Source organism: Orbicella faveolata, unplaced genomic scaffold, assembly GCF_042242905.1.
Source record: "Orbicella faveolata isolate gen_17 unplaced genomic scaffold, um_ofav_v1 contig_26, whole genome shotgun sequence".
Classification (NCBI taxonomy): Eukaryota; Metazoa; Cnidaria; class Anthozoa; order Scleractinia; family Merulinidae; genus Orbicella; species Orbicella faveolata.
The window spans coordinates 1,808,080-1,872,018 of record NW_028301554.1 but is presented as its reverse complement, the minus strand read 5'-3'; the positions used below and the strand labels follow the sequence as shown (position 1 = coordinate 1,872,018).

The 63,939-nt window shown below is 39.6% G+C and overlaps 3 protein-coding genes and 1 pseudogene across 5 annotated transcripts; 2 read left to right on the top strand and 2 right to left on the bottom strand.

Moving 5' to 3' along the window:
• Window positions 1-9,579: 9,579 nt before the first annotated feature.
• On the bottom strand, window positions 9,580-16,446 carry LOC149107570 (uncharacterized). The gene is made up of 4 exons (XM_089295436.1): window positions 16,374-16,446; window positions 11,122-14,987; window positions 10,859-10,958; window positions 9,580-10,699 (listed from the first exon to the last, which is right to left on the bottom strand). Exons 2-3 carry the CDS (start codon window positions 14,966-14,968, stop codon window positions 10,900-10,902), a joined length of 3,906 nt encoding a protein of 1,301 aa, XP_089151562.1. The 5' UTR covers window positions 14,969-14,987; window positions 16,374-16,446; the 3' UTR covers window positions 9,580-10,699; window positions 10,859-10,899.
• Window positions 16,447-29,782: 13,336 nt separating this feature from the next.
• On the top strand, window positions 29,783-34,206 carry LOC149107569 (nucleolar protein 6-like). Of its 2 annotated transcripts, XR_016208971.1 has the most exons (5): window positions 29,783-29,898; window positions 31,441-31,505; window positions 32,290-32,469; window positions 33,283-33,454; window positions 34,114-34,206. XR_016208971.1 is itself a non-coding variant. In XM_089295437.1 (4 exons), exons 2-4 carry the CDS (start codon window positions 31,473-31,475, stop codon window positions 33,349-33,351), a joined length of 282 nt encoding a protein of 93 aa, XP_089151563.1. In that variant the 5' UTR covers window positions 29,783-29,898; window positions 31,441-31,472; the 3' UTR covers window positions 33,352-33,456. The 2 variants fall into 2 exon arrangements, 1 of the variants encoding a protein (XP_089151563.1); XM_089295437.1 differs by lacking the exon at window positions 34,114-34,206 and having other exon boundaries at window positions 33,283-33,456.
• Window positions 33,409-55,395, top strand: LOC149107568 (nucleolar protein 6-like; annotated as a pseudogene). Its single transcript, XR_016209200.1, has 22 exons — window positions 33,409-33,420; window positions 33,505-33,584; window positions 34,114-34,259; window positions 34,917-35,120; window positions 36,841-36,916; window positions 38,032-38,133; window positions 38,459-38,529; window positions 38,697-38,874; window positions 39,595-39,714; window positions 40,838-40,986; window positions 43,316-43,535; window positions 43,977-44,103; window positions 47,039-47,193; window positions 48,044-48,204; window positions 48,522-48,674; window positions 49,429-49,526; window positions 50,068-50,192; window positions 50,484-50,576; window positions 51,382-51,567; window positions 51,856-51,957; window positions 53,897-53,950; window positions 55,195-55,395. The product of XR_016209200.1 is annotated as a nucleolar protein 6-like (transcript).
• A 1,200-nt stretch (window positions 55,396-56,595) lies between these two features.
• LOC149107567 (uncharacterized) lies at window positions 56,596-63,357 on the bottom strand. The gene is made up of 3 exons (XM_089296107.1): window positions 58,687-63,357; window positions 58,587-58,601; window positions 56,596-58,548 (listed from the first exon to the last, which is right to left on the bottom strand). Exons 1-3 carry the CDS (start codon window positions 63,355-63,357, stop codon window positions 56,803-56,805), a joined length of 6,432 nt encoding a protein of 2,143 aa, XP_089152233.1. The 3' UTR covers window positions 56,596-56,802.
• Window positions 63,358-63,939: the final 582 nt, after the last annotated feature.

Below are 63,939 nucleotides of genomic sequence, written 5' to 3'. Positions count from 1 at the left end.
GTTTTCATAACATGTTGCTTCTCCTTCTCTGTCACCAATTTCAATTGCGATCGCAAGTGCTTTCTCGATATATTCTTTTGCTCTGACATAGTCACAAAGAGAGTAAAGCATAATTCCTAGCCTTGCACAAGCGTGTGCTTCCTCTTTGCTGTTTCCTGTTTTGTTCATGATACTGATCGCTCTCTCATAAAGTTCTTTTGCCTCAACATACTTATTTTGAGCCTCATATATTGCTGCCAGCTTTATACAAAGTTTCCCTGCATTGACTGTTTCACCTCTCTCACGTTCAATGCCGAGAAGCTTTCTGCCGTATGTTATTACATTTGTGTAATCACGGATAAGAAGGTACGCCTTGAACATTACTTTATAGATTGCCTCGCAAAGAAATTTACCAAACTGCTCTTCTTTCTCCAGTGCTTTATTATTTAGTAAAACCAAGCTTTCTCTGCATAACTCGATTGCTTTTTCAGCACGACCGGTCATGTAAAGGAATGTGGCAACAACGACGCCAATATAGATTGCTTGTATAATTTCTTCAAGGTCGTTCATGACGCCCTCTTCTGTAAGTCTTGTAAAAAAAAAAATTCGCTTATCAGAATAAAACAAAACGTAAAGTATCGATTTCGAGGATATATTGTCATAAATACGAATAATATAAAAAATTGGGGTGCCCGTGCTCGTTGGTGAGCTAGAGCCATTTTTCAACTGAGAGAACTCAATATCAAGGCAAATCCGTCATGTTTTCAATATGCGCGTGCACGAGCGCGCGCTAATGACGCCCAAAATTATGGGCAGTAAGGATGCGCAATGCAAATTTGAGGAATGACCTTAACATCACTGAAAACTGATTTACCAGTCATACATAGCGCAATCGCGTTACATTTGGACTAATATAAGCGATGATTCATGATTCATGGTAGTACGGAGTCACCTACAAAATCACTGCACGAGTTGAAATAGCTCAAATAGCTGATTAAATAAAAAGATCGTCGTTAGGGCAGACATGTTTACGCAAATATTAGCCATGATAACAAACATATTACCCGCTGCTTGCCTTTCTGATTTGCCAGAAGTTAAAATAATACCGAACCGAGCGACATAGAAGTGACGTGAAAGAGTTTCTTAAACCTGGCGAAAACTCTTTCGATTAGTAATCTGAATCTAGCTGCAAATATAAGTCTGAAGCGAGCGACATAAATAACTCTGAATATTGAACGAAAATTAAACAACTCCGAACGAAAAGCAACAAGGTTAAATTTTTTGTCCGGCGACAAAACTATTTTGAACTCAGCGCAAAAAATAAATCGATCTGTTCTATCTGTCCTGTCTGTTCAGTCAAGTTCATTTTATTCTGTTCTCTTTGGAAACTGAAAAGACCGGAAATCCGTGAATCTCAACGTCAGCCGTTCATCTGAGAAGTTCGAAAATGACATTTTCTAGGTGGATTTCATTTCGTTTTCTACAAGAAGAATGAACAACAATGTGTTTCACTTTCCCCAAGGACAATGAAGCTTTAAAAAAACCACCTTTATTGCATATTTTATAGAGCTTATTTTGTCGGGAGTAGAAAACTCAACTTTCCATGCCTCTTAATAAATTGAAGGCGTTGGTAATGAATTTTTAGCGCCGGACTGTTGTACAGAGTAGGTAAACATGTTTAGCCCAGTCTCGGTCAGTTTCAAATCAAGCTGAACAAATTTTAATCTCTCTTTAGAAAAAAGCAAGGATAAAATTAAATAATATGGTCTATACGATGGGACTGAAGTCAAAAGCGAAATATGCAATTGTCACGAGCAATATTTTGGGCGAATATACGTCAAAAATAAGATGAAAGCATTTGGAATAGTGTTATTAAGGAAAAAACAGCTATGCAAAATGATGGCGAGAGTATTTTTAGAAATCTACGGTGGCAAGGAGTGAGAAGACGGTTTCAGAAGATTTTAAATTTCGTTACTGCCACAAAATTACTAAATTAGAAAGAGAAAAAAATACTAAATGATACAATGGTCTAAGTAACAACACCGCAAGAACACCAAGCAGGTTGAAAACTAAAGGCCTCCCTGAGGGGTTGCATGTTGCCCTAATTATTGAGAAGATTTATATTTTCTTCCTAGTTCGCCATTAATAAACTCTTTTGTTCTTGGCAATGTTTTACAAAATCGCGGTGATTGAAAGAACATGTGTAAATAAGACTTAAAAACGTGTTTCCAAGCTAATAAATGAAAAGTGATTTATACATGTATGTAAACCACGTTTACATACATGTAAACGAGTAAATTAATATTGTAATGTAAATCTTATCATCCTATCATTGTATGTGGGTTTTTTATTTCGTCATCTCTTTACTTTTGTAATATTTTTTTGATATTTAGTGACAGGTCCACGTTGGCTATTTTTACCTCATGGTTAAACAAAGGATATATGTTCAGCCTTTCATTTCAAGAGGGAATGTTGAAAAGCACAAAGCTTCAGCTGGAAAAATAATATTAAAACTACAAAAAAAAACACGAATAACAACGGAAAGTGAATGTTATCGACTGTCATTATCTTTGCAATATGGCCAGCCTTTGTGTCACAGCAAGCTAGTGTAATAATAGAATCAAAACCATGACATTCAGTGGATAAGTTTTTGCGGGTTAACTGTCGTAAACGTTTTTAAATGATTGCACGAAAATAATGAAAATATGTCAAACCCACGCCAAGATTGAACGAATTTGGCATTACGAGACAGAAAACCCTTAGGTCGGCTGAAAAGTCGTGTTGAACGTGGAAAAATACTTATTGGTTGTACAGCTTGCTACATTTTAGGGCAGAGAACTCGTTGTAATCTCTTCCCTGTAAACTTACGATAACAGGGGAATGTTTGTTTACAATACTTGCCTCGTTAGCATAAGCGTTTCAGTTTTCAAACGTGCAAAAGTTTCAAAGATAAAGGCATGACGCGATTAACTTTGCCAAGGAATTGCTTAAAATACTTACCGTAAATATTTGAAATTTTACAAAGAGCTTACTGGCGCTTTACTTTTGCCGCCCAAAAATCTTACATTGTTTAAGCCAGTACCTCCTTCAATATAACACTCAAAAAACAAGAAATTACAACAATTACCAAGGTTTAAAAGCTATTTAAATATTTGGAGGCTTTTTATATCTGGCATGATGCCTTCACTAGCGAAGTCGTTTACCAGTGGTCGCCCTACAAGCCCCCAAATCGCAGAAGAAAAAACCGTGGCATTAATAAACCCAACTTATGATAATATTATATTTAGATTTAACTCTCTAAGAAAGATAAAACTTTTTCCGATTATAAACCTTCTATTGGAGAGGATGGTGGTATCTTACGTTCTTTAATAATCTCAAGGTCGACTTCAAAACGAGATGTTCATTTGTTTAAGGTAGAACCTGGCTTCATATCATTATTTTTAGAAAATCTTTCCACAAAATCTTGCACGCAACTTCAATTCTCAGACGCCATACCCATTTTAAGCATAAACCGAAACATTAATTTTTAAACGCGAAATTCTTTGTAGGTGTAAGCCTGCCCACTCCCTTTGCTGTTAAGCCCTCCCCCAAAAAAGAATCCCACCATCAAAGCCCTTTGAACAAAATCAGATATTAATACCCGGGGTTTATTCTGGGAATTTCACGGTTTGCGAAAACCATTTAAGTTACTTTCATTTTACTCTGGTCTACCTCTTTGAGAACACTTACAAAATGTTGAAAACACTTGCGTACGATTGTACTTTCTACACTTGCCATGTTTCCTGAAAATGCTTTCCTTTATGAAAAAGAAATGCATTGTTCCCGCTTCTTCTTTTTTGAATGTGGATTTTTGCGAATGTGACATGAATTCCCGGCCTTGATAATCTGATAAATAAGAAGTGCTGACATCGCTGGTTCTCTCCAGTTCCTCAGCATCTCTAACATTAGAACAACCCTTATTACTGAAACAAATTAGTTCTTTGCTTTTCTTTCCTGGGTGACCCTGTGGGTTTTCAAAATTAACCAGACTAACTTGTGAAAACTTTGTTACAATGCTTCATCTTCATCCAAGACCGGCTTTGAGCGAGTCTAAATGTTGTCAAAAAGATTTTCTTTGCCAAGACCGGTATTGAAAAGAGACTTATAACAATGAGTCTTATAAAAATGAACAAAACAAGTTATATGCAAAATATGGAGACAGACCTCTTGCCTATGAACTTCTTTTTACATCATCAGTGTAGAGTTGTTGTGGTTTATTTTGTACTCCCGCGTTATAAAAGTCTGGGTACGTCAGTAGCCTCGTTTACGTTCTGTTACGTCAGATCTAAGCGCCCTGGCCTTGGATTAGGTTTGCCAAGTGCTCGATGTAGCGTTGTATTTGTTGTTTTCATTAAAGCTTCAGTACTTAAGAGCAGCTTCGCCTAAATATCAACTAGACTTGGAAATAGCGAAAAAATCGAATTTCTTCAAACTCGCCCAGAATGAAGCCCTACGGGCACTAGTTACAAAAATATCGTTTTAAGTTCGATAAATCAAAAATTATTTTTTTCCGCAATTTTTTCGTTTCGATGCCCCAAATCGGCCAAAATCCATCGAAAATGAGCGGCATATTCAGAGGCTCGTAAACTCAAAAGTAAAAATCTTCATTACAAACTGATTACACGTCGTATTTGTACTTCCTTTTTTGTCTATTTAGAGCTAGATAGATCGTGATTTGATTAGAACTTAAATATTTGACGAATTTTCTAAATTAACGACCCAAGACAGCTTTACAAGAGGTCTACATTTAGCCTATTTTCAAATGCTAAAAAGGCGTTCTGGTACACGGCTTTTCCCAAAACGACTAGTTTGGTGTGAAAGAGCATTCTTTCTTCTTCAAATTAGTGAAATAAAATTTTTGGGTAAATAAAATCGCGAGCGCTGAGATAGCGAACTAAATGCAGCACTTCTTCCTGAAAACGTGACCTTTGACCCGAGCGTAACGAAACCGATTACTGCAAGAAAACCCGGAAGAAAAGCAAACGCTTCGTTATTTTGAAACAATTTCTAGTGATATCTCTCCGAAACCATGATTGCAAGAAACTATTTCCAGATATGAAATCTTACAGGGTCAAAAAAGGAGCTAAAGGACGCATTTTGACACAATAACTTTGTTTGCTGAGAATTGAAGTCAATGACCGTTAACGAATTCCAGTGAAATTTGCAAACTTGAAGTATGTTAGCCGACACTTACCTGAATATTTATATTAATAGAAGAGTCGTCTTCTTGGATTAACCTTCAAAAGAAGCAGGATCCAGATTTGAAAATCTTTAAAAGAAGAAATGTTTAATGTTCCGTGACCTGCCCGCTGCTATAAATTAGCTTAAATTCCATGTACATGCCGACCGCATGTTTGTCGTAAAACCAACTGAACTCCACTGACAGTTTCCATGGGCAACCCCAAAATAAACAATCCCCCAAAATGTAAAGTGAAATTGGCTGTCTTCATGAACAGTTAGAAGCTAGAGTCAAGTTCCATTACCTTTAAAAAGTGCTTGAATTTATTTGTTTGCGTCGACTTTGTCCACTACTCTCACGTTCGAATGCCGCGAATCGGTCACGCCAAAACAGTGCAGACCGTGCAGACTCCAGACAACACCGCGTTCAAACGTCGGGCATGCGCAAATTGGTACATTTTTTGGCAGCCGCGCGCCAATTTCCCGCCCAAAAATTTAAAGGAAAACATGGGAAACAACCGGTGTCACGCAAAATTTACGAAAAAAAATTGAAAAGTTCATAGAAATCTGTAAAAGGAAAAGAAAGCGGTAAAAGGAAAACTTAAGACTTTTCAGACACAAAGTTTATTAAGTTACCGGTATTCTGTTGATTTACCATTTTGTTTTGAGCTTTACCAAAAAAGTTTATAAGTCTTAAAACCCGTGTCATGCTACGAGCCGACGGCGTAGTATATTTTTATTTGTTTTTATTAATCACACGATGCGTGACGCCGGAAACGGACGACAAACGATGTGTAAAAGAAGGAAAAATGGGAGAAGAAAAAGACAATTGCAGTGATTCGGCTTCGCTCAGACGAGCTTGAAAAATTTTGGCAAGGACTGAGGGATTCCATCCAGATCCTTGATTTGTCTGAAGCACAGGAACGAGATGAATCGAAACGGCAAACGATGTTCATGTTCATCGTCATGGGGGCATAGCTGGCCAAAATACCGATCCCAAACCGACTGTACCTGGTCTTTGACCAGGTGGGAAAAGCTTTTCTAAACTACAAACCTGGAAAAAAACTGGTGCACTAAATGCAAAGTCGAGGCGGACAAAAAATTCAAGGAGCACGGAAAATACATACCACGGAAAAGAAAGACCTGCAACAAGCAGAAGGTAGAACAATTTTTAACTCTGAAGTCATTTCTGTTAGCTCTCGTTGTACCGGCTAAAACATAAACAAATATATAAATAACGAGGAAAATGTCATTTATAGGATACCGATGACCCATGAAAAGAACAGTGTCATGAAAATATTTTGGCCACCTTTTAGTTGCTCCATTGCTCGCACATGCGCGGACGTTTGACCGCTGTGTTACTGCAGACACTTGTTTGGGCTTTTCATTGTGACTCCCTTTTTGGGTCTAGTTACAAAATAGTGTTGAATATATCTGAAAGTCTGTCATTTATCCACAGGCTGCACGAGCGCAGAATTGACCTTTGATTCAATAGACAAACGCGTACAAGACTTTGTATGGGAAACTTACTCAGTCTGCACGGTCTGCAGTGTTTTGGCGTGACCGATACTACGCAGTATTCGACCGTGACAGTAACTACTGAGTGAACAAAGTAGAATCAAGCACTTTTAAAAGGTAATGGAACTTGACTCTAGCTTCTAACTGTTCATGAAGACAGCCAATTTCACTTTACATTTTGGGGGATTGTTTATTTTGGGGTTACCCATGGAAACTGTCAGTGGAGTTCAGTTGGTTTTACCACAAACATGCGGTCGGCATGTACATGGAATTTAAGCTAATTTATAGCAGCGGGCAAGTCACGGAACATTAAACATTTCTTCTTTTAGAGGTTTTCAAATCTGGATCCTGCTTCTTTTGAAGGTTAATCCAAGAAGACGACTCTTCTATTAATATAAATATTCAGGTAAGTATCGGCTAACATACTTCAAGTTTGCAAATTTCACTGGAATTCGTTAACGGTCATTGACTTCAATTCTCAGCAAACAAAGTTATTGTGTCAAAATGCGCCCTTTAGCTCCTTTTTTGACCCTGTAAGATTTCATATCTGGAAATAGTTTCTTGCAATCATGGTTTCGGAGAGATATCACTAGAAATTGTTTCAAAATAACGAAGCGTTTGCTTTTCTTCCGGGTTTTCTTGCAGTAATCGGTTTCGTAACGCTCGGGTCAAAGGTCACGTTTTCAGGAAGAAGTGCTGCATTTAGTTCGCTATCTCAGCGCTCGCGATTTTATTTACCCAAAAATTTTATTTCACTAATTTGAAGAAGAAAGAATGCTCTTTCACACCAAACTAGTCGTTTTGGGAAAAGCCGTGTACCAGAACGCCTTTTTAGCATTTGAAAATAGGCTAAATGTAGACCTCTTGTAAAGCTGTCTTGGGTCGTTAATTTAGAAAATTCGTCAAATATTTAAGTTCTAATCAAATCACGATCTATCTAGCTCTAAATAGACAAAAAAGGAAGTACAAATACGACGTGTAATCAGTTTGTAATGAAGATTTTTACTTTTGAGTTTACGAGCCTCTGAATATGCCGCTCATTTTCGATGGATTTTGGCCGATTTGGGGCATCGAAACGAAAAAATTGCGGAAAAAAATAATTTTTGATTTATCGAACTTAAAACGATATTTTTGTAACTAGTGCCCGTAGGGCTTCATTCTGGGCGAGTTTGAAGAAATTCGATTTTTTCGCTATTTCCAACTCTAGTTGATATTTAGGCGAAGCTGCTCTTAACAGTTGTGAGGGTTTCTGGAGGATTTGGTCAATTACATTTTAATCAATTTCCTCATTGTTGTGGATAACAAAGATATCAGACTACTGTGTTTTTAAACTTTTAAGATAAGTACACCAGACAAAAGGAATCGTGCTTTACAGCATGGCGAATTTCACTTTGTAAAGTGAATCCACGAAACACTCGGCAAGGGACTTTCCCAATACTGTCATATTTTGTCACGCAAACAGCACCTGCTACAACTGTTACGCCGGTTTTCCAGCCTCGCCTAAGAAAATAAACCTTTAAACTGAAGCTATCTAAATGTGGAGACACTTAATAAGTACTACGCGATAGAATTGAAGCATAACTTGTTTTCAAGATGCATATACACTGAACAAATAAAACTGTACTTTATACCATGAGGAAATTCTCTTTGGAAAGTGAAACCTCGAAAGTGTCGCTGGGGAATTTCCCAACGCTATATGTCACTATATTTTGTCACGCAAATAGCATCTTTTATTACTGGTTTTGAAGATTTTCCGGTCTAGTCTTGGAAAACAAATCTTTGCACTATTCTGGAGCTTTTTCATTATTTTTTTCTTAGGAAACAAATTGTGACGCATTAAACAAATTCCACGAACAGCTTACACTCTGTAATGCCAAGATATCTTTCTCTTTTGTGCAAAGTTCACATTTGTCATTCGCAATCTTTATGTATTTTGACGGGGGGGGGGGGATTAAATAGTGTCCCAGAGTACTTTGCGTTTTCAACGATATTATTAAAATTTGAAGTAATGTCTGTGACGTCTCTTTGCGTCTGCGTAAGTAAACAAACTGTAGTAAACAAACTAAATGTTAAAACGAAAACCATCAACTTATGTTTCCAAGTTCGCAATAATGGTGAAAAAGTTCCAGGGGCGGATCCTAGATTTTTGTTAGGAGGGGCTGCACCACTAAGGAATGGGGTAACTGACTGATCAAGTAAACAGATTGTAAATTTTTTTTTGGCAGAATACCAGTTGTATTAGAAAGCAGCAGGTCATCTCAGGGGAGCGGGGGTACGCACCCCTGCACCCTCCCCCTACAACATGCAAACGTTGCCGAGCAACAAAAAGCATACAAACGCTGCGAAACGCGGGAAAAGTTGCGAACGTTGCTAAACGGGATAAAGCATGGAAACATTGCCCAGCGCGAGAAAATATGGAACTGATGATAAGGGCGGGAAAACGCGCGGAAGTAACGCCCCTATTGGTTTCCCCTTTGCTCCTGATTGGTTGAAAACTCAATATGTTTTCTCAGGTTTCTAAGATTACGATGTAGCTTTCGAATGCTTTTGACAATCAATCGAAAAACCGTTTTACTGAGATATTCTTGAGTAACGTTTTCATGGTAAAGCAACTGTTTAGTTGTGGTGATAACTTTTGATGCTGTTGTTGTTTTGGTTGTTGCTGTCGTTGTTGTTGTTGTTGTTTTAAGTCTTTTTGTGTATTCAGTCCAAACAGGGCAAGACCTTGGTCATCCCGAACATATCAGCCATCTTGTCTGATTTTCAGACCATCGGAGAGGGACTGGTGAAGAAGATCGAACTGTTGAAAGCGTGAAAAGAGAGAGGACAAGCATGACATGTAAAAGTGAAATAATAAAGCTCTGATGAAATCAAAAACACCTTTATTAAAGGAATCGAATACCTATAATTACGTTTCCATCTATTTGATTGCAATGAAAGCAGATAACCCTATATATTTAGAGTCTTCTTCGCAACCGCTTTTTAGGATGTCACGGTTAAGCGTTGCGTGACATCCCAAAAAGACGGCTGCGGAGGAGACTATGTATTTTAAGTTATCGCAACGAATTAATTGTCTAGTACGCCTAGTACTTAAACATTTTAACCTTTTTAATCTTTTCCTAGTACTCAGAGTCAGCTTGTTTAAAAAATGACCAGAACTGTTCTGGTCGCCTTCAAAGCCGTATTAAGTTGGTCACGCAATGCTCCTCCCCAGTAACGGCCCGGAGTGCGTCATATAAAAAGGCGACATTACTGGCGCTTGGGTTGACGATAAGACACGACTTTTGATTGGCGTACAGGGAACATTTTGGCGTCACATACTCAGGAATATTTGAGCGAAGCTGTCACTGGCTAAGACGCGCAAACGAACGTGGTTCAGGTTGAAGCAGCTGTTATTGGGAAGAACCTTTGCGTGACCTAAAAATATCGGCTGTCAAGAAGACTAGAATTGTCAGAAAGTGAAATGTTTTGGGTGAACTTGGATGATACCTAACAACCCACTTTCGAAGCACAGAAGGCTTTGACTTGCTTATATTAAGCGTGTGATGACACTTGTGTTTTACACGCGTATTCAGATTACTCTAAAATTCTGCTTATTATTCCCCACGGTTTCCCCACCCCCCTTCCACTTAAAGATCCATCTATGTATAAAACCTATTTCAGTTTTAAAATACTATAAGCCCTTGTCTACTTTTTCTTGTTTCATTGATATAATCACTCATATAATAACGGGTCGTGAGTTCGAATTCTGAGCACAATGAAAGCTAACTGAATGATTTACTGTACTGAAAACGCTGATTGCTTTGTCAAGAACTTAAAAAAAAATACTTTCAAGGAAGCTTTTCAAATTTTGGTTGCAATGCATAGAAAATGCCTTTCTCAGAAAATTTCACGAAAATAAAATTAACATATTTTACACTTGGCTAGTCAGGACATTGCTTGCTTGTGTCTGCCAGGAGCCCTCCATTGCTGAGGTCATCACTTCCTGAAACACAAACAAAGATAGAGAAAAAACAAGTTATAAATCATTTTTGCAGTACACCAATTCCCTTTCAGAGCTGTAGATTAACGCAGTTTGGCCCCAGTTCCCCGTGCAGGTTACCTTGTAGTCCATTGCCGGCTAGAGTGAAATTTTTGTACTTACTTTTATTTCCAAAGTCAAATGTCACGTTTGCAAGAAGGTTTTCAGGTCATTGCTTGCTTGATCTCTGTCTGGGGCCCTCCATTGCTGAGGTCATCACTTCCTGAAACGAAAACAAAGATAGAAACAAACCAAGATATCAATCATTATTTCTTCTGAGCCAATTTGCTTTTATTTATGCTTGACATTAACACAGTTTGGCCCCAGTTCCCCCTGCAAGTTACATCGTAGTCCATTTCCACGCCAAAGTGAAAGTTTGTACTTACTTTTATTTCCAAAGTCAATTGTCACGTTATCTCCAATCAGCATAAACGGCGCCCACTCGGAAACCTTGGCAAATCCGTTATCTCTCATCCACTTCATGGCCTGGTGAAGGGATTCACTGGCACTCACCCCACGAAAAAGATGCTCGTAGAAGCGACTCATCAACTGCAAAGTCGCCTTGTCTTCCAGAGCCCACAGTGCCACCAACACTGAGCGCGCACCGGATCCTAAGAACGCTCGAGCCATTCCAACAACTCCTTCGACTTTAATCTGTCCACGGGCACTGTGACAACAGCTTAGTACAACAAGTTTGGCTCGTAGCTGAACTTGCGAAATGTCACTCACCGTCAATAAGCAGTCGGTTTCACGTGGAAGTCGACTACCAGTTTTAACAGGCACAAGAATAATCTCTCCTTTCTCCGCATTACCATGTGCAGCAAAGTGTATCAGGCTCACTGAATTTATTCTTTGAAGTACCGCCTGCTTAGTTGCTTGCTGTCCTATCAAAGGCTGAACACCCAGGAGTCGTCCAACCATCTCTGCTTCCTTTCTTGCAAAGGGCAATGGTGAGATGGTTTTTCGGCAACCCTTCCAAAGCACTTCACCAACGTCAGGATCACCCACTATCAGAGCTCCAGTCTGACTGTGATAGTCGGCAGGACTGTCTTGAATGCATTTGAGAGTCGTCAACGAAGGAGCAATGCGAATCCTGAAAGTCTCTGATAAGTACTTCCCACTGTCATCAAGTAAAGCTGGAAATGGAACACGGTACAGGTGGCGATCAGGAACAATGATGATCTCGGACCCCTTGAGTAAGTTGGCCACAGGAGCGATGATCATTTTGTAGAACAAAGTTAGATTTGGTCTGGGATCAACTTCACGTCCCTGTTGTCGTAAAACGGCGAGGTTGTCTTCCTCAGAGGAATCTGGTGTTTCTTCAATGCCATTAAAAGATCGATCTTCGCAAAGCTCCGGAGGTAAAATACCAAAGCTGCGGAAGCTTTCAGCCACGTTATTAAGAAAGGTATCCAAATTTTTAGCTTTTTTAGTGCGCAGTGTCTTTTTCTCTACTTTGCTTTCTCGGAAGTCAACGACTCCAGTTGCTTTCAGAATCCACAATAATACATTTTGATCATCATATGAAATGTACAGACAGTTAGAGTCGCTTTCTAGGTTGGCGACATTTTCAATGCCAGTCCATGATTGCGGGTCAGCTGAGATTTGCCGTTCAACAGAGTACTGAGCTGCCATCAAGTCTGATAGGGCCCTAGCCCTTCCGAGCTCTTCAACATAAAGAGCTTTATTAGGATTCCCAACGGCACAAAGCAATGTACTGAGTCTTTTGTAGGGAGAGTTGTACTGATCTGAATAAAGTACCTTGAAATCATCATTGTCTTTGAGAAAGCCTCGGCATTCTTCGCATTTTTTAATACTTTGAAACAAATAAGGAAACGCTTCCTGTCTCTTGTCCTGTGGTATTTTTGCCTTTGCCATGTTTTCATAGCAGAAAACCTCCGCTTGAAAGTCTTGAACTCCCTCCTTAACTATTGAAAGTGCCTTCTCGAGGTATTCTTCAGCCATGACATATTCATCGCGAAGTATAAACAGATTTCCTAAGTTACAGTACATATTTGCTTCTCCTCCTCTGTCACCAATTTCAACGTAGATAGAAAGTGATTTCTCACAATATTCTTTGGCCTTGACATGGTTACGCAGACATACAAACAGATTTCCTAGCAAACTGTAACATAGTGCTTCGCATTTTCTGTCACCAGTTTCAGTTGCAAACAGAAGTGCTTCTTCGAAATATTTGTTAGCGTCAGCATATTTTATACCGAGATATAGTAACATGCATCCTAACCATAGCCGAGAATGTGCTTCTCCGCTTCTGTCACCAATTTCAATTGCGATCGCAAGTGATTTCTGATAATACTCTTTTGCTTTGACATAGTCACCAAGAGATGAAAACACACGTCCTAGGTTTCCATAACGTGATCTTTCTCCTGCTCTGTCACCAATTTCAATTGCGATCGCAAGTGCTTTTTCAATATATTCTTTTGCGTTGGCATAGTCAGCAAGATGCGTACACACTGATCCTAGGTTTGCATAACATGATTCTTCTGCTAGTTTGTCACCAATTTCAATTGCGATCGCGAGTGATTTCTGATAATACTCTTTTTCTTTGACATAGTCGCCAAGAGATGAAAACACACCTCCTAGCTTTACATGACATGATCCTTCTCCTTCTCTGTCACCAATTTCAATTGCGATCGCAAGTGCTTTCTCGAGATATTCTTTTGCGTTGGCATAGTCAGCAAGATACATAAACACTGCTCCTAGGTTTCCATAACATGATCCTTCTACCTCTCTGTCACCAATTTGAATTGCGATCGCAAGTGCTTTCTCGACATATTCTTTTGCGTTGGCATAGTCAGCAAGAGAAATAAACACTGTTCCTAGGCTTCCATAACATGATCCTTCTCCTTTTCTGTCACCAATTTGAATTGCGATCGCAAGTGCTTTCTCGAGATATTCTTTTGCGTTGGCATAGTCAGCAAGATGCATAAACACTGTTCCTAGGTTTCCATAACATGATCCTTCTCCTTGTCTGTCACCAATTTGAATTGTGATCGCAAGTGCTTTCTCGACATATTCTTTTGCGTTGGCATAGTCATCAAGATGCATAAACACTGTTGCTAGGTTTGCATAATATGATCCTTCTCCTTGTCTGTCACCAATTTGAATTGCGATCGCAAGTGCTTTCTCGAGATATTCTTTTGCGTTGGCATAGTGAGCAAGATACATAAACACTGTTCCTAGGATTCCATAACATAATCCTTCTACCTTTCTGTCACCAATTTGAATTGCGATCGCAATTGCTTTCTCGAGATATTCTTTTGCGTTGGCATAGTCAGCAAGATACATAAACACTGTTCCTAGGTTTCCATAACATGATCCTTCTCCTTTTCTGTCACCAATTTGAATTGCGATCGCAAGTGCTTTCTCGAGATATTCTTTTGCGTTGGCATAGTCAGCAAGAGACATAAACACTGCTCCTAGGTTTCCATAACATGATCCTTCTACCTTTCTGTCACCAATTTGAATTGCGTTCGCAAGTACTTTCTCGAGATATTCTTTTGTGTTGGCATAGTCAGCAAGATAAATAAACACTGCTCCTAGGTTTCCATAACATGATCCTTCGTTCTCTCTGTCACCAATTTGAATTGCGATCGCAAGTGCTTTCTCGAGATATTCTTTTGCGTTGGCATAGTCAGCAAGATGCATAAACACTGTTCCTAGGTTTCCATAACATGATCCTTCTCCTTGTCTGTCACCAATTTCAATTGCGATCGCAAGTGCTTTCTCGATATATTTTTTTGCTTTGCCAAATTCACTAAGAGAGTAAAGCATACTTCCTAGCCCTGTACAAGCGTGTTTTTCCTCTTTGCTGTTTCCTGTTTTGTTCATTATACTGATCGCTCTCTCATAAAGTTCTTTTGCCTCAACATACTTATTTTGAGCCTTATATATTGCTGCCAGCTTTATACAAAGTTTCCCTGCATTGACTGTTTCACCTCTCTCACGTTCAATGCTGAGAAGCTTCCTGCCGTATGTTATTACATTTGTGTAATCACGGATAAGAAGGTACGCCGCGAACATTACTTTATAGATTGCCTCGCAAAGACATTTACCAAACTGCTCTTCTTTCTCCAGTGCTTTATTATTTAGTAAAACCAAGCTTTCTCTGCATAACTCGATTGCTTTTTCAGCACGACCGGTCATGTAAAGGAACGTGGCAACAACGACGCCAATATAGATTGCTTGTATAATTTCTTCAAGGTCGTTCATGACGCCCTCTTCTGTAAGTCTTGTGAAAAAAAAAGAATTCGCTTATAAGAATAAAACAAAACGTAAAGTATCGATTTCGAGGATATATTGTCAAAAATACGAATAATATAAAAAATTGGGGTGCCCGTGCTCGTTGGTGAGCTAGAGCCATTTTTCAACTGAGAGAACTCAATATCAAGGCAAATCCGTCATGTTTTCAATATGCGCGTGCACGAGCGTGCGCTAATGACGCCAAAAATTATGCGCAGTAAGGATGCGCAATGCAAATTTGAGGAATGACCTTAACATCACTGAAAACTGATTTACAAGTCTGCAAATACTTAGCGCAATCGCGTTACATTTGGACTAATATAAGCGATGATTCATGATTCATGGTAGCACGTCGATTTGAAGCGGAGTCACCTACAAAATCACTGCACGAGTTGAAATAGCTCAAATAGCTGATTAAATAAAAAGATCGTCCTTAGGGCAGACATGTTTACGCAAATATTAGCCATGATAACAGACATATTACCCGCTGCTTGCCTTTCTGATTTGCCAGAAGTTAAAATAATACCGAACCGAGCGACATATAAGTGACGTGAAAGAGTTTCTTAAACCTGGCGAAAACTCTTTCGATTAGTAATCTGAATCTAGCTGCAAATATAAGTCTGAAGCGAGCGACAGAAATAACTCTGAATATTGAGCGGAAATTAAACAACTCCCAACGAAAAGCAACAAGGTTAAATTTTTTGTCCGGCGACAAAACTATTTTGAACTCAGCGCAAAAAATAAATCGATCTGTTCTAAGCGACAATTGCAAAAATATTGAGCAACAAAACAATTGTGAGGCTAGCGACAAATATAATTGCTTACTCACTGGCTAAAACAATTATTGCATTATTATGAAATGAACGGCAAATAAAATTCTGAATAAAGCAAAATCCATTTAGTTTGATTGCGAGGAAAACCTGTGTAATTTGTAATCTGGATGTAGAGCTATTAAACTGCTACAAGTTTTTGAGGCGCAAAAAAAAAAGGACCAGGCAGTAAAATCTGGAAGCACTTGTTTATCACTGAATTAAATTTAACTATTAAATGGAAACAATATATTGAAATTCTTCTTGAACTTTGCAACTAAAATATAACTAGATTTATATTAATTCTATTTGAGTTAAATGGTAAATAGAAGGTCTGGAAGAGGTTTAAATTATAGCAAAGGAGTGATTAAAATTTGAACTGTCAGCTAAGAAATGACGCGATTTTAAATCGATAGCTCAGATTTGTGACCTGCCAAATTCACTGATCGTTGAGAAATGGGCTGAAAAAAAAATCACCGAAAACGTGACTAATAACTGAAATTCCAGCACTTTCATCCAGACCTTTTAAATACAGATGAAGAAAATACAATGTCAGTTGTACTTACCACGCCAACGTAGAAACGAAATACTGAAGCTGATTCAAAAACTCGTATTCCTTGCATGGAGTAAATTACACTCAGTCAAGTTCATTTTATTCTGTTCTCTTTGGAAACTGAAAAGACCGGAAATCCGTGAATCTCAACGTCAGCCGTTCATCTGAGAAATTCGAAAATGACATTTTCTAGGTGGATTTCTTTTCGTATTTTACAAGAAGAATGAACAACAATGTGTTTCACTTTCCCCAAGGACAATGAAGCTTTAAAAAACCCACCTTTATAGCATATTTTATATAGCTTATTTTGTCGGGAGTACAAAACTCAACTTTCCATGCCTCTTAATAAATTGAGGGCGTTGGTAATGAATTTTTAGCGCCGGACTGCTGTACAGAGTAGGCAAATATGTTTACCCCAGTCTCGGTCAGTTTCAAATCAAGCTGAACAAGTTTTCATCTCTCTTTAGAAAAGAGCAAGGATAAAATTAAAATAATATGGTCCATACGATGGGGCTGAAGTCAAAAGCGTAACTTGCAATTGTCACGAGCAATATTTTGGGCGAATATACGTCAAAAATAAGATCAAAGCATTTGGAATAGTGTTATTAAGAAAAAACAGCTATGCAAAATGATGGCGAGGGTATTTTTAGAAATCTACGGTGGCAAGGAGTGAGAAGGCGGTTTCAGAAGATTTTAAATTTCGTTACTGCCAGTAAATTACTAAATTAGAAAGAGAAAAAATACTAGATGATACAATGATCTTAGTAACAACACCGAGAGAACACCAAGAAGGTTGAAAACTAAAGGCCTCCCAGCGGGGTTACATGTTGCCCTAATTATTGAAAAAATTTTATATTTCTTCCTAGTTCGCCATTAATAAACGTTTTTGTTCTTGGCAATGTTTTACAAAATCACGGTGATTGAAAGAACACGTGTAAATAAGACTTAAAAACTATGTTTCCAAGCTAATAAATAAAAAATGATTTATACATGTGCGTAAACGACGTTTGTTATTGATTTTATCAATGAATGACATTTTCCTAGCCCAGAGTAAATTAATATTGTGATCTAAATCTTATCATCTTATCATTGTATGTGGGTCTTTTATTTCGTTATTTCTTTACTTTTGTCATACTTTTTGATATTTAGTGACAGGTCCACGTCGCCTATTTTTACCTGTATTGTTAAACAACGGATGTATGTATGTTCAACCTTTCATTTCAAGAGGGAATGTTGAAAACTTTATTTTGGCGCATTTAAAAATATTTAACGACGTTATTAGTATGTTTCTTCTAAAATTAACAAAGGGGTATATAATTATAATAATATGTATACCGAAATGTTGTTTGATTGTTCACTTTCGTGGGAAAATGAATGACTCCTATCACGTGACATTCCAAGGAAGAAGATTGTGATATCCTACAAGGAAACCGAGAACAATGATTATTGCAGAGTGTTACAAAGGTTCTAATGAGAGTAAAACAATTTATTTGGATCTTTGTACGTTCGAATTACAACAATGAGACAGGCTTACACAAAAGTTGGAAGTTTCATTAATACATTCTCATCTTCGGATTAAGAGAAAAAAATAGCAGATCAGCTAAGGCTGGCTTGTTTCAGTGAAATGTTTTGGTTTCGAAGCATTATTATTGTGCCTTTGTTTAGCCAGCGTATGGTTTTGGTGGAGGGATAGGGGGAGGGGGTGGGGCAGTGTTGAGTGGGTGGGGGAGAGTGTCAGTGCGGGAGAAAACGACTGCATGAAAAAAACGGTAGAACGGCCGATAATGAAATTGAAAATACTGTTCTTAGGTTTTCCTACCTACACCTGTATTATACCGCATCGCCCTCTTTCATATTTCTTGCGACAATTATACATAGCACAAAACAAAAAGTGTGCACTTTCTTATAGACAATGATAGCTTTTATTTTCACAGGGTTTAGAATAAGCGACATTGTCCAAAGGTGGCCATTAAAATTTTCGTGATTACGTTTTCAGGTGCGCTTTTTTCTGTGAATCACGTTCAAAATCTGATAAAAGCAGAAAGCCTCAGATGGAAAAATAATATAAAAAATATAAAAAAAAACACGAGTAACAACAGAAAGCGAATGTTATCGACTGCATGATCTTTGCAATATCGCCAGCCTTTGTGTCGCAGCAAGCTAGTGTAATAATAGAATAATCAAAACGATGACATTCAGTGAATAAGTTTTGGCGGGTTAACTTTCATAAACGTTTTTAAATGATATGCTCGAAAATAATGAAAATATGCCAAACCCACGCCAAGATTTAACGAATTTGGCATTACGAGACAGAAAACCCTTAGTCGGCTGAAAAGTCGTGTTGAACGTGAAAAAATACTTATTGGTTGTACAGCTTGCTACATTTTAGGGCAGAGAACTCGTTGTAATCTCTTCCCTGTAAACTTACGATAACAGGGGAATGTTTGTTTACAATACTTGCCTCGTTAGCATAAGCGTTTTAGTTTTCAAACGTGCAAACGTTTCAAAGATCAAGGCATGACGCGATTAACTTTGCCAAGGAATTGCTTAAAATACTTGCCGTAAATATTCGAAATTTTACAAAGAGCTTATTGGCACTTTACTTTCGCCGCCCAAAAATCTTACATTGTTTAAGCCAGTACCTCCTTCAATATAACACTCAAAAAACAAGAAATTACAACAATTACCAAGGTTTAAAATATTTGGAGGCTTTTTATATCTGGCATGATGCCTTCACTAGCGAAGTCGTTTACCAGTGGTCGCCCTACAAGCCACCAAATCGCAGAAGAAAAAACCGTGGCATTAATAAACCCAACTTGTGATATTATTATATTTAGATTTAACTCTCTAAGAAAGTTAAAACTTCCGATTATAAACCTTCTATTGGAGAACATGGTTGTATCTTACGTTCTTTAATACTCTCAAGGTCGACTTCAAAACGAGATGTTCATTTGTTTAAGGTAGAACTTGGCTTCATATCATTATTTTTAGAAAATCTTTCCACAAAATCTTGCACGCAACTTCAATTTTCAGACGCCATACCGGCCATTTTAAGCATAAATCGAAAGATTAATTTTGAAACGCAAAATTCTTTGTAAGTGTAGGACTGCCCCCTCCCTTTGCTGTTAAGCCCTCCCCCAAAAAAGAATCCCACCATTAAAGCTTTTTGAGGTTTATTCTGGGAATTTCAAGGTATGCGAAAACAATGTAAGTCACTATTATAACTTACTCTAGTCTACCTCTTTGAGGACACTTACAAAATGTTGTAAACATTTGCTTACGATTGTATTTTCTACATTTGCCATGCTTCCTGCAAAAGCTTTCCTTTATATGAGAAAGAAATACATGGTTCCCGCTTCCTTTTTTGTGGATGTGGATTTTTGCGAATGTGAAATTCCCGGCCTTGATAATCTGATAAATAAGTGCTGACATTGCTGGCTCCCTCCAGTTCCTCAGCATCTCTACCATTAGAACAACTGTTATTACTGAAACAAATTAGTTCTTTGCTTTTCTTTCCTGGGTGACCCTTTGGGTTTTCAAAATTAACCAGACTAACTTGTGAAAACTTTGTTATAATGCTTCATCTTCATCCAAGACCGGCTTTGAGCGAGTCTAAATGTTGTCAAAAAGACTTTCTTGGCTTTGCCTAGTGTTTTAAGATCCCTTTTAAAATTTAACAAATTAGGATATTAATTTCTCGGAGGCAACGCGCTTGCATTTAGACCAAGACCGGTATTGAAAAGAGACTTATAACAATGAGTTTTATAACAATGAACAAAACAAGTTATATGCAACATATGGAGACAGGCCCCTCGCCTATGAACTTCTTTTTACATCATCAGTATAGATTTGTTGTGGTGTATTTTGTACTCCCGCCTTGTAAGAGTCTGAGTACGTCAGTAGCCTCGTTTACGTTCTGTTACTTCAGATCTAGGCGCTTTTGGATTAGGTTCGCCATGTGCTCGATGTAGCGTTGTATTTGTTGGTTTCATTAAAGCTTCAGTACTTAACAGTTGTGAGGGTTTCTGGAGGATTGGTCAATTACATTTTAATCAATTTCCTTATTGTTGTGGATAACAAAGATATCAGACTACTGTGTTTTTAAACTTTTAAGATAAGTACACGAGACAAAAGGAATTGTGTTTTACACCATGGCGAATTTCACTTTGTAAAGTGAATCCACGAAACACTCGGCAAGGGACTTTCCCAATACTGTCATATTTTGTCACGCAAACAGCACCTGCTACAACTGTTACGCCGGTATTCCAGCCTCGCCTAAGAAAACAAACCTTTAGACTGAAGCTATCTAAATGTGGAGACACTTAATAAGTATTACGCGATTGAATTTAAGTAGAACTTGTTTTCAAGATGCATATACACTGAACAAATAAAACTGTACTTTATACCATGACGAAATTCTCTTTGGAAAGTGAAACCTCGAAAGTGTCGCTGGGGAAATTCCCAACGTTATATGTCGCCATATTTTGTCACGCAAGTAGTATTAATTATTACTGGTTTTGGAGATTTACCGGTCTCGTCTTGGAAAACAAACCTTAGCGCCATTCTGGAGCTTCTTCAATATTTGTTTTCTTAGGAAACAAATTTTGACACAGGAAACAACTTCCACGAACAGCTTACACTCTGTAATGCCAAGATATCTTTCTCTTTTGTGCAAAGTTCACATTTGTCATTCGCAATCTTTATGCATTTTGAAGGTTGTTGTTGTTTTTTTTTTTCAGCTATTTTTGCGTCTGCGTAAGTAAACAAACTGCAGTAAACAAACTAAATGTTCGAACGAAAACCATCAACTTATGTTTCCAAGTTCGCAATAATGGTAAAAAAGCTCCAGGGGCGGATCCTAGATTTTTCTTAGGAGGGGCTGCACCACTAAGGAATGGGGTAACTGACTGGTCAAGTAAACAGATTGTAAATTTTTTTTGGCAGAATACCATTTGTATTAGAAAGCAGCAGGTCATGTCAGGGGAGCGGGGGTGCGCACCCCTGCACCCTCCCCTTAGATCTGCCCCTAAGTTCTTAGTTCAGGGTTAGTTTCCCACTATATTTCTACGCGATCGCTTACTTCGATGTCAACGTCGGCTAAGTTCCTGCGTCCTACAATATGCAAGTCCTTGACATGTTCTGGTAATTCTCGGACGAAAGTACTGGGTCGAGTTCGCGGACGCCATCTTGAAGGAATCTTGGTTCATCCGAAACAAACTCAAAGATGAGCCAAAAACAAACTCCAAGTGACTTTCTGAAGCAAATTATAGGCCGCCCTGTGGTGGTGAAGCTTAACAACGGCGTTGATTATCGAGGTAAACAGCTTTTTTTGGCATGTGCATGCAAACCAGCTGAGAATTGATCCATTCATAAGTGGCTGTTTTCGTTTGACTGTTCATTCTATTTGTTATCAGCTGCAAACGTAAGCTTAAACAATAGGAAAGCGTTGTTAGAAGTCTGAAAAAGAAAGGCCGTTCAACATTTCCTGAATTTGTCTGCAATATCTTTCTAAGTTTTGTTGATACGAAAATAATCTTTAATCTTTAATCATTATTTATACACGGTAAAAATTCATCAGGTACAGCAAATTCCCATAAAATGTCTAAGATCCTAAAGCTAAAATTCTAATCCTAAAATAATATTAACTAACAGCAATATTCTACTTATAAACCTGATTTCCATGAATGCCATGTGTTTAAAAATTATGATGGAGAAAGCGTTTACAAAATTGATTTAATGAGTCAAACTCTCCAATGTCACAGGGTAAGCTGTTCCAAAGGGTTGCGCAGCTGTCACAGTGATTTGGGTATCCCCGTGTTTTGGGTAGCTCCGTGCCCAAATCCCTAGTGTTTTTGGGTACCCCCGTGCCCAAATCCCTGGTGTTTTGGGTACCCAAAACACTGAAAGTGTAAAACTAGGGCAAGTGAAATCATCCACAATTCTGCTCAAAACCCATTTATCTTCTTTTAAAGCTTTGTCTCAATAAATTGAAGCATTCTTTTGCTTGATATAAACACAATATGTCTCTGAAAATAGTCGCAATTCCTAACAGACTGTCGGCTGATCCGAGTCCGCAGTTACAACGATGTTTCACGCGCCAAAGATCTTTGTATAAACATGCGCTTGTCGCCTCTCGATAACCCTTGAAATGTATGTTATTTTAAAGGAGAAAGGCTCTTTTTAAACCTTGGATAGTGCGGTGATTGAATTCAATCAATATGCAAACGAACACATTGAGATGCGGCCGTCACACAATATGCAGGTCTCAAGCTGTGACTGACCTCTATGTATGTTGCTAGTCAAATAAACTTTGTCTTAGACTTGTGTGTCGCTCTTTCCTGACCATCCCTCCTAGTAGATTTTGCCAGCGAACAGTTCCCTCTGCGATTAAAGGAGTTTTTTGTTTCAGAGACAAAACCAAAATATATCTAAATGAAGTAGGCAAGGCTAATCTTTGGATAGGGAAACAAATAGAAGTAGGATACCCAAATCCCTAGTGACATGGGTATCCCTTTCCAATATACTTGCTTGTTATCATTTCTTTAATTCAGGCCCGGCAGCCAAATCTACTGAAAATAAAAAGGTAAAGCAAACTTACCAAGAGGAAAGGCAATTTCAAGCGAGGAAAGACCTATAGAAATGCCAAACTGTAGGGGATACCCACATCCCTAGTGATATGGGTATCCCCTTCCAGAGAGTTTGTTTGTCCTCGTTTCTTTAATTCATGATAGCCAAATGGACCGAATGTTAAAAGGAAAAGCAGACTTACAAAGATGAAAGTTATTCCAATGAGGAAAGGACTAGAAATGCCAAAATGTTGGGCATACCCAAATCCCTAGTGATATGGCTGTCCCCTTCCAATATGTTTGGTTATTGTTTCTTTAGTTCAATGTAGCCAAATTGAGAGAAGATAAAAAGCTTTGCTTTGCCTTTTAAGTAATGATCCAGATAAGAACTGTAGCATTTTCTATTATTCTGTGGCAATACGCTTTCCCCACATCAAAACGGTTGTGTTTTCATACGTAGAATGAATCAACCGATGGAAAGAAGGTTTATGAAATAAAATGTATTTTAACTCTATTTTGAAAGGTAGTTTCCTTTGTGTTAAAACATTCAACCAATCACAACAGTCGTAAACAAAGACAATAAAAGCTTCCAATTTTCTAATGTTCCCCACGTAGGATTACTGTGGTATTTAGACTCAGAACAGGTTTTGTTGAAAGGAAGATAGTTGATCAGTTACGCATTAATGTATAAACAGCTATCTGAAGTTTTGGTAGAGTTTATTGATTAAGCCAATCAGAAGTATGGTACAACAATAGCAAAATTGCACAAAAGTTAGCACCTTTTTGCATTCCTTGCCGCGTGGTGCTATCCTTCTTATATGGACCGATACTTAATCCTCGGTCAATTTGGCTACCTTGAACTAAAGAAACGATAACAAACAAACACTCTAGAGGGGGATACCCACATCACTAGGGATTTGGGTACCCCTTTACATTTTAGCATTTCTAAGTCCTTTCCACATTGGAATGACTTGCGTCTTTGTATTAAGTTAGCTTTTTATCTTCAGTCGATTTGGCTACCCTGAATTAAAGAAACGATAACAACCAAACATATTGGAAGGGGATACCCATATCACTAGGGATTTGGGTATCCCATGCACTTTCCCAGTGTTCAAAGGAGTTAGTCTTGTCTACTTTATTTGCATTTTTTATAGATATCTCAGAAGAAAAAACAGCTTTAATGGCGAAATCTAATTGGAGGGATGGTCAAGGAAAGAGTGACAAAGAAATAAGTCTAAGACAAAGTTTATTTCAAACAGGCAACCGTACACAGAGGTCAGTTACAGCTTGAGACCTGCGTATTGCGTGACGGCCGTATCGCGGTGTTTTTGCTTGCATATTGATTTTATTCAATCCACAGGAACTTTGGCGCATGAATGTGTTTTGTATGCCGTTTATAATATTACTGCGGACTCGGATCAGACAGTCCGTTATAAATTTGGACTATTTTCACCAACTTTATGTGTTTATATCAAGATTAAGAAAGTTTTAATTTATTGAGACAAAGCTTTGTAAGAAGATGAATGGTTTTTCAGCAGAATTATGGATGATTTCACTTGCCTCAGTCTGTGGTATTTAATGCTTCCAGTGTTTTGGGTATCCCTACTGGGGATACCCAAAGCACTAGGGATTTGGGCACGGGGCTACCCAAAGCACTAGGGATTTGGGCACGGGGGTACCCAAAACACGGGGATACCCAAATCACTGTGACAGCGCTGCTGTAACCAAAACTATTTTTCATGTAGTTAGTTCTTGGTAAGGGAACAACAAGTTTGTTAACCAAGTCCCTCAGAGCATAATTTGATTCATTTTGCAGTACAGATTTAGAAGTGAGGTATGCATTAAGTAATGCAGTACATGTAAATTCCCAGTCTTTATCACATTTTGGTATTACTATGTGTTGGTTGTTTTAATTCTCAATTTGTAATTTGTAAGAATTTGTCTAATTGTAATGCACTTTTGACTGTTTTTATAGAAAAAGCACTATATAAGTAATATATGTTGTTGTTGTTGTAGGCTGAAAAGTGTTTTTATTATTGTTCCAACCAGATAACTGAGCTTCTCTCTGAAGTGTAACCAAAGAAAGACAGAAATAAAGCTCTGGATGACATTTTGCATGAGCTGAATACTCTACTGCTGTCTTTACCTGATGGGAAAAAGGAGCAAGAGGTTAGCTAAGGGTGTCTTGGATGGATCATGTATTGCACTGGCTGATACATCACAGCATGTTTACATGTATTTCATGGCAGTTTATGAACCAAAGCATTATGGTACCCAGTCATTAAGCCCCCAAGTCAGTTAGTCTGCAGCCTGAGCTGTTACAGTTGTAACTTCAATAAAGAAGTTGATTAGCCCCCAACCCAAAGTTGGTAACTCTAAAACCCCCTTATAAGTCAACTGACTTGACTTATTCCCTTCCACTGCCTGTATGGAGCATAGGTCTATGGAAGCTGCATGTCATCTGGTTCTGTTTCTGGTTAACTTCTCAATCTGTCTTTTCAAGTGCAAATGGAATGCATTCCTTTTTAAGCAATGACGTATTGTGTGACATCATCGCTTTATGCTGGCATGCAAGCATTCCTTTGGATAGTGATTTCGCATAATTTGTCGCACTTATGTCCGTGCGCTTATGTCATGCACGATTTATCCCCCTGTGGAAGCGAAATGCACTCTGGGAGTTCTTTTGCTGCTTTCCTTTGCTCTTGGTAGGTTCAGCAGAGTGCTTTTAATTGTAGCTTTCAAATTAAGATTTAGGGGCGGATTTTGGTTTAAACAGTATTGGATAAATTTGTGTTCACTGGCAAACTCATGATAAGAACATACAGTATCCTCCATACATACAAGTTTAGATAGACAAGTAAGTTGCACAGGTGATAGGGGAAGGCTTTGTGGCTTTCCTTTGCTGTTTGTAGGATCAGCAGACTGCTTTTAATCGATATGACATGTATACAGTTAAAACAACAAATTAATTTCTGGTGAGGTAATTAGTGTTGCCAAATATTTTTACAGATATTAAGGTTACAGTATACCTTCAGGGGTATCTCGCGCGCAAGTGATGTAGCGCGTGCAGTTTAAGCTGTGGATACCTAAACCCCTATATCAAATTAAAGCTTATAGAGCTGGCTATCAAACTATACCAACAATTTTGAAAGAAAATGAATTGCCAAATTTTTCACGACCACTAAATGCGAGCGCCCGAATCACCTTTCGAAAGCTACAAGTCAAAGTGAATTTTGTCTTTCGCCAATTTAATTTTTTCCTCGGTTTTAGGGCCCAAAGCGCTTAAAAAACATGTTTGCGTTTTGGCATATTCAATTGCAGGAAAAAGTTACAGAACGTTTTCGAAATAGGATTAAAAAAATGTGGGGTAATCGTACAAAAATCACTCTCGAAGATAAAGTATTTCGAAATTAACAATTCCCAGACATGCTTTTGTAGTTTATATGTTAACCTAGCCACTGTCTAAATTTAAGAGCAATTGAACAAATTCCCTTTGAGTTATAACTCTTTAAAGTGTCTGCTTCAAGTGAAAAAATTTATTCGAGAAAACAGCACTAAGAAAAATCTTCTGCTTCGCAAACAAACTCCGCCCACAAACACCTTCAACTGGGTTCTCAGATAACTAAGCCAATCAGTGCAGGGAAAATTTACTACCGTTAACCTCCTGGTGAAATTTACGCGCGAATCTCTAAAAATCTCTTGTGTTTCGCAATGCGCTCAAGGAACCGAAGGCAGAGAGATAATTTTTCTGTAGCTCGGTTTTTCTTGAAGCTGGTCTGGCAAAATGGGTAAGACTAAAAAGGATACGAACGCTAGAGTAACTGAACGAAGGAAACAAACAAAAGAAAGCGCGGAGAGCAACTGTGTGTGGGCAACTGTGCATGGATAATATTTCAAATGGTCTCAATGAGTCCGACGATTCGTTGATATCGGACTCATCAGAAGAGTCTCTGTCAGGATCCCTGTTATTGCTGTCAAGTTTCGAAATTTTTACAGAACCTTTCTTTTCTCTTACCACGAATATTTGCCCGCCTTATACAATAACTATAGCTTCATCCGCGTGGCGAACTTTCGCTTGTTCACTCATTGATATATTTTCATTCGTTCTTCACCGTTTGTGCTTTTTCGAACTGGTCCATGGTTTAAACGTGGTCTTTGTTTACTTATAACTTAATAGAGACACACCTAATACCAAAAATGCTGGGTAGTCAGAACAACAATGCTGATCAACTGAGTAGTCAATTCGTGACATCCATATAGATAATTCCCGCGAAAATCGTCTCGGTTGATTGCATACATGCCATAGGGCCAATATTTAGCCTTTTTCAAAAAATTTTTTCAGAAATTAGAGATTATTCTTCAACCACTATTTTGACCCAAAAATCCAAATTTGAAGAAAATTGCCAACCCGAAGGTATACTGTAACCTTAAGGTGTCAATTTCAGAGAGAGTAGCATTCCTTTGTGGGTTTCCTTTGCGGCTTTCCTTTGCTGTTTGTAGGATCAGCGGAGTGGTTTTAATTTCAGCTTTTAAACAAAGATTTGGGGGTTGATTTTGGTTTATACAGTGTCAGATAAATTTGCACTCACTGGCAAACTCGTAATAAGAACATATCACCCATACATACAAATTTAGATAGACAAGCAAGTCGCACACGCGATAGCTGAAGGGTCTCTATAAAATTTACGGACTGGTAGCGCAGTTGTACTTTTGCCAGTCTTGAAGTGAATTAAATGAGCATTGAATGAGCACTGAAATATACAGTTTACAGGAGTGATAATGAAGTCAGGGTACGATTCATTTGCAGTTTTCAGTTTTTTATGAAGTTTTGGAAATGTGTGTTTTATATTTTTTGTCAATGAAAGAGTGGTTGTGATTAAACAATTGATAATCGTTTTGTCAGGGTAAAGACAATACGAATGTTCATTAATGACAAGTATACGGTTAACAACAAATTAATTTTCTGTGAGGTAATTAGTGTTGCCAAATATCTTTAAAGATAATAAGGTGTTGATTTCAGAGAGAAACTTGTGCTTTGCGGCTTTCCTTTGCTGTTTGTAGGATCAGTGGAGTGCTTTTAATTTCAGCTTTTAAACGAAGATTTGGGGGTGGATTTTGGTTTATATAGTGTCAGATAAATTTGCGCTCACGGGCAAACTCATAATAACATATCTTCAATACATACAATTTTAGATAGACCAATACAAGGTGAGTGCAGGTACAAAGTTGAATGGATCACCATCGCCCTCATGTAACCCTGCACCTGCACTGAGTCTCATATTGTTCAATGGATTAAATTCTCCCCACCCGAAAAACCAATTTTAGCCTCTGCCGGGTAGCAATGTTTTCGAGTCACAGGCATGAGATTTTTAACCTGCAAGTGCCAAGATTTTTAGGAGAAGGCACAACTACATGTATATCAAAAGATCAAACTTTCAAAGGTTCTTCAGGAGGACACTCCAAAGATTTCTGAGGATGTTTCCAATAATTTTTATTTCCTAAGACCAGACTCCGAAAATGTGTTTTGTTTAAGACAGACTCCGAAGATATGTTTGGCAAACAATGCCATTCCCTTGAAAATCACAGAGAATTGGGGATAAGTGTACTGTCATATATTAGTATACATGGTCTTTTCTTTCCTTGTACTTATTTGACCTTCCCCTTGGTCAATAACTCATAATATACCCCTACACCTACAGGTGCAGTAGGAAGTTTCACACAAGTTGCAAATTTGACATGTTCTTGAATAAAAAGTGCTTACAACTGATTCCTCTCATAGGTATAAAGCTGGGAAACAGTTTGTCATGAAATTGCATCCCTGTTTATCAGTGGGTACATTCAGACCTCAGAGGTTTTCTCCAAAAAAGAATAGTCTCAGACAGAACTGGTTCAATGGCAAGGAGGGCGTGGCAGAAGATGGGGCTGGTAGGTTACAACTCTATAATATGTTATTGGCAAAACAACCTGTGAGTCACTTTCAATTAATTATCAGTGGCTAAGATGTCAGGAAAACAAACTTTTGTAATGCAGCTGTAAATTATATTGTAGCATACAGACTGATTGTAAATCTAATCTTAATCATTTAATAATGCTCATCTCGATTTTCCAACAGTTTTCATTTTCTGGTACATTTTTTGATACTTTTACCATTTATAAACTACTATCTTGTACAAGTTGGAAGGGATGTTAGAATTGTATAATTGTGTTTCTCTGGGAAAAATTATTTATATCACATGTAGTTTGAAAGTTGTATGCCCTCCCTATGAAGGTTTTTTTGGGTTGAACCCTTCCACCCCTCCAGAAATTCCAGTCTAACTTCATACTTTTCTATAAAATATTTGGCTTTTGAGATCTCCCACATACTGGGAATTTCCAAATTACGATGCTCTCAACAAATATAAGCTCTAGGGTGGGTATGGATATTTTCTCAAACCACACATTGGGTATAAAAAGTAACTTTTTAAACCATTGAGTACATATTATATATAAAACGTTGCTACATGTACAACAAGTATTAATATTTATTTGCAATGTTGTGGCCTCTATTAACAATAATTCTTTTCTTGTTTTGTGTTATGTTTTTAGACACAGGAGTACCAACACCTCATTACAATGCCTTGGTGTTGTCGGACATGTTCTTGGAGCAGCACCTTCACCATTTGTATAAGTGCATCACTGATTTCCCAGGAATGAAAGACGCAGTGGCTCTAATAAAAGTTTGGCTGCATCAGTGCGAACTTGATCAGGTTTTGGCATTTTCTGTTTCCATTTTACACCTTGTCTTGTAAAATTTTATAGTTAACTCGGACTGAGGTGTAAGTGGTGACACCACTTTCTAATATTCTTCACACAGGGACGAGGCCGTTGTGGGGGATTTTTAGCGTCTGTTGATCTCTCATTTACTGTCAGTTAAAAAGATCAACAAGCACGTGAGCTCATACCAGATTCTGAGAGTTTTTCTGCAGTTCCTTGGTAAGCAATCAACATATGATTTCTCCTAACAACTTCATGCATTATCAAGGAGACATTAAGTGACGAGAATAAAAATAATCATTAATAGGCTCAGCCTTTAACATGGTTTGCACTGCTCCTAGAAGTCATTGAATACTCCTGGAATTTTAAAATGTACTTTTCAGTCCCATGGGAGGACTCATGGTTAGTGCGCTTGTCTCCGGATTGAGTGGTCTGGGTTCAAGCCCTGGCCGGGGGACATTGTGTACATGTATGTTGTGTTCTTGGGCAAGACACTTCATTCTCACTGTGCCTCTCTCCACCCAGGTATATAAATGGGTAATGGCAAACTTAATGCTGGGGGTAACCCTGCCATGGACTAGCATTCCATCCAGGGGGGAGTAGAAATGCAGTGTATTCCTAGTCCCTTCATGCTACAGAGACTGGGACAAGCTTTGGTCTGATGAGCCACTTGGCTCGTATGCAGCATTTCAGGACTTAGAAAATGTCTTGAAAATTCTCTTTTTTCCAACCTACCCCTGGAAAACTTGTGGAATTTTGTAGGAGAAGAAAATTCTATCAGTTAACTTGGTAATGTTAAGTCAAATACTCAGACCGTGTTTTTTAAAGCATCAATTTTTACACCATGAAAAAGACTGCTTTGTATAGTATAGTTTTATAGTAGTTCGTACCATGAAAAACATGGAATTCCTATCATTCCTGAGTACGTAGTGCAAACTCTGTTTTAAGAAGAATGCAATTGGATTATCAAATGATGAACAATGTAAATCTGATTTATGATAAGATGTACATTGTGCATGATTTTATCAAGGGGAATCAAGAGCATTTCTACATTTAGTATGTTTCATTAAAATGACTTTTATTATCCTTTTGTTGAGAACACCTCCAATATATGATTATTAGGACTTCCACAGACCAGACACTTAGTTGTTGACAACTATTTTGTTATCGACACCTAAATATTATGGCACAACTAAAAAATGTACATGAGCTTTCGCCAACTAAACGCTTAATTTTTAGTTGTCAACAACTAAGCAATTTCCATTTTCGAAAAGGAAAACTGGTTTTAATTAGTTGTTGACAACTACGTTTTGACGAGTTTTCCTGTGTGTAGTCCTGAATCATTGGTTTAGTTGTCCACAACTATCAAAACATGACACACCTTTGACATGCTTATTGTGTTTTGAGCATGCATAGTGAATGTTCTCAAGGTCTTGCTGACCTGACTTGGACATCGACACCTAACACTCCAATGTGTGGAATGCTCGCTATGGACACAATTAGTTGTTGATAAAAATTAATTTAGTTGTCTTAAACAAATAGTTGTCAACAACTAAGTGTCTAGTCTGTGGAGGCCCTTTAAGTCTACTAAGACAAAGAAAGGAGTGTTTCCTCAATGGTGCTTAGTACATTTGGGATCCCCTGAAAAAATTGCCAGATATTTAGCTAGATGTTGTGATCTATCTGACAGAGATGACGACACTCAAACTAATAGTTCATAATTATTTCTTATTTCTGAAAGGCTCGTTAAAATCATGTTAGGATCCACTGACTGGACTAAAGAAGGAATAACGATGACCAGAGAAGACATTGAAGAAGGGAATGTGGTAAGCTGATTCTGCAGATTTGAATTATATATATTAAAATACTTGCAGCTGTACACAAGATTTTTGTGGCCCACTGACTGTCAGATTAACAGGGTTCCACTACATATGAAGACATGATCATCGCAGTTATATACACAACTTAAGCAGTTGTGAAATTATACCCTGAAAAAAAAAAAAAACAGTCTTTAGCAGGATTCAAACTCATGACCTCTACAATACTGGTGCAGTGCTCTACCAATTGACTGAGCTCTCAAGCCAACTGGGAGCTGGAAACATGACCCACTCCCTGAAGCGGGTCGCACACGGGATATGACAAGTCAAGAGAAAATGATTTTCTGTTGGAAAAGTATATGGTTAAAACAACAAATTAATTTCCGGTGAGGTAATTAGCTTTGCCAAATATCTTTAAAGATAGTAAGGTGTTGATTTCAGAGAGAGGAACTTTTCAGCGGAGTGCTTTTTATTTGGGTTGGTACATTTCACTGACCCCTAGCACGTGGACTAACAAGATAGACCTGGTACATGAACTACTTGAATGAACCACCAATGGACTACCCTAAATGTAAACCCCTAAAATTTCTAACCCAAAAGTTTAAGAATCAGTTTGTCTGCTCATGTTCCAATCTTCTAGGAACAATTTTTAAACTTCATCGCTTCTGCATGCGTTGCATGCCGTTTATTTATGATATTCCCAACGTGAGCCTCCATTGCAAGCTAGTTCCAGTCTAACACAAGGTATACGAATATGGTCTATTAACAGTTTATTCCACCTACTTTTCTGCAGGTGGCAGACCACTCATGTCTTCCAAGGGGAACCAGATTTCCTCTCCCCCCAACCCTCTCACCCGTGAGAGGAAAGTTCTGTTTTCGGAAACCAGAGAGTGTCAAAGTTGTTGGAAGTTATCTTCTTGGGACAGGAACGAAACCAGACTTGAATGTGGATATTGCTGTGGAGATGCCGAAGGTGAGAGGTTTTATGATTGCTTGACATTTTAGTTCTTTCTTTGCTCCTCTACTGTACATGCATGTACATGTACATTGTACTTTGGAACACAATTTGAACATGGCAAGCTACAAGGGGTTGGCTAGGTACTTTCTGCAGGTTCATTCTGGAGTTCCTCCAATCTCACTGTTATCATTTTGAAAGGGAGAAATGAATGGTGTTGTAATTGAACTTGTAGGTGATTGACTTGTAGTTTGTGTCATCAGTCCAGCGCAGTGATCAGAGAGGTGGAGAGAGAGATAGCCTTTATTTTAAAACAATGGGAATTAAAGCTAACGGAAGAAGCTTTAATGGAAGGAAAGAAAAGACCATGAGTGCTGTACATTCACTAGCTAGATTTACGGCTTCTCCTTCCATCTCTCACTTCCGTGAAATTCAATAGCAATTTTATGTGTCTACAAATTTTCATCATTGTCATGCACACATCCTTTTATGAAACTTCAGTAGGTCATAGCCTTTCTGCATGTAAATAAGCTATGGTATATTAATATAGATCTACACTGTCAACACAAACATTCTGTCCATTTCTAGGCTAATTCTCAGAGTAGTCCTACTGTGCGTACACAAATACATGTAATATTGAGCACTACATGTACGTTGTACATAGATGTAAATGTACAATGTTGAATGCATTATAATACAACAGATGTTTCTCGGACAAAGTTGAATTCTTTTTTAAGTTTCTAGCGTGTTACATATATACACGTACAGTGTGTATAACTAAGTGAAATTAAGTGAAATTAATGCAAGCTTGTAATATTTTTTTGGCATTAGGAGTGTTTTCAACGGAAGGACTATCTGAACCTGAGATACCATCACAAACGTGCTGAGTTATATCTGTGAATCATAGCAGCACATTTAATGAAGAGTTCATTGTTTGAAAGTGTTCAATTCAGGCACATGAATGGTGAGGTACTGAGACCAATCCTTCTGGTCAAGCCTAAAGGTTAGTAACTAAACACCGCTTAAATACTGTATGTACTCTCTCCTCCACAGAGGTTTGAAACATCCGTTGTAAAAGCCACTGTGCAAGGTGAGTGCAGGTGCAAAGTCGAATGGATCACCATTGCCCTCATGTAACCCTGCACCTGCACTGAGTTTCATATTGTTCAATGGATTAAATTCTCCCCACCCGAAAAACCAATTTTAGCCTCTGCCGAGTAGCAACGTTTTCGAGTCACAGGCAAGAGATTTTTAACCTGTAAGTGCCAAGATTTTTAGGAGAAGGCACAACTACATGTATATCAAAAGATCAAACTTTCAAAGGTTCTTCAGGAGGACACTGCAAAGATTTCTGAGGATGTTTCCAATAATCATTATTTGCTAAGACCAGACTCCAAAAATGTGTTTTGTTTAAGACAGACTCCGAAGATATGTTTTGTCAAACAATGCCATTCCCTTAAAAATCACAGAGAATTGGGGATAAGTGTACTGTCATATATTAGTATACATGGTCTTTTCTTTCCTTGTACTTATTTGACCTCCCCCTTGGTCAATAACTCATAATATACCCCTACACCTACAGGTGCAGTAGGAAGTTTCACACAAGTTGCAAATTTGACATGTTCTTGAATAAAAAGTGCTTACAACTGATTCCTCTCATAGGTATAAAGCTGGGAAACAGTTTGTCATCAAATTGCATCCCTGTTCATCAGTGGGTACATTCAGACCTCAGAGGTTTTCTCCAAAAAAGAATAATGTCAGACAGAACTGGTTCAATGGCAAGGAGGGCGTGGCAGAAGATGGGGCTGGTAGGTTACAACTCTATAATTTGTTATTGGCAAAACAACCTGTGAGTCACTTTTAATTAATTATCAGTGGCTAAGATGTCAGGAAAACAAACTTTTGTAATGCAGCTGTACATTATATTGTAGCATACAGATTGATTGTAAATCTAATCTTAATCATTTAATATTGCTCATCTCGATTTTTGAACAGTTTTCATTTTCTGGTACATTTTTTGATACTTTTACCATTAATAAACTACTATCTTGTACAAGTTGGAAGGGATGTTGGAATTGTATTGTGTTTCTCTGTGAAAAATTATTTATATTACATGTAGTTTGAAAGTTGTATGCCCTCCCTATGAAGGTTTTTTGGGTTGAACCCTTCCACCCCTCCAGAAATTCCAGTATAACTTCATACTTTTCTATAAAATGTTTCGCTTTTGAGATCTCCCACATACTGGGAATTTCCAAATTACGATGCTCTCAACAAATATAAGCTCTAGGGTGGGTATGGATATTTTCTCAAACCACACATTCAGGGTTTAAAAGTAACTTTTTAAACCATTGAGTACATATTATATATAAAACATTGCTACATGTACAATAAATATTAATATTTATTTGCAATGTTGTGGCCTCTATTAACAATAATTCTTTTCTTGTTTTGTGTTATGTTTTTAGACACAGGAGTACCAACACCTCATTACAGTACAATGCCTTGGTGTTGTCGGACATGTTCTTGGAGCAGCACCTTCACCATTTGTATAAGTGCATTACTGATTTCCCAGGAATGAAAGACGCAGTGGCTCTAATAAAAGTTTGGCTGCATCAGTGTGAACTTGATCAGGTTTTGGCATTTTCTGTTTCCATTTTACACTTTGTCTTGTAAAATTTTATAGTTAACTCGGACTGAGGTGTAAGTGGTGACACCACTTTCTAATATTCTTTCTTCACACAGGGAAGAGGCCGTTGTGGGGGATGTTTAGCGTCTATGTTGATCTCTCATTTACTGTCAGTTAAAAAGATCAACAAGCACGTGAGCTCATACCAGATTCTGAGAGTTTTTTTGCAGTTCCTTGGTTAAAGCAATCAACATATGATTTCTCCTTACAACTTCATGCATTATCAAGGAGACATTAAGTGATGAGAATAAAAAGAATCATTAATAGGCTCAGCCTTTAACATGGTTTGCACTGCTCCTAGAAGTCATTGAATACTCCTGGAATTTTAAAATGTACTTTTCAGTCCCATGGGAGGACTCATGGTTAGTGCGCTTGTCTCCAGATTGAGTGGTCTGGGTTCACGCCCTGGCCGGGGGACATTGTGTACATGTATGTTGTGTTCTTGGGCAAGACACTTCATTCTCACCATGCCTCTCTCCACCCAGGTATATAAATGGGTAATGGCAAACTTAATGCTGGGGGTAACCCTGGCATGGACTAGCATCCCATCCAGGGGGGAGTAGAAAATAATACAGTATATTCCTAGTCCCTTCATGCTACAGAAACTGGGACAAGCTTTGGCCTGATGGGCCACTTGGCTAGTATGCAGACTTAACCATTTCAGGTCTTAGAAAATGTCTTGAAAATTCTCTTTTTTCCAACCTACCCTTGGAAAACTTGTGGAACTTTTTAAGTTGGTAATGTTAAGTGAAATACTCAGACCGTGTTTTTTAAAGGATCAATTTTTACACCATGAAAAAGACTGCCTTATATAATGTAGTTTTATAGCAGTTCGTACCATGAAAAACATGGAATTCCTATCATTCCTGAGTACGTAGTGCAAACTCTGTTTTAAGAATTGGATTATCAAATGATGAACAATGTAAATCTGATTTATGATAAGATGTACATTGTGTATGATTTTATCAAGGGGAATCAAGAGCAGTTCTACATTTAGTATGTTTCATTAAAATGACTTTTATTATCCTTTTGTTGAGGACACCTCCAATGATTATTAGGACTTCCACAGACCAGACACTTAGTTGTTGACAACTATTTTGTTATCGACACCGAAATATTATGGTACAACTAAAAATGTAACGTACATGAGCTTTCGACAACTAAAATTAATGCTTAATTTTTAGTTGTCAAAAACAAAGCAGTTTCCATTTTCGAAAAGGAAAACTGCTTTTAATTAGTTGTTGACAACTACGTTTTGACGATTTTTCCTGTGTGTAGTCCTGAATGTTGGTTTAGTTGTCCAGAACCATCAAAACATGACACACCTTTGACATGCGTATTGTGTTTTCAGCATGCATAGTGAATGTTCCCAAGGTCTTGCTGAGCTGACTTGGACATCGACAACTAACACTCCAATGTGTGGAATGCTCACTATGGACACAATTGGTTGTTGATAAAAATTAATTTAGTTGTCTTAAACAAATAGTTGTCAACAACGTTAACTAAGTGTCTAGTCTGTGGAGGCCCTTTAAGTCCACTAAGACAAAGAAAGGAGAGTTTCCACAGTGGTGCTTAATACATTTGGGATCCCCTGAAGAAATTGCCAGATATTTAATAGCTAGATGTTGTAATCTGTCTGACAGAGATGACAACACTCAAATTAATAATTCATAATTATTTGTTTTTTCTAAAATGCTCATTAGAATCATGTTAGGATCCACTGACTGGACTAAAGATGGAATAATGATGACCAGAGAAGACATTGAAGAAGGGAATGTGGTAAGCTGATTCTGTAGATTTGAATTATTTATTAAATACTAGCCCTTGCATCTGTACACAAGACATTGTTTACTCCAGCACCACTGTTGTACATACATTAGATAAAACAGTAGAAACCAACCCTACAGTGAGATTGTCTGTTGTTTAAAGCAGCGAGGATGATTTTTTCCCCAGTGTGGCCCTGCGCTTGGTTTATGAGACATAAATACGTAATATTTAGGTAACAAGCCTAATGCCTTTGATACATGTACTACCAGATTTTTGTGGCATGCTGACTGTCAGATTAACAGGGTTCCACTACATATGAAGACATGACTGATCATCACAGTTATATACACAACTTTTTAAGCAGTTGTGAAATTAAAGCCTGAAAAAAACTATCAGTCTTGAGCGGGATTCAAACCAGTGACTTCTACAATACCAGTGCAGTGCTCTACCAACTGAGCTACATGTATCAAGCCAACTGGGAGCTGGGAACATGACCAGCTCCCAGTTGGCTTTCGTTTTTTAGGTTTAACATATATGTACTTGCTCAGTATTTTCTCAGGACAGTGCACAGTAAAGCAGTTAGAGGTTCTAAAGAGGTTTTTAAAAATGTCAGATAAATGTTGTTTTGGACTGACTGTCATTTCATCATTGGCTTTCTTCTTCATGCCACAAAATGGCACAGTATACATGTATCAGTCCTCGTGCTCAAGGTTTTTGCAATCAATTATGTTTTACAGGGTTGGAAGACTAGCCCATTACTTACCCTCCAGGCTTGAGCTGGGAAGACCAGGACCTTTGCCCCTTTAGTCTTGTGAATTCCCTTACAGTTTGGGTTCTGATATCCATAATAAATAGTCACTGATTTCATTCAACTTCACAGCTTCACTCACAGTTTGCCCTAATCTTCCCTAATCTTTCTTTGCCCTAATTTTCCACTTGCATTGCTTTGTCACATAATACTCGTTCCCGGTTGCCAACACCCCTTAGTCAATCCGGGAAACTCCTGTAGGCCAGACCCCCAGGGACTGAGGCCCCAACCAGCAAAGCTCTCAGAGTCAATAACATGTGCAATCGTCACCACCACTACAAAGTTAAAAAAGTGTTTCTTTATTTTGTTGTTCTTACAGCCTTCCAAGGCAGATTTTCATTCCAGGTTTGATGTTGTGTTCGTTGATCCATCTGGCTACCTTAACTTGTGTGCTGGGATGACTGCGGCTCAATACAGGAAAGTAAGTGAACTGTGTTGTCAGTATTAAACATTAATTTGACATACAACTTTAAATGTTCAAGACTGAGTTTAAAGAACCCTGAGATTCACTGATGGGACAGAGGAATTACCAGCAAGTCAACCGCTGTCAAAACATGATAGATTTCATTGCTAAATGTACGTGTAGGTAATACAGGAAATTTAAATTAAAAATAAATTGTTTTCAATTTTCTGTGCACATATGTACAATTTCAGTGAAATTATTTGTGATCATGGCTCATCATATTGCTGGGAAGGATTTGTGTCAAAATGTGCTGTTCCAGAAAACATGCATATTCCTCCCACAGATGGGATTGAATTTCCTGGGGGTGTGGTGGGGGTTAGGAAGTTTCTGTGAAACCAAAAAGTTTGAAGAAATGTAGGAAACTTTGAAACGAAGGGGTGGGAGGTCTTGGAAAAAAATCCCTTAACATTGGGGGGACATATGGATATTTTCTGGAAGTACGTAATCAGCGTTCCATGGGCAGAACTTGAGGTCCAGGTTTGTGTTAACGATTCACCCATACTCAATCACTTTTCTCGCAGAATTCCCAATATCAGTGCTTTAGAAGTGGTCTGCAGGAGAAATGGTCTTCTCCGTCACCTTATGGATCATCCAGGGGACTGGAGCCCAGTTGTCACTGATTGGCTGCTTCATCTTGTCACTAGAGGCCTGGGAAAGAGAGTAGAGATGCTTTACTTCAAACCACAAACTCCACTTCAGGTGAATTAAATTTAGGAGATCATCAGGGGAACTGCATTTGTCTTGATATTTTAGCAACTTCTTCCAACTAGTATTATAAGAAATGTCTGGTGCTGAGTAGAGAGAAGTTGTTTGTTGACAATGGAGTTTAACTGAGGTGGTGGTTTGCATACTATTAAATATAGAATCTTTAGAAGTTCATACGTCACATTTTGGAAATCTTTTGGATGTCATTGGTACCTTTTGAGAAGTCTTTGTGTCAACTGGAAACTATTCATGCATTATAATTTTCAGAAATCTTTGCAATAAATTTTCCTTGCATTCAACAATTAGTGCTTAAATTATCTTGATACAAGGCAACATGGAAACTACAACATACATGTATTTGTTTTGCAATTTATTCATTCCATCATTCATTGTAATCTTCAATTACAAGAATTTTTATAATAAATTTGCCATAGATTTACAACAGTTGGTGCTGAAAGTCTTGATATTGACAACAAAAATTATGAATTCATCAGAATTTTTACCATTTGGTTAGTATTATAAATTGATGGTTAGTTAAAGCATGCAAAGGTTATCTACATGTATACACCCAGCTAAACCTTATTTTCTAAGTGTAATACCCTTTTGCAGCTATAGGGAATTAGTTTTTAGTATGTAATGAACCACTGTGGATTTAGATTCTTTATGTAGTTAACACACGGTGTGTTGTTTCAAACTTGTGCTCTCTTAATGTAGTGGCCTGTGAACAAAGCTCCACTCTCCAGAAGTCAAAGCAGTGTGACACTGGGCTTGTTACTGAATTCTGACCATGCAGATGCCGTGCTCGACACAGGGCCCCCAGCTGACAGTAGTGAGGTCAGTGGTTATCTGTTCTATTGGCATGTTTCTCTGTGTATTGTAGTCAATGCACATAGGACCCTGAGCTGACAGTACTGAAGGTCAGTGGTTATCTGTTCTATTGGCATGTACTCTGTGTATTGTAGTCAATGTACATAGGACCCTGAGCTGACAGTACTGAGGGTCCGTGGTTATCTCTTTTATTGTATGTACAGTGTACGCTGGTAGTTGTTAATTCAGCTCCTAATGTGAGGGTCAGTGGTTATCTGTTCTATTAGCATGTACTCTGTGTAGTGTAGTCAATGTGCAGGTCAGTGGTTATCTGTTTTATTGTATGCACAGTGTACGCTGCTAGTTGTTAATTCAGCTCCTAGTCTGAGGGTCAGTGGTTATCTGTTTTATTGTATGTGCAATGTACGCTGTTGTTAATTGTCAATATACATGTAGGACACTCAGCTGACAGCACTGAGGGTCAGTGGTGTTCTTTATTTATGTATGTACCAGTGTTCTAGACAAGTAAGGGGTCTCAGGGCAAACAAGGTCAGCTACATGTACATGACCCAACAAATTGATAGAAAATTTATAATGATTTGGTTGGAGCAGTGGGAATTGACCCATTGGAATTCCATATCTTGACACCCTACATATGTACATTGGTAAATTAACCAGAACCCTGACATACAGTACAATGTATCCAGCTTTCAATATCAGAAAAACAAAATGAAACAAAGTTTTCAGCTGCAAATGAGATACAAATGTATATTGAGAAAAATCTGATCTGCTTCCTGTACCTTTAAGCTCCATCCAGCCTCCCCTCCCTTTGCCTGTGTGTCCTCCCCCCCTGTGGAGTCTCAGTTTCCACTTGATAATACTTTTTCATTTATTTTGCCTTTAGTTCATAAGGGATGGATCTTGATGGTTGTAGGGGATTGGACAATTGCCAAAATGGAAGTAAAAAGACTGAAAAAGTCCTTGTGACCTTAGGATCCTGTGTTTGCTGAAAAATATCCTTGGTGAACTTAAGGGTGGGAAATAATCTTCATGTTTGGTTAAAATTTTTCTCCTCCTCCCAAAGGAAAAGATTTGTTCCTTAACTGCACATGACGCATTTTCACTTGTTGTTATTTTTTTGTCCTGGCAGGCTCCATCTTTCCGTGCATTTTGGGGTGAGAAATCGGAGTTGCGCCGATTGAAAGATGGTTCTATTCTTGAGGCGGTGGTTTGGTCCTGCAACAGCATGGCAGAGAGAAGAACTATCTGTGGAAGAATTATTAAACATCTTCTTCAAAGGTGAAAAATTATTTCTTAAGCTTTATTAACAGCTGGAGCATGGCATAATGACTAGCATTCCACCATGCAATGGAAACTGAAGGTGAGCTTCCCCTTTCCACTTCCCCTTTTCCCCTTCCTCCTTCTCCCTTCCCCCTTCCCCCATTTCCCTCTTTCCCCTTCCATCCTCCCCCTCTCTTCTCCCCCCTCCCTTCTCTCCTTCCCCTTTTCCCCTCCCTCCTTCTCCCTTCCCCCTTCCCCCCTTCCCCCATTTCCCTCTTTGTCCTTCCATCCTCCCCCTCTCTTCTCCCCCCTCCCTTCTCTCCCTCCCCTTTTCCCCTCCCTCCTTCTCCCTTCCCCCTTCCCCCCTTCCCCCATTTCCCTCTTTCTCCTTCCATCCTCCCCCTCTCTTCTCCCCCCTCCCTTCTCTCCTTCCCCTTTTCCCCTCCCTCCTTCTCCCTTCCCCCTTCCCCCCTTCCCCCATTTCCCTCTTTCTCCTTCCATCCTCCCCCTCTCTTCTCCCCCCTCCCTTCTCTCCCTCCCCTTTTCCCCTCCCTCCTTCTCCCTTCCCCCTTCTCCCTTCCCCCTTCCCCCTTCCCCCCTTCCCCCATTTCCCTCTTTCTCCTTCCATCCTCCCCCTCTCTTCTCCCCCTCCCTTCTCTCCTTCCCCTTTTCCCCTCCCTCCTTCTCCCTTCCCCTTCCCCCCTTCCCCTATCTCCCTCTTTCTCCTTCCATCCTCCCCCTCTCTTCTCCCCCCTCCCTTCTCTCCTTCCCCTTTTCCCCTCCCTCCTTCTCCCTTCTCCCTTCCCCCTTCCCCCTTTCCCCCATTTCCCTCTTTCCCCTTCCATCCTCCCCCTCTCTTCTCCCTCCTCCCTTCTCTCCTTCCCCTTTTCCCCTCCCTCCTTCTCCCTTCCCCCTTCCCCCCTTCCCCCATTTCCCTCTTTCTCCTTCCATCCTCCCCCTCTCTTCTCCCCCCTCCCTTCTCTCCTTCCCCTTTTCCCCTCCCTCCTTCTCCCTTCCCCTTCCCCCCTTCCCCTATCTCCCTCTTTCCCCTTCCATCCTCCCCCTCTCTTCTCCCCCCTCCCTTCTCTCCTTCCCCTTTTCCCCTCCCTCCTTCTCCCTTCCTCCTTCTCCCTTCCCCCCTTTCCCCATCTCCCTCTTTCCCCTTCCATCCTCCCCCTCTCTTCTCCCCCCTCCCTTCTCTCCTTCCCCTTTTCCCCTCCCTCCTTCTCTCTTTCCCCTTCCCCCTTCCCCCTTCCCCCATTTCCCCCTTTCTCCCTCCATCCTCCCCCTCTCTTCTCCCCCCTCCCTTCTCTCCTTCCCCTTTTCCCCTCCATCCTTCTCCCTTCCCCCTTCCCCTTCCCCCTTTCCCCTTTCCCCTATCTCCCTCTTTCCCCTTCCATCCTCCCCCTCTCTTCTCCCCCCTCCCTTCTCTCCTTCCCCTTTTCCCCTCCCTCCTTCTCCCTTCCCCCTTCCCCCTTCCCCCCTTCCCCCATCTCCCTCTTTCCCCTTCCAACCTCCCCCTCTCTTCTTCCCCCTCCCTTCTCTCCTTCCCTTTTTCCCCTCCCTCCTTCTCCCTTCCCCCTGCCCCCCTTCCCCTATCTCCCTCTTTCTCCTTCCATCCTCCCCCTCTCTTCTCCCCCCTCCCTTCTCTCCCTCCCCTTTTCCCCTCCCTCCTTCTCCCTTCCCCCTTCCCCCTTCCCCCCTTCCCCCATCTCCCTCTTTCCCCTTCCATCCTCCCCCTCTTTTCTCCCCCCTCCCTTCTCTCCTTCCCCTTTTCCCTTCTCTCCTTCTCCCTTCCCCCCTCCCCCTTCCCCCCTTCCCCTATCTCCCTCTTTCTCCTTCCATTCTCCCCCTCTCTTCTCCCCCCTCCCTTCTCTCCTTCCCCTTTTCCCCTCCCTCCTTCTCCCTTCCCCCTTCCCCCCTTCCCCCATCTCCCTCTTTCCCCTTCCATCCTCTCCCTCTCATCTCCCCCCTCCCTTCTCTCCTTCCCCTTTTCCCCTCCCTCCTTCTCCCTTCCCCCTTCCCCCTTCCCCCCTTCCCCCATTTCCCTCTTTCACCTTCCATCCTCCCCCTCTCTTCCCCCCCTCCCCCCTCCCTTCTCTTCTTCCCCTTTTCCCCTCCCTCCTTCTTCCTTCCCCCTTCCCCCCTTCCCCCATTTCCCTCTTTTTCCTTCTATCCTCCCCCTCTCTTCTCCCCCCTCCCTTCTCTCCTTCCACTTTTCCCCTCCATCCTCCTCCTGCCCCTTTCCCCCTTCCACCCTCCACCTTCCTCACCCCCTCCCCTGATGCCACCTTTACCTGACCCACTAGCATGGGGAAAGTTTATTAAAACTCAATTTTTTTTGTAGACACGGTGGTGTTGATCCAGCATTGCTGACTTTTGTTGTGAATCAGCTGGACTGTGTACTGCAGACACATGGTGCATCGTGTGACAGTGGAACAGGTGATGAAGAAGCTCAGAGAGTGATTCAGGTGTACAATGCTTTGTGTAAACAGATCCGTGCGTTGGATTTGCCGCTCAATGTCAACTCGATTCAGGGAATTAGCTCTGTTTTCAGGGGAGCAGAGGTAGGGAAAACACTTAGGAGTTTTTATGATCAACATCCAGTTTCCCCTTACAATGTCAGTACAGTCTCAAGCAGTCAGGTGCTGAGAATAAAGAAAACCATCAACAAGGAAAACTGATAAAGATCAGTTCCATCCAGCAGAATTTTTATCGGTTCCTGGCAAAGATGTTACAAGCAATTTGCCTTATACTGTAAAATGACGATAGTAAGATTTTTGCTTATTTTGTTCAAAAGGTTTTTCCTTTGGACGGCTTTCAGCGGGGATGCACATTTTACATGTAGTGGAAAAAGTTTTCATTTCAAATTTTTTTTTTTTTGCCTTAGAGGGCTACATGTGAAACAAAATAACCCTAAGCTTTGCATTTGGGAGGCCTTACTTACACTGTAGACCAAAGTATGCACATAAGAAAGATTTATGAGGCTTTGTTGTTCTTCTGTCTAGGTTTTTCCACCAAGCCCTTGTTTTAAAAATAGCAAAGTTAAGCCACAAATTGGTGATGAAAGGTTGGCGTGCAATGTACTCCTTCCTTCGGAAATAAAACACACAATTTGGTGTCCAGCCATGGAAGGTGAGAGTCTATAAAAGAACATTTTTCTTACAATGGCTGCGACTTCACAGCACCTTAGTTTAATAATAATAGTAATGGTAATAATAATAATAATAATAATAATAGTTGGTATTATTATTATCATTATTATTATTATTATTTTAATGAACTTTATTTACTGAGGGTGACACATGACAGTATGAACTGATAAACTAGTGACCCTCTGTGCTAAACATCTATGGGTAATTATAAAATAACTTAGAATAGTACAAAGTAGGAATATTAATTGCAAAAACATCTCTACATCTACATTTAAAATATATATAAAATTAATTATTAAGGTGGCCGAACACAGTTTTCGTGCGCACTTTTGTTGATGCAATTCAGCGCGCGTACAAGGATTGAAAAACAAACATGCCTTCAATAGAGTGATCATTTTATTTACTCAACATCCGCACTATATGCGCTAATTTTCTCCATTATTGAACGCAGTGTATTGATGCCTTTAGTCTTTTATTACAACGCTATGTTAGAAAGGTAACGACGCAAAGAACCCAGCAATTCTCAGCTTTTTCTTTGTTACCGAAAGAACCCAGCTAACTGCAGCGCATGCGCAGTTGCTCGAAAAATTGAGACCCATTGCTTTTGCAGAAACTTGCCGATTTCTAACGATCCGGTCGTTAGAATTTCAAGAAATTTGGCAAAAAAATAATTCAGAGATCACGCGAATGATCTATCGCAAAAAATCTGAATTTTGACATAGGGAATTTTTAATAATACAGAACATGCAGTGAAAACGATTTACGGCGAATTACGAAAGTCGCCTATGTCAAAATTTTATTAGAACAGTGTTGACAGAAGGGATTTAATGTCAATTCATAGTGGGCAAATGATGAAAAAAATCTAACGACTGAATTTTTTTTAAATAAACAAAACCCATTTTTTAAGCCTTGTTTTTAACCAGCCCCGTTGCCATGGCAACAGCACTTACCTTAGCCAAAATGTGAGAATAAACCCTTCTGTGGTTAACCTTGACTCTTGCAAAAAACGGGCGCCAAAGCATAAATAGCTTTAAAGTAATGGTGAATTAGGCAGAAGCTCTTGAAAACTGTGTTCGGCCACCTTAAGAATTAAAAATTAATTCAAAGCACATGAATATCTCTATTCACAACACTATGCTAAGAAATGTTTTTTTCATGGCCGAGCTAAAGGAACCGATGGTGTCCTTTTTACGTATTTCTAGAGGAATTCCATTCCAGAGCTTTGCCTCATGAACTTGAAAGGTCCTGCTTCCTTCCGCTTCTCTGTTCTACCAAGGACACATTAAATTATAATTCGCGTAAGCTCGTGATCTAAAGTTCATAAATTCCAATACAGTTATGATATATAAGGGCCTCCAAAGACTAGACATTTAGTTGTCGACAAGTACTTGTTATCGACAATTAATTGTGTTCCATGCGAGCTGTTACCGGCGACCTTTCGCTCGATAAATAGACTCCAAATTCATCCAAAATGATCCAAAGGACAATCAACAATTACATAGCTGGCAGAATTACAGATTCTTTAATCTCCTCAGTAGGATAGAACCGTAAAACTAGAAAGCAAATACATGACGAAATTCCATGAGAAACTGAACCGTTCGCGAGTACATGTGCAAGCCGAAATACAAGAAAATCTTACGACAATACAATAAATCAGAGCGAAAACGAGTTACAAATACCTTTGTCCAGCGACGAAGGGCAATGAACTGGTCTTAAATCCTAAAGGATCCAAGGAAAAAATAATCTATTTTGTCACAAACGAGCAAGATAACTTCGATTGCCTTACATCTGGCGTTAGCAAGCACACCTGTTTTTGCCGAGCGCGCGCTAAGAACCTTGGGAATTTACCCAAGCGTCTTTTCGGCTTAACGTTAGTTACACGAGCATTCCACACTATGGAGTGTTGGTTGTCCATAACTAAGTCACGCCAGCGAGAGCTTGACGTTCACTACGCATGCCCAAAACACAAGACGCATGCTCAAATGTGTGTCATGTTTCGATAGCTGTTGAGAACTAGACCAATGATTCCCACACACGTAAAAACGGTCAAAACGTACTTGTCGACAACTAAAGCAGTTTCCTTTTTCGAAATGGGAAACTGCCTAGTTGTCGACAACTAAAAATTAATTGTTTGGTTGTCGACATCTCATCTCACACACAACGTTTTTTTTTCATTAGTTGTCGATAACATTTAGTTGTCCACAGCTAAGTGTCAAGTCTGGAGGCCCTAACAGAAGGCCCTAACAGAAAAATAGCCATGAACAAGCTAGTGAGTAGCGTGTATAGATTATGGCGATAAAAACATTGTGAAAAATTGAAAGAACTACTTTCTCTAAGAGTAATGTATTGTGCTGTCAGCAAGTTAGAGTTGCTTGTTGCTCTTTGTTTGAAGTCTTGCAGACCCAAAAATGTAATTATGGAGACTGATAGCAATAACACATCAGTATAAGTTCAGATTTGGCTAGCAGGTTGTGTTTTATAACTCTTAGGCCAGTAAAAAACAGCCTCTAGTATTTCGTGAAACTGAAACTTGACAGAGTTGTTATTTGCAATAAATAGCCAAATAAGGTTGTAAAAATTAAACACAGTTGGAATTACGAAAGGTATATCTCTGGAATTTGTTTAACTTTAACCACTTTAATATCTATAGTTTTCAACGTTTCAAGGATTTGATATCTTGTAAGCTGTAATGAAGCATTCAAAAAAAAAAAAAAAAGGAAAATTTGGAACCAAAATCTGACTAGTGGAAAATCTGGCGAGTTAAAAACTCAGTGTTCTGGCTGGTAAAATCTGACATGCCACTAGCCTGTATTAAAAAGTTAATCTCCATTCCTAAAATGTCTTTTGTGTTTGGTGCTGTAAATTTAGTCATTTAATGTTAAACGAAAAAGTCTAAAGTTCTAGCTTTCTCCAAGTTGTTTTACAGTTCGAGACCAGTGGTAAATGGCCGGATGATCTAGCTGCTATTGAACACATTAAAGCAGCTTTTCACATCAGACTTGCTAAGTTGCTGAAAAGCGAGTGTTCGCTTGTAACTACGGCTTCGCCTCAGCATGTAGATGTTCTTAAGGTGAGTAACTAAAAAATTTCGGTTCAAAGGATTAACGCGTCAACAAAACCAACTGGCTTTCCACAAATAGGATTCATCTAAGGTCTAGTCCACACTGCGGTGGAGAAATTTGAAAACCAATCTTTATTTCTATGGTTAGGTTTACCGTCCACACTAGTCCGTCATGAAAACGGAGCTTTTTGAAAACGCTCTTCAAACGGGAAGAATTCGAAAATGCCGGCTAGTGTGAACGGAAAATATTTTGAGAACGGAGGGGGTACAAACTTGAGTGGGTCCAATTTCATTGGGATCGAAACAGACACCTCTTTATTGCGTTTCATTAGCGAATAAGGCCACAGTGTCTGTAAGCCCAAAAATATTGCAATTAGATCTTTGAAGTGAAGTGTTCTCTGCCAAATATTGTTTAAGTGGACTTAGTCAACTGGTGAGGTTCCTTAAGGAACAAGTTCACATTTAGCGACCATAGTTTCACGCGCCTTGCAGCCGCAAGATGGCAAGATTCGATATCCCGTGGACAGAACTCTTAAAATTTTTTTAACTTCCCACATTGCTTTTTTTGTTCATTTTTGGACAATGTGGAGATAGTTGTAAATAAAATCTGTTTCTGGAAAGAAAAGTAGGGGTCACCGAACGTCCAAGATCGTTAAATCCAGGCAAAGCTATAGCAAGGGCCATCTGCTCTATCATTGTTCATTTTATTACTTAGCGCGCGCTCTCATGCATGACGTGGCGTGTGAATTTTCGTGCGCAGTAAGGATGTGCAGAAACAATTATCGCTAACGTCCTAAATTTGACATGTGAGCTGATGAGAACCTTCCCAGCATGAAATTCATGTGTTTTTCTCCGGCAGGATGGCCTTGTATTTAGAATCAAGATTATGCATTACCGGAAAATGGTGTTGCTTCAAAAAAATGAAATCACACAGGAGCTTAAAACAGATTGCGAGAAGAAAGCTAAAGAACTGGAACGGGAAATAACGCATTTGCCGCTCTTAACAAGCACACTTCATGGGTAGGTACTGTTCAGAAATACTCTTCTACATCCACATATACACTTAGTTAAGTCGCTAAAAATCGTAAGATATCACACCAACTGTAAAAATGTGAATAAAAATAATACAATGGGATATTAATAACTAACTAACTGTGATTTAAAACTGCCTAGGTCATTGAGTTTGTCGAATAAACCACTCGCTTGGTTGATAAGACACATGTATCCTTTCTATTCTGGTCAAAATTCACAGGAGCGTGTATGTTTGCGAGTGACAAACCAAACTGGCAAGGCCGCACTTGTACTTATCATTTCGTTTTGCTGTTCTGTTTTTGCAGCATACAACAGCATTACCGCGGATTTACCGGAACTATCCGTTTGTCCAAACGCTGGGTGGCCGCTCAACTGATGGCTGATCACGTGACTGATGAGTGTATTGAGTTACTGGTGGCTTCTCTCTTCCTCTCCCCAGTCCCCTTTACTCCTCCCAGGTAACGCAATAAGCCACTTCCGGCTGAGTTTCTTTTCGCCTCTGTGAGGACTAGAAAAGAATCTTTTTCGGAATCATTTCTTGCACCAACGTGTTGATTTTCATGTAAATCCAACTCAATTTTATATGAAATGTTTTGAACGAGCCCTTTTGTGAAACAGAGGCAAAAGGCAACTCGAAAATGGAGTATTAATTTAACATTCCAACGTAGAAAAGAGTGTTTTCAGAGTTGCAAAATCCTCTTTTCAAACTCATTTATAATTCATCAAGTTAAAACAAAGAATACCAGAACCATGAGGGAGGTTTGGATACCCGCTCTTAATTAGCATAGATTTTGACGATTGTACTTCTCCGTTTACTCCTTAGTTTTTGTTTTGATTGGGAAGATATATTTAACACTCGTGATTGTTTCATCGGCTATCCAAACACCTTGAATTTCGTCAAAAATACATCGCTGCGCGTCGTATTTTCAACTCTCGTCAGTTAATGTGTTGTTTTCGAACTAGTACCTCTTAGAGTTGAAAAGAATTTAAGCCACACCCGGTAAACAGGATCCTGTTACCTCTTAGAGATTCTTTTTAACTTTTCCGACGATCACCGCTGTTCTTTTGATATGGGGGTGCCCGCGGGCTTTGCAGAAGTCGATCGACTCTCGCCTATTTGGCTTTCTTCCTCACGAATAAGTGCATTTGTAATTATAAATACGTATTTACTGCAGAAAATTTGTTTAGTTTAGACAATACTCCTTTTTACAGGTCTCCCCTGGTTGGATTTCTCCGATTTCTTCACCTTCTTTCTTCAACCGACTGGGAAACAACTCCTGTCATTCTAAATTTTAACAACGGCATTTCTGGTGAGTGGATGAGGTATCGTTATTTATCTTTCACTTCTTCAGTTTTTTTTTTTTTTTTTTCACAAGTTTCAAGCGAGAAGGGCATGGAAATGAAGAAAGCAGTCATTTTAGAAATTGTGCTGACCAAAAATTTAAATTCTCCCGTGTCAATTTGAAGGGGATATATGGACAACAGTGAGAAGAATTGACATGTTGACTCCTAAGGGAAGTTGTAACCGAAAGCGTGATTGTCTTGTTTTTTCTCAGCAGCCGCGACTTGGAAACTGTGATGACCAAATGTAAAATTTTCCTATGTTAATTTGAAGAGAATGTATGAACAACAGTGAGGATAAAAGATATGTTGACTCATTGGACAGTGTTCACCAAAACCGTGATTGTCTTGGGTTTTTCTCCGCAGCAACTTTGAAACTATGGTGACCAACTGACCAAAAATCAAAGTCTCCCATGTTGATTTAAAGAGAGTGAGGAGAATCGATATGTTGATTCTTGGACGTGTGGAAAATGCTTACCTAAATGTACTTGTGTTGTTTTTTCTCCTTAGTGGCTGACTACCAAGAAATATCCGCCAAGTTTTCCAAAAACAGAACGCAACTTCCAGCAATATTTATCGCTACTCCAAAAGACAAGTTCACCTCTATGTGGACCAAAGATAAGCCTTCTAAACAGGTCAGCTGATTTGTTTGGACTATTTCGCTTACTTTTTACTTTCATCGTTCATTTAGTCTATTGTAAGGATGTGAGCATGTTGTGCACCGAAGAATTAACTGTAGATCAGGCCGAAGTTGGCACTGAAAGAGACTGAGAAAATAGGATTTTTGTTCGTTATAGAATTGCAAAACACCAAGGTTAACGCGCGTTCCAAACTACCAGTAGATACATGTAGAACGTCTTGTGCATTATTTAGAACAGTATCTACACTTTAATCAGTATTTACATGTTATGTCTTTCCCGCTATAGATTGTCAACAGACTCTCTGAGCTGGCAAGGGAGTCACACTTGATCTTAGAACGTCAAATTGAAACATGCGCACTACAGCCAACCGATTTCAAGGTAAGACGATGACCTGATGACTGAGGCGTCACCTTGGTAACTGTCAAAAGTTGAACCCTAATTCCTTTCGAGTAAGGTACTTTCCAACAGTATCACCGGTAGGGGTTTTTCTAAGTTGTTGTTGTTGTATTTTTTTGACAAGTGATGTCTGTCATACAATTCAAATTAAGTAAGGTTCCATTATCCCAAACACAAGTTAGCCACTTTGCAGCACGTGATGCCTTATGCAAAGAAGGATTTTACGCGACTTGTCTAAGAATGGTGTATGGCACACTGCCCCACCCACCCGACCCCTTATTCTTTGCCCGACCCTCACCCAAGACAGACTTAGCGTATTGCCGATATTCAGCAAAGAAGACCATGCTTATACAGTAAAAGCCCGCCTGTAAGAACCAATTGGTTTAAGAACCTACTGGCAGAAATTTGCCATTTAATACCCAAAGATATAAGAACCTGTTAAGCCAAGCAAGATCAAGCAAGCTCGATTATGTGAATTACGGTAAAACATTTTCACCAAGGAATGTGAATTTGAGAGGGCAAATTTGTGTTACAAGAAAATACCTGATACGGTAGTGAATAAGTACTGCATATTTAAGGACCAAACCCAATTTTATTGATTTTTCTGGTAATCAATAACTATATCTCCCTCATGGAAATTAAGAACCAAATAAAAACCTACTTAACCTCGAATGCCAAAAAGCTACCTCAAAATACAAGGAACTATTTTGCCAAACTTCAAAAAATGTTGGTTCTTACCCGCGGGTCGTCACTGCAACTCTTCCACTCCTGTCTTTACTTTCCTCAGCAAATCTTCCGCCCGCCTTTGGATCACTATGACGTCATCATCCATCTGCACAGTCGTCTTCTCTCTCGTAGAACCCAGGCCCTTGATAAAGGGAAACATCCGGCAGAAGCCTCGTTTTCACGTCCTTCAGTTTTACTTCCGGTCGTAAATTTTGATCCTGCACAGTTGTATCTTAAAGAACTTAAGGTAAGGAAAGATTCGACGAGCAATCTTAAGCTGTTTCTGGCGTAATTTGAGTAATCCTAAGTTACGAAATTTACCCTGCAGAATATGGAGCAAACATTTGCCTTTTTGATCTTAACACCCTGAGAAAAGCCTCTGGAAGTAGTTATATATATATGTTTCTGATCCAATGAACGAAATGTCAAATTTTATTTGCAAGGAATATTCGGTAAATAACGGAAGTGAAGTTATACCCACTGCAATCTGACAAATACTCTGTTTCCTTGGTTTCTCTGTTTTGTTTTCTTCCAGGATGCTTTTTCTGACATTGCGCTGTTCTTTCACGATGTGTACGGAGGCGACTTGATAGGAATTCTATGGAAGCCTCAGAGTTTTGTGCCGGCCCCGTTCAAGGTACAGGCAGCATTTAGAGTCTTTTATCCTTCAGTCTTAGTATAGATTAATTTCTAGATTCTCCATACCGTGTCCTGTGGGAGGCACGGTGGCTTCACGGTCAGTGCGCTCATCTCCGGATCGAGCGGTCCGGGTTCGTGCCCTTGCTGGAGACATTGCCTTCTGTCCCTGGGCAAGACACTCGCGGTGCCTCTCTTCACCCAGGTGTATAAATGGGTACCGGCAAACTTATTGCTGGGGGCAACCCTGCGATGGACTAGCATCCCATCCAGGGGTAGTAGAGATACTTCTAGTCGCTTCATGCTTCAGAAACCCGGATAAGCTCCAGCTGATAGACCTCTTGGCTCGTATGCAGGATTGACCTTTTACCTTTACCATACCGTGTCATAACAGATTAAAGTACTCGCGTCATAAATATGAATGACTGTAGCATCAGAGATAAAACTGCTCCTCACTTAAACATCGTTTCCCCAGTTTTTTGTTTGGGTTCTGTCTGTCTAAACCAACGTTGGCATAGTAACAAAAGCCAGATCGACATCTACAGCTATAAAACTGCATTGTCACGATCAACGAAGCTTGTTTAGCTTAGCGAAAACCTGTTTATACGAAACCCGTTTCGTGAAAAGCAAGTTGGTAATTTTTATTCCTTTGTTCGCATAAGGGGCGCGTTCCATTCAATCAAAAATTTCGGAATTTGCGTAATAGGAACTAATGGCACTGAAATGTCCTGGGGAAGTTGCCAGGAAATCCAAAAATTATTGGTCCTCGGGCAATTTCTTCTTCTTAAGTCTCGTCCCTGACAGGAACTCAAAGTTCACATTTTTCGTCTGAGCTGTATCGAAACTATTTCAATCATTCTCAAAATAGACGCATTTCAATCATGATTCATTCAAAGCCCCGCCTGATGTGAACGCTTTTCCTGATGAAACATTCATTAATTATTAGACCATCTACCCCCTACCCCGTCAAGTCTCCCGTTTTGTGCTGGCGTCCAGCTCTCGCGATTTTACCCGCGCGTTCAACGATCGAATAAAAATACAAGAAAAAATGGCTGCGAACAGTCTAATGTTTTATTCGTGATTGGTCTAAACATGTTTATTCCTAATGTGAACGCAGTATGACATGTTCCTTATCTCGAACCAAGATGTCCTAAGGATCTGGACACGAAGTTCCCATGTTCTATGTCAACTTTTCCCCACCCCCCTCAGCTTAAGTCGGAACAATGTCATAACGTGGCATAAAGTAATCTAAAACGTTACCAAGTTGAAGTGGTATGGGGCGGACATAACCCGAGTAAAACAAGTTTTCCAGTCTGTGGAATTCATAGAAAATAGATCTGTAAACGAGTGATTAGAATTTTATATCTACTAACCCTAGAACTTGATGTGTCAAATTCTTTTATTGCCGGTTTTCATGTGACGTGGCCATATTCCAAAATTAAAAATTACCTTTCCATTTTCAGGTTTCAGTTGCATCATATAAAAGACCCTTTAGAAACTTGACATTTTAAAATGTCTTAGCTCGACAGGGTTCTTCGTTTTGTAACTGTGGGCAGATTTGAATTTCCTAGCTAGGCTGTCGCGTAGGTCAGAAGATGAGTTCTCGCTTTAGTTTTCGCAAACTGAACAGTTCTTGCACTAGAAGAATTATTTATTTCAACGTGCCGGAGCTCAAGAGTAATAACGCTTCGTTTCAATAGCGAAACTCAACGACAGATGTTTCTGTTACTTTACGGCCGCCATGTTGGTGCCCCTCCGAGGGGCACCAACATGGCGTCTCCATTATATCATCGATCTGTCATATCCCAGATTCTTGACTTAATTTACTCAATGGTTACGATTTTTGGGTTTGATCACATGACCAGTGAAAACCAGCAATTGCCACTGTTTTGTCTCCTTATCCTTTCTTGTTGATTTGTAATTTGTTCACGTTTTATCAGGTGTTACACGCGCAGTGCAAGATGCCATTAATCAATCCTCAAACGGCTGAAAAGGTTGGTAACTAGATATATAAACAATAGCCTCCATTTGGCGCGAAAATATGCTCGGATATTTGTCCGCCGACATTATTTGTTCCAAGAAGCGCACAGGTTTCCGAGAGCGTAGCTCGAGGAAAACTGTGAGCTTTGAGGAACAGATAATGTCCGCGGACAAATATCCGAGCATATTTTCAAAGTCAAATGGAGGCTATTGTGTTTACATGTATTATCGTTCAAATATTTTTCGCAACACGCGCAGTTTTGAAAAGTGGGAAATATTCTCGGCTATTTCCCTGTTTTAGCTGGGGATTATTAGGTCACGTGAGGCGTTTAGACTAATCGCGCGTGCGAAAATGTTTGATGGATTATAAGTAATGGTAATAGGACTGAGTGGAGTCCAATTCGGTGATATCTATGTACTTCGTAAATGGACTAAGAGCATAAACGGGGATCTCGACGGAAAACTAAAAGGAAAATATCTCACAGCAGGAGAATGGCACCATAGACAGTATTAAATTGACCCTTTTCTGCTGTCCGGTCAGCCTTCCAATTTGTTTTATAGTGTAAAAGGTGAAGGTGATATACTTCTCATGGGATAAAAGTTAACTTTTTTAAAAGCTAACTTTAAAAATAGTTTGTTTAAAATAGATTGTTTTTCAAAATTCCACGAACTCTCCTTCACTTTTGTAAGAAACCCCAACCCTCACCCCCACCCCCACCCCGAACACCCCACCCCCACCTATAAAAACGCAGCAAAAGTGAATGATCCCAAAGGGTAATCAAAACTCCAACCAAAATATGCAGCCGAAGCGAAGCGCGGGGAAACATGAAGTCAACGCCAAGCGCGGGAAAACATGCAAACGTTGCCAAGCAACAAAAAGCATACAAACGCTGGGAAGCGCGGGAAAAGTTGCAAACGTTGCTAAACGGGATAAAGCATGGAAACATTGCCCATTGCGAGAAAATATGGAACTGATGATAAGGGCGGGAAAACGCACGGAGGTAAAGCCCCAATTGGTTTCTCCTTTGTTCCTGATTGGTTGAAAACTCAATATGTTTGCTCAGGTTGGTAAGATTACGATGTAGCTTTCGAATGCTTTTGACAATCAATCGAAAAATCGTTTTATTGAGATATTCTCGAGTAACGTTTTCATAGTAAAGCAACTGTTTAGTTGTGGTGATAACTTTTGTTGCTGTTGTTGTTTTGGTTGTTGCTGTCGTTGTTGTTGTTGTTGTTTTAAGTCGTTTTTTGTATTCAGTCCAAACAGGGCCAGACCTGGGTCATCCCGAACATATCAGCCATCTTGTCTAATTTTCAGACCATCGGAGAGGGACTGGTGAAGAAGATCGAAGTGTTGAATGCGTGAAAAGAGAGAGGACAAGCGTGACATGTAAAAGTGAAATAATAAAGCTCTGATGAAATCAAAAACACCTTTATTAAAGGAATCGAATACCTATAATTACACTTCCATCTATTTGATTGAAATGAAAGCAGATAACCATATATATTTAGAGTCTCCTCCGCAACTGTTTTTTAGGATGTAACGGTTAAGCGTTGCGTGACATCCCAAAAAGACGGCTGCGGAGGAGACTATGTATTTTAAGTTATCGCAACGAATTAATTGTCTAGTAGCCTAGTACTTAAACATTTTAGGCTTTTTAATCTTTTCCTAGTACTCAGTGTCAGCTTGTTTAAAAAATGACCAGAACTGTTCTGGTCTCCTTCAAAGCCGTTATTAAGTTGGTCACGCAATGCTCCACCCAAGTAACGGTCCGGAGTGCGTCATATCAAAAAGGCGACATTACTGGCACTTGGGATGACAATAAGACACGACTTTTGATTGGCGTACAGGGAACATTTTGGCGTCACATACTCAGGAATATTTGAGCGAAGCTGTCATTGGCTAAGACGCAAACGAACGTGGTTCAGGTTGAGGCAGCTGTTATTGGGAAGAACCTTTGCGTGACCTAAAAATATCTGCTGTCAAGAAGACTAGAATTGTCAGAAAGTGAAATATTTTGGGTGAACTTGGATGATACCTAACAACCCCCTTTCGAACCACAGAAGGGTTTGACCTGCTTATATTAAGCTGGTGATAACACTTGTGCTTTACACGCGTATTCAGATTACTCTAAAATTCTGGTTATTATTCCCCACGGTTTCCCCACCCCCCTCCCACTCAAAGATCCATCTATATATAAAAACTATTTCAGTTGTAAGATACTAGAAGCCCTTGTCTACTTTTTCTTGTTTCATTGATATAATCATTCATATAACAACGGGCCGTGAGTTCGAATTCTGAGTACAATGAAAGCTAACTGAATGATTTACTGTACTGAAAACGCTGATTGCTTTGTCAAGAACTTAAAAAAAAACACTTTCAAGGAGGCTTTTCGAATTTTGGTTGAAATGCATAGAAAATGCCTTTCTCGGAAAATTTCACGAAAATAAAATCAACATATTTTACGCTTGTTTTGTCACGACATTGCTTGCTTGTGTCTGCCAGGAGCCCTCCATTGCTGAGGTCATCACTTCCTGAAACAAAAACAAAGATGGAGAAAAAACAAGTTATAAATCATTTTTCTAGTAAACCAATTCCCTTTGAAAGCTGTAGATTAACGCAGTTTGGCCCCAGTTCCCCGTGCAGGTTACCTTGTAGTCCATTGCCCAGCTAAAGTAAAATCTTTGTACTTACGTTTATTTCCAAAGTCAAATGTCACGTTTGCAAGAAGGTTTCAGGTCATTGCTTGCTTGATGTCTGCCTGGAGCCCTCCATTGCTGAGGTCATCACTTCCTGAAACGAAAAGAAAGATAGAAACAAACCAAGATATCAATCATTATTTCTTCTGAGCCAATTTACTTTTATTTATGCTTGACAGTTTGGCCCCAGTTCTCCCTGCACGTTACATTGTAGTCCATTCCCACGCCAAAGTGAAAGTTTGTACTTACTTTTATTTCCAAACTCAATTGTCACGTTATCTCCAATCAGCATAAACGGCGCCCACTCGGAAACCTTGGCGAAGCCGTTTTCTCTCATCCACTTCATGGCCTGGTGGAGGGATTCACTGGCACTCACCCCACGAAAAAGATGCTCGTAGAAACGACTCATCAACTGCAAAGTCGCCTTGTCTTCTAGAGCCCACAGTGCCACCAACACTGAGCGCGCACCGGATCCTAAGAACGCTCGAGCCATTCCAACAACTCCTTCGACTTTAATCTGTCCACGGGCACTGTGACAACAGCTTAGTACAACAAGTTTGGCTCGTAGCTGAACTTGCGAAATATCACCCACCGTCAATAAGCAGTCGGTTTCACGTGGAAGTCGACTACCAGTTTTAACAGGCACAAGAATAATCTCTCCTTTCTCCGCATTACCATGTGCAGCAAAGTGTATCAGGCTCACTGAATTTATTCTTTGAAGTACCGCCTGCTTAGTTGCTTGCTGTCCTATCAAAGGCTGAACACCCAGCAGTCGTCCAACCATCTCTGCTTCCTTTCTTGCAAAGGGCAATGGTGGGATGGTTTTTCGGCAACCCTTCCAAAGCACTTCACCAACGTCAGGATCACCCACTATCAGAGCTCCAGTCTGACTGTGATAGTCGGCAGGACTGTCTTGAATGCATTTGAGAGTCGTCAACGAAGGAGCAATGCGAATCCTGAAAGTCTCTGATAAGTACTTCCCACTGTCATCAAGTAAAGCTGGAAATGGAACACGGTACAGGTGGCGATCAGGAACAATGATGATCTCGGACCCCTTGAGTAAGTTGGCCACAGGAGCGATGATTATTTTGTAGAACAAAGTTAGATTTGGTCTGGGATCAACTTCACGTCCCTGTTGTCGTAAAACGGCGAGGTTGTCTTCCTCAGAGGAATCTGGTGTTTCTTCAATGCCATTAAAAGATCGATCTTCGCAAAGCTCCGGGGGTAAAATACCAAAGCTGCGGAAGCTTTCAGCCACGTTATTAAGAAAGGTATCCAAATTTTTAGCTTTTTTTTTCTCTACTTTGCTTTCTCGGAAGGCAACGACTCCATTTGCTTTCAGAATCCACAATAATACATTTTGATCATCATATGAAATGTACAGACAGTTAGAGTCGCTTTCTAGGTTGGCGACATTTTCAATGCCAGTCCATGATTGCGGGTCAGCTGAGATTTGCCGTTCAACAGAGTACTGAGCTGCCATCAAGTCTGATAGGGCCCTAGCCCTTCCGAGCTCTTCAACATAAAGAGCTTTATCAGGATTCCCAGTGGCACAAAACAATGTACTGAGTTTTTTGTAGGGAGAGTTGTACTGATCTGAATAAAGTACCTTTAAATCATCATTGTCTTTGACAAAGCCTCGGCATTCTTCGCATTTTTGAATACCTTGAAACAAATAACGAAACGCTTCCTGTTTCTTGTCCTGTGGTATTTTTGCATATGCCATGTTTTCATAGCAGAGAACCTCCACTTGAAAGTCTTGAACTCCCTCCTTAACTATTGAAAGTGCCTTGTCGAGGTATTTTTCAGCCATGACATATTCATGGCGAAGTATAAACAGATTTCCTAAGTTACAGTACATATTTGCTTCTCCACTTCTGTCACCAATTTCAACGACGATAGAAAGTGATTTCTCATAATATTCTTTGGCCTTGACATGGTTACGCAGACATCTAAACAGACTTCCTAGGAAACTGTAACATGTTGCTTCGCATTGTCTGTCACCAGTTTCAGTTGCAAACAGAAGTGCTTCCTCGAAATATTTGTTAGCGTCAGCATATTTTATACCGAGACATAGTAACGCGAATCCTAAACATAGCCGAGATCTTGCTTCTCCGCTTCTGTCACCAATTTCAGTTACGATCGCGAGTGATTTCTGATAATACTCTTTTGCTTTGACATAGTCACCAAGAGATGAAAACATAATTCCTAGGTTTCCATGACATGATCCTTCTCCTTCTCTGTCACCAGTTTCAATTGCGATTGCAAGTGCTTTCTCGAGATATTCTTTTGCGTTGGCATAGTCAGCAAGAGACATAAACACTGTTCCTAGGTTTGCATAATGTGATCCTTGTCCTTCTCTGTCACCAATTTCAATTGCGATTGCAAGTGCTTTCTCGAGATATTCTTTTGCGTTGGCATAGTCAGCAAGAGACTTAAACACTGTTCCTAGGTTTGCATAACATGATCCTTCTCCTTTTCTGTCACCAATTTCAATTGCGATCGCAAGTGCTTTCTCGAGATATTCTCTTGCGTTTGCATAGTCAGCAAGACACTCAAACACTGTTCCTAGGTTTCCATAACATAATTTTTCGTTCTCTCTGTCACCAATTTCAATTGCGATTGCAAGTGCTTTCTCGAGATATTCTTTTGCGTTGGCATAGTCAGCAAGAGACTTAAACACTGTTGCTAGGTTTGCATAACGTGATCCTTGTCCTTTTCTGTCACCAATTTCAATTGCGATTGCAAGTGCTTTCTCGAGATATTCTTTTGCGTTGGCATAGTCAGCAAGAGACATAAACACTGTTCCTAGGTTTGCATAATGTGATCCTTGTCCTTCTCTGTCACCAATTTCAATTGCGATTGCAAGTGCTTTCTCGAGATATTCTTTTGCGTTGGCATAGTCAGCAAGAGACTTAAACACTGTTCCTAGGTTTCCATAACATGATCCTTCGTTCTCTCTGTCACCAATTTCAATTGCGATTGCAAGTGCTTTCTCGAGATATTCTTTTGCGTTGGCATAGTCAGCAAGAGACTTAAACACTGTTCCTAGGTTTCCATAACATGATCCTTCGTTCTCTCTGTCACCAATTTCAATTGCGATTGCAAGTGCTTTCTCGAGATATTCTTTTGCGTTGGCATAGTCAGCAAGAGACATAAGCACAACTCCTAGGTTTCCATAACATGATCCTTCGTTCTCTCTGTCACCAATTTCAATTGCGATTGCAAGTGCTTTCTCGAGATATTCTTTTGCGTTGGCATAGTCAGCAAGAGACTTAAACACTGTTCCTAGGTTTGCATAACATGATCCTTCTCCTTTTCTGTCACCAATTTCAATTGCGATCGCAAGTGCTTTCTCGAGATATTCTCTTGCGTTTGCATAGTCAGCAAGACACTCAAACACTGTTCCTAGGTTTCCATAACATAATTTTTCGTTCTCTCTGTCACCAATTTCAATTGCGATTGCAAGTGCTTTCTCGAGATATTCTTTTGCGTTGGCATAGTCAGCAAGAGACATAAGCACAACTCCTAGGTTTCCATAACATGATCCTTCGTTCTCTCTGTCACCAATTTCAATTGCGATTGCAAGTGCTTTCTCGAGATATTCTTTTGCGTTGGCATAGTCAGCAAGAGACTTAAACACTGTTCCTAGGTTTCCATAACATGATCCTTCGTTCTCTCTGTCACCAATTTCAATTGCGATTGCAAGTGCTTTCTCGAGATATTCTTTTGCGTTGGCATAGTCAGCAAGAGACATAAGCACTGTTCCTAGGTTTCCATAACGTGATCCTTCTCCTTTTCTGTCACCAATTTCAATTGCGATTGCAAGTGCTTTCTCGAGATATTCTTTTGCGTTGGCATAGTCAGCAAGAGACATAAACACTGTTCCTAGGTTTGCATAACGTGATCCTTGTCCTTCTCTGTCACCAATTTCAATTGCGATTGCAAGTGCTTTCTCGAGATATTCTTTTGCGTTGGCATAGTCAGCAAGAGACTTAAACACTTTTCCTAGGTTTGCATAACGTGATCCTTCTCCTTTTCTGTCACCAATTTCAATTGCGATGGCAAGTGCTTTCTCGAGATATTCTTTTGCGTTTGCATAGTCAGCAAGACGCATAAACACTCTTCCTAGGTTTCCATAACATGATCCTTGTCCGTTTCTGTCTCCAATTTCAATTGCGCTCGCAAGTGCTTTCTGGAGGTATTCTTTTGCGTTGGCATAGTCAGCAAGAGACATAAACACTGTTCCTAGGTTTCCACAATATGATCCTTCTCCTCGTCTGTCACCAATTTCAATTGCGATTGCAAGTGCTTTCTCGAGATATTCTCTTGCGTTGGCATAGTCAGCAAGATACTCAAACACTGTTCCTAGGTTTCCATAACATGATCCTTCTCCTTCTCTGTCACCAATTTCAATTGCGATTGCAAGTGCTTTCTCGAGATATTCTTTTGCGTTGGCATAGTCAGCAAGAGACATAAGCACAACTCCTAGGTTTCCATAACATGATCCTTCGTTCTCTCTGTCACCAATTTCAATTGCGATTGCAAGTGCTTTCTCGAGATATTCTTTTGCGTTGGCATAGTCAGCAAGATACTCAAACACTGTTCCTAGGTTTGCATAACATGATCCTTCTCCTTTTCTGTCACCAATTTCAATTGCGATCGCAAGTGCTTTCTCGAGATATTCTCTTGCGTTGGCATAGTCAGCAAGACACTCAAACACTGTTCCTAGGTTTCCATAACATAATTTTTCGTTCTCTCTGTCACCAATTTCAATTGCGATTGCAAGTGCTTTCTCGAGATATTCTTTTGCGTTGGCATAGTCAGCAAGAGACTTAAACACTGTTGCTAGGTTTGCATAACGTGATCCTTGTCCTTTTCTGTCACCAATTTCAATTGCGATTGCAAGTGCTTTCTCGAGATATTCTTTTGCGTTGGCATAGTCAGCAAGAGACATAAACACTGTTCCTAGGTTTGCATAATGTGATCCTTGTCCTTCTCTGTCACCAATTTCAATTGCGATTGCAAGTGCTTTCTCGAGATATTCTTTTGCGTTGGCATAGTCAGCAAGAGACTTAAACACTGTTCCTAGGTTTCCATAACATGATCCTTCGTTCTCTCTGTCACCAATTTCAATTGCGATTGCAAGTGCTTCCTCGAGATATTCTTTTGCGTTGGCATAGTCAGCAAGAGACTTAAACACTGTTCCTAGGTTTCCATAACATGATCCTTCGTTCTCTCTGTCACCAATTTCAATTGCGATTGCAAGTGCTTTCTCGAGATATTCTTTTGCGTTGGCATAGTCAGCAAGAGACATAAGCACAACTCCTAGGTTTCCATAACATGATCCTTCGTTCTCTCTGTCACCAATTTCAATTGCGATTGCAAGTGCTTTCTCGAGATATTCTTTTGCGTTGGCATAGTCAGCAAGAGACTTAAACACTGTTCCTAGGTTTCCATAACATGATCCTTCGTTCTCTCTGTCACCAATTTCAATTGCGATTGCAAGTGCTTTCTCGAGATATTCTTTTGCGTTGGCATAGTCAGCAAGAGACATAAGCACTGTTCCTAGGTTTCCATAACGTGATCCTTGTCCTTTTCTGTCACCAATTTCAATTGCGATTGCAAGTGCTTTCTCGAGATATTCTTTTGCGTTGGCATAGTCAGCAAGAGACATAAACACTGTTCCTAGGTTTGCATAACGTGATCCTTGTCCTTCTCTGTCACCAATTTCAATTGCGATTGCAAGTGCTTTCTCGAGATATTCTTTTGCGTTGGCATAGTCAGCAAGAGACTTAAACACTTTTCCTAGGTTTGCATAACGTGATCCTTCTCCTTTTCTGTCACCAATTTCAATTGCGATGGCAAGTGCTTTCTCGAGATATTCTTTTGCGTTTGCATAGTCAACAAGACGCATAAACACTCTTCCTAGGTTTCCATAACATGATCCTTGTCCGTTTCTGTCTCCAATTTCAATTGCGCTCGCAAGTGCTTTCTGGAGGTATTCTTTTGCGTTGGCATAGTCAGCAAGAGACATAAACACTGTTCCTAGGTTTCCACAATATGATCCTTCTCCTCGTCTGTCACCAATTTCAATTGCGATTGCAAGTGCTTTCTCGAGGTATTCTTTTGCGTTGGCATAGTCAGCAAGAGACATAAACACTGTTCCTAGGTTTCCATAACATGATCCTTCTCCTTCTCTGTCACCAATTTCAATTGCGATTGCAAGTGCTTTCTCGATATATTCTTTTGCTTTGCCAAATTCACTAAGAGAGTAAAGTATAATTCCTAGCCTTGCACAAGCGTGTTCTTCCTCTTTGCTGTTTCCTGTTTTGTTCATGATACTGATCGCTCTCTCATAAAGGTCTTTTGCCTCAACATACTTATTTTGAGCCTTATATATATCTGCCAGCTTTATACAAAGTTTCCCTGCATTGACTGTTTCACCTCTCTCACGTTCAATGCTGAGAAGCTTCCTGCCGTATGTTATTACATTTGTGTAATCACGGATAAGAAGGTACGCCTTGAACATTACTTTATAGATTGCCTCGCAAAGAAATTTACCAAACTGCTCTTCTTTCTCCAGTGCTTTATTATTTAGTAAAACCCAGCTTTCTCTGCATAACTCGATTGCTTTTTCAGCACGACCGGTCATATAAAGGAACGTGGCAACAACGACGCCAATATAGATTGCTTGTATAATTTCTTCAAGGTCGTTCATGACGCCCTCTTCTGTAAGTCTTGTAAAAAAAAAATTCGCTTATCAGAATAAAACAAAACGTAAAGTATCGATTTCGAGGATATATTGTCATAAATACGAATAATATAAAAAATTGGGGTGCCCGTGCTCGTTGCTGAGCTAGAGCCATTTTTCAACTGAGAGAACTCAATATCAAGCCAAATCCGTCATGTTTTCAATATGCGCGTGCACGAGCGTGCGCTAATGAGGCCAAAAATTATGCGCAGTAAGGATGCGCAATGCAAATGTGAGGAAAGACCTTAACATCAGTGAAAACTGATTTACAAGTCTGCAAATACATAGCGCAATCGCGTTACATTTGGACTAATATAAGCGATGATTCATGATTCATGGTAATACGTCGATTTGAAGCGGAGTCACCTACAAAATCACTGCACGAGTTGAAATAGTTCAAATAGCTGATTAAATAAAAAGATCGTCCTTAGGGCAGACATGTTTACGCAAATATTAGCCATGATAACAGACATATTACCCGCTGCTTGCCTTTCTGATTTGCCAGAAGTAAAAATAATACCGAACCGAGCGACATAGAAGTGACGTGAA

Excerpts from the sequence above, each read along its gene's own strand:
- LOC149107567 (XM_089296107.1), bottom strand. The coding sequence starts at position 63,357 with ATGAACGACCTTGAAGAAATTATACAAGCAATCTATATTGGCGTCGTT.
- LOC149107570 (XM_089295436.1), bottom strand. The coding sequence starts at position 14,968 with ATGAACGACCTTGAAGAAATTATACAAGCAATCTATATTGGCGTCGTT. Across the intron at positions 10,959-11,121 it reads AATTGACTTTGGAAATAAAA|GAAGTGATGACCTCAGCAAT; the intron begins GTAAGTACAAAC and ends TTTTCGTTTCAG.
- LOC149107569 (XM_089295437.1), top strand. The coding sequence starts at position 31,473 with ATGACCAGAGAAGACATTGAAGAAGGGAATGTG. Across the intron at positions 31,506-32,289 it reads ACATTGAAGAAGGGAATGTG|GTGGCAGACCACTCATGTCT; the intron begins GTAAGCTGATTC and ends ACTTTTCTGCAG. Across the intron at positions 32,470-33,282 it reads TTGCTGTGGAGATGCCGAAG|GAGTGTTTTCAACGGAAGGA; the intron begins GTGAGAGGTTTT and ends TTTTGGCATTAG.